The 72089-nt window shown below is 43.0% G+C and overlaps 1 long non-coding RNA gene and 1 pseudogene across 1 annotated transcript; one reads left to right on the top strand and one right to left on the bottom strand.

Annotated features, from left to right (window-relative positions):
* Positions 1-9029: 9029 nt before the first annotated feature.
* LOC125483457 lies at positions 9030-51717 on the bottom strand (annotated as a pseudogene).
* Positions 51718-58462: 6745 nt separating this feature from the next.
* LOC125483581 lies at positions 58463-62205 on the top strand. The gene is made up of 3 exons (XR_007262533.1): positions 58463-58556; positions 59560-59923; positions 62077-62205. It is a non-coding gene; the product is annotated as an uncharacterized LOC125483581 (long non-coding RNA).
* Positions 62206-72089: the final 9884 nt, after the last annotated feature.

Here is a 72089-nt window from a genome sequence, read left to right on the forward strand (position 1 = left end):
TGAGGGAACAAGTGCTCTGCACAATGGATTTGACAGAAAACTTTTTCATTTCACATTTATCCAAAACATTAAACATCAGCAGATGCAACTTCCAATTGACAGAATGAACATGGCCCTGTCCTGGATGTGATTAACAGCAGGATTCAACCTTTGAGGGAAAATGTTTGCGCCCAGAGGGTGTGAATTTCTAGAATCTACGTATTTTGAAACAGAAACTGTCGACTTGTTTAAAAGGAACCTAGATTTGCTCCTCAAACACTGGAACCTGCAAGGCTGTGGACCACGAGATGAAAATTGCTATAAGAATGGGGGGTGGAGTGTGGGGTAATTTGTTTCTCAGGCAGAGCAGAATATCATCATTTTTCCATGCTTTGACCTTTGTAAGGTTCTACTATCAGGTTTGGAGTAGATTTGTAGCTCGGGTTGTGGGTGTTGAGGTTGGTTGGCTCACCGAACTGGTTTGTTGTTCCGCAGACGTATCATTACCATGCTGGGTAACATCATCAGTGCATTGTAACCACAAGACTCCTATGACCGCTGGGCATCAGAGTGGCATACAAGCCCACATCAACCCTCCGACAACTGCTCACCCGAACTAAAGACCCATTCCCCACCATGGACAGAACCAATGTCATCTATAAGATCCCCTGCAGAGACTGTGAGAAACACTACATCGGGCAAACAGGAAGGAAACTAACAACAAGGGTACACAAAAACCAACTGGCTACAAAAAGACACGACCAATACTCAATCTTCTCAATCCATATGGATAAGGAGAACCACCAATTCGACTGGGACAACACCAAAATCCTGGGACAAGCTAAGCAGAGACAGGCACGGGAATTCCTAGAAGCCTGGCACTCCACGAAGGAAGCCATTAATAAACACATAGAACTCGACCCCATATACATTCCACTACGAAGGAAAGCCAGAAGTGAGGCAATCCAGCTCAACGGACTCCAGAGTTTAAAAACCAGACGGAAAAACACACCAACACTTCATCGGAGGCAAAGCACTAATTACGTTACCCAGCATGGTAACGAAATGTCTGCGGAACAACAAACCAGCTCGGCGAGCCAACCAACCTCAACGGGTTCTACTATCGTCCCAATGCCTGCGGTCACTGGTGAACTCGCTAGTGTCTAGAAGATAGGATGAATATGTGAGTCTGTTCTGACCACAAGCAGCAACTGAATGGCCTCTCCCCTCGCTTGTGTCTCAACAAGTGGGATGATGAGTGAGTCCTTCCCACAGTAGCAACTGAACAGTTTCTCTCCAGCATGAACTTGTTGGTGTGTTAGGAGGTTAGATGACTGAGTGAGTACTTTACCACACATGGAGCAAGTGAACGGTCTCTCCCCTGTGTGAAGACTCTGGAGTGTCAGCAAATCTAGTTTCCTTTAAAGGTCGGAATATGTAAAAGATTTGTTATCAGAGTGAACAAGTTGATGTGGCTGAATGCAGGATAATTGAGTAAATCCTTTTCCACACGTGAAGCAGGTGAATAGCCTCTCTCCAGTGTGACTGCGGCTAGGGATGGGATAGGGATAGGGATTTGAATCCCTTCTCACAGTGCCCACATTTCCACGGTTTCTCCACTGTCTTTACCTTCGTGTCTCTGCAGGTTGGACGATCAGTCAAAGCCCTGTTCACTCATAGAACACATGGATGGTCTCTCTCTCTCTCTTTTGTGAAATCTGTGTTTTTTTTATTGGCTGTCTAACAAACGGTCATTCCAGTAAGTTCACTGAAACTCTTTAGTGGGATGTGTGACTCAGTGCTTTTCCAGTCATACTGATGTTCGAAATGTTTTATCACAGACAGAGCAGACAAACTTTCCTCTTTCCACATTCAAAGGCCAATGATATTCACATTCTGATGAATCGTGTTACTCTATCAATTTGTCATGGTTTGAGTTTCCATTTGCAAATCCATCAATGACACCTACCGCTCCATTCCCCATCCACACTTTGTAAAATCAGATCACGACGCTGTGTTCCTCCTCCCAGCCTACAAGCAGAAGCTGAAACAGAAGGATCCTTCACAGAAATTAGTACAATATGGTCTGAGACAGTGGAGTAGCTTCTCTGGGACTGCTTGGAATTGGTGGTCTGGATCATGTTCAAGTACTCAACAGACAACCAAGATGAGTGTGCACCACCATCACGGATTTCATTAGAAACTGCATGGAGGACTGTGTGTCAAAGAAATAAATGTGGGTGTTCCCGAACTGAAACCTAGGATGAACTGGGAAATCCATTGCCTACTGAAGACCAGGCATGCAGCATTCAAATCGGACAACCCAGACCTATACAGAAAATCAAGATATGACCCCTGCAAAGCCATCACAGTTGCCAAGAGGCAATACTGGATCAAGTTGGAGGCCCAAACCAACCATATGGATATCCACCACCTGTGGCAAGGCCTAAACAACATAATGGGATAAAAAATGAAGTAGAAAAAAAGAGCAGACAAAAACACATCCTTCGTGATGTGCTCAATGCTGTCTATGCTTGGTTCGAGCAGAATGCCAGCAGTGCGGTGTCACTTTCCCATACAGCTCTGGATGTAGTTGTTCCCTTTGTCACCGCTGCAGATGTCAGATCAGTGTTCTTGAGAAACAACCCAAGGAAAGTGACAGTTCCGGTCGGCGTTCAAAACCGTGTACTGATATCCTGTGTGTACCAGCTGGCGGAGGTATTCGCTGACATCTTCAACCTCTCCCTTGTACAAGCTGAAGTCCCCACCTGCTTCAATAAGACCACCATCATCCCGGTAGCAAAGAAAGCAAATGCATCGTGCCTTAATTACTGCCACCCAGTGGCTCTGACTTCTATAATCATGAAGTGCTTCGAGAGATTCATCATGGCCCACATCAAATCTAGCCTCCCAGCATGCCTCAGTCCCCTGCAATTTGCCTACTGATGTAACAGGTCCACAGCAGACGCCATTTCCATAGCCCCACACTCATCCCTGGAACATCTGGACAACAAGGGAACTCTCCTACGTCACTCTCCTACTAATCAACTGCAGCTCTGCCTTCAACACCACAATCCCTGCAGACTGATCTCAAAACGTGAGACTTACATCTAGGCTCTGCCATCTGCAACTGGATCCTCAGCTTCCTGACCCACAGACTGCAATCAATGAAGGTAGACAAATTGCATCTCCACCATGATAAAATTGAACACTGGAGTCCCACTATGATCTGCCTGTACTGCCTGCAAAACAAAGATCTCACTGTCCTTAGCTACATGTGACTCCAACAACTCACATAAAATCCCTCGCATTTAATATCATGTAAAATGGAGTTTATAATAAACAATCATTATCAGTCCAGAAAATGTCAGAGGAAGTTAGAAAGAAACTAACTCGGTTTGAATTTGCTGGATAGAAGTCCTCTATTTCAAACTCTCGGTAAAATGAGCTTCCGAAATCCACTCCTACCCGTTCTGTGTAGAAATTCACAACATTCTCTCGAAACTCAATCCCATTCCTCTCTGTCTTTCTCCCAACTTAGATGAAGTACCTGGATTTCCTTTCATCTCCTAAGGCCTCTGAAATCCATTCTAGAGGCCTACTGTGGACTTCGTCCAGCTCCCTTCACATCATCTACAGAGAACCTCTTCAAATTCAACTTGTTTCTCCTTGACCAATATAAACCAGCTTCACAGTCACTGACACCAATCTCATCCTGTCTGAAATAAACTAGCCCCAGAGTCACTGACACAAATCTCCTCCTGTTTGTAGAGTCATTGAATCAGAGATGTACGATGCAGAAACAGACTCTTTGGTCCGATTCGTCTATGCCGACCAGACATCCTACATAAAACTAATCCCATTTGCCAGCATTTGGCCCATATCCTCCTAAACCTTTCCTATTTGTAGTAAGTCCAGATGCCTTTTAAATATTGTAAAAATATCAGGCCCCACCACTTCCTCTGGCAGCTCATTCCATACATGCATCACTCTCTGCATGAAAAAGTCGCCCCTTATGTCACTTTTAAATCTTTCCCCTGTCACCTTAAACCTATACCCTTTAGTTTTGGACTCCCCTCCCCAGGCAAAAAGACCTTGTGGTTACCCTATTCATGTCCCTCATGATTTTATAAAATTGTATAAGGTCACCCCTCAGACTCTGACGCTCCAGGGAAAATAGCCCCTGTCTGATCAATCTCTCCCTATAGCTCCATGCCTCCAAACCTGGCAACAATCATGTAAATCTTTTCTGAACCCTTTCAAGTTTCTGTAAACCAGCCCCACAGTTACTGTCAGCAATCTCCTCCTGTCTGATATAAACCAGCCTTACAGACACTGACACCAATCTCTTCCTGTCTAATATAAGCCAGACCCACAATCACTGATGCTAATCTCCTGTCTGATATAAACAAGCCCCACAGTCCCTGACACCAATCTCCCCCCATTTGATACAAACCAGTCCCACAGTCTCACCCTGTCTGATATAAATCAGATCCAGATCATCACATCAATCTCCTACTGTCTGATGTCAACAAGTTCCACAGACTCGACACCAATTTCCTCCTGTCTGACATAAACCATCTCCACAGTCACTGACACCAATCTCCTCCTGTCTGATCTAAATTAGTCCAACAGTCATTGACACCAGTCTCCTCTTGTCTGATATAAACTAGACACACAGGCACTGACATAAATCCCCTCCTGTCTGATATAATCCAGCCCTGCAGTCAGTAACATCACTCCTCTCTGATATAAACCAGCCCCAAAGTCAGTGACACCTATCCCCTCCTGTCTGATGTAAACTAGCCCCACAGTCACCAACACCTGATTGATATAAAACAGCCCGAGAGTCACTGACAGTAATCTCTGGCAATTTGACATAAACCAAACACACAGTCACTGACACCAATCTCCTCCTGTGTGATATAAATCAGCCCCACAGTCAGGAACACCAATCTCCTCTTGTTTGGTATAAATCAACACCACAGTCACGGACACCAATCTCTTCCTATCTGATATAAGCTGGGAGGAGGGAGAGGGGGCTGGAGAGATAGAGAGTTGAAGAGGGTGAGAGACAGATAGAGGGAGAGCAAGAGAGGAGGAGAAAGAGGGAGAGAGAAAGCGTGAGAAAGGGGAAGTGGGAGAGAGTGTGGAGAGAGGGGCGAGGCAGAAAGGCAGGGGAGAGAGAGAGGGTGAGGGAGACAGAGGGCAGATAGAAGGGTGGGGGAGAGAGAAGCAGAATGAGAGTGAGACAAAGAAGGCGAGTGATTGGGATGTAAGAGAGAGAGGGCACGAGAGATGGAGGGGTAGAGAGAGGGGAAAGAGAGAGAGGGAGGACAGAGAAGGGGAGAGTGGGAGAGAGGGGAGGAGAGTGAGGGTAGAGAGACAGGGGTGGAGAGAGAGAGATGGCACATAGAGAGAGAGGGCGAGGGGGTGAAATGGGGTGAGCAGGAGAGGATGACAGACAGGAGGGGGGAGTGGTAGTGGAGGAGAGAGAGTGGTGTAGAGAGAGGGCAGAGAGAGAGGAGAGTGAGAGAGTGTAAAGAGATAGACAGGTTCAAAAGACAGAGGGAATGACAGAGAATGGAATGGAGAGAGAGAGATTGAGGAAAATTGAGAGAGGGAGAGTGAAAGTGGGGGGAGGGGGAGAGAGGGAGAGGGCGAGATGGAGAAAAAGGAGTAATAGTGAGACAAGGAGAGACAGTGAGAGGGGGAGACAGCGAGAGAAGGGAAGAGGATAGAAATCAGAGAAAGGGTAAACAGAGGGGAAAGGGGGAGATAGTGGTGGGAGAGAGAAAGGAAAGGGGGAGAGAGAGGGGGCAGAGAGACAGAGGGAAGAGTGTGGAGAGAGGGAAGAGAGAGACGGGGAAGAGAAGGGTGTGGAGAGGGGGAGAGAGGTGTTGAGACAGAGACGGAGGAGAGAAGGGGAGAGAGAGGAGGTAGAGAGAGAGGAGTGTGAGGGGGAGAGAGAGAGAGAGGAGGGATAGGATGTAGAGAAGGGAGAGGGAGAGGGGAGTAGAGAGAGAGAGGGAGAGAGACAGTGAGAGAGAGGAGAGAAGGAAGGGAGGAGGATGGGGAGACAGAGGGAAGAGAGAGTAGAACGGGAAGAGAGGATGAAGAGAGAGGGCGGAAGTGAGGACAAATGTGGAGAGAGAGATCGGGGAGGGAGGGGGTACGGTGAGAGTGAAAGGAGGGTGGGGAGACAGATTGGAACGACGGGGAAAGACAGAGGGAGACAGGGGAGAGAGAGAGCTGTAGGAGAGGGGGATGGAGAGAGAGAACAAAGAAAAGAAGAACAAAGAAAATTACAGTACAGGAACAGGTCCTTTGGCCCTCCAAGCCTGCACCGACATGCTGCCTATCACAACTAAAACCCCCTCCCCTTCCAGGGACCGTATCCCTCTATTCCCATCCTATTCAAGTATTTGTCAAGACGCCCTTTAAAAGGCACGATAATATCTGCTTCCACTACCTCCCCCGGCAGAGAGTTCCAGGCACCCACCACCCTCTATTAAAAAATTTGCCTCGTACATCACCTTTAAACCTTGCTCCTTGCACTTTAAACCTATGCCCCCTAGTAACTGCCTCCTCCACCCTGGGAAAAAGCTGCTGACTATTCAGTCTGTCCATGCCCTTCATAATCTTGTAGACCTTGTTGCCCCTCAAACTCCATTGTTCCAGTGAGATCAACCCAAGTTTCTCCAATCTCTCCTCACAGCAAATGCCCTCCATACCAGGCAACATCCTGGTAAATCAATTCTGTACGCTTTCCAAATCCACCACACCTTTCTGGTAGTGTGGTGACTAGAATTGAACACAATATTCCAAATGTGGCCTAACTAAGGTTCTAGAAAGCTGCAACATTACCTGCCAACTTTTAAACTCAATGCCCTGGCCAATGAAGGCAAGCATGCCGTATGCCTTGTTGACTACCTTCTCCACCCGTGATGCTACTTTCAGTGACATGTGTACGTGTACACCCAGATCCCTCTGCCTATCAGTACCCTGAAGGGTTCTGCTATTTACTGTATATTTTCCATCTGGATTAGACCTTCCAAAATGCATTACCTCATATTTTTCTTGGAGAGAGGTGGAAAGAGGGAGACAGGGGGTGAAAGGCGGAGGAGGGAAAGGTAGAGAGAAAAGTGGGCAGAAAGACGGAGAGAGGGGGCGGAGAGAGGCATAGAGAGACAGGAGGGTGAAGGGAAGACAGAGAGTGGGGGAGAGAAAGTGAGATGCGGTGAAAGAAAGAGACAGGGAGACGGAGAGAGAGGGCGAGAGAGAGCAGGAGAAAGGAGGGAAGGGGGAGAGACAAAGGGAGATAGAAGGGACAGAGGGAGGAGGAAGGTAGGATGGAGGGAGGAGGAAGGAAGCAGGAAGAGGGAGAGGGGGGAGAGAGACAGGGCAGAGAGAGGGGTGATTGGGTGGATGGAAAGAGAGGGGTTCGGGAGAGAGGTGGAGTGAGAGAGAGAGGACAAGGGAGAGGGAGAGAGAGGGGGAAAGAGAGAGGAATGAGGGGGAGAGAGAGTATGGAGAGGTCAAGAGAGAGGGAGAATGGAAAGAGAGAGCGCGGTGAGAAAGAGAGAGAAAGAGGTTGTGGGAGAGAGAGAGGGGTGGACAGAATGACTGGGAAATGTTGAGAGTGATGGGAGAGAGGGAGGAGAGGGAGAAGGGAAAGAAAGATAGGGAGAGAGGATGGCAGAGAGCAGGGAAGAGACAGGATAGAGGGAGAGAGGAGGGAGGGGGAGAGAGCGGAGGAAGGGGAGACAGAGGGAGCCAGGAGAGACAGAGGTGGGAGAGGGGTGAGACAAGGAGAGGAGAGAGAGGGGATGGGGGGGGGGTGTGAGAGAGGAGGGAGAGCTGGAGACAGAGAAGGGAGAGAGGGAGAAAGGGAGACACAGGAAGAGAGACCAGTGGGAAGAGGGAGAGATGGGCGAGAGAGAGAGACGGAAGGGGAAAGGGGAGAGAGGGGGTACAAGAGAGAGGAAGATAGGCAGAAGGAGAGGAGTGAAGGGAAACAGTGAAGGGGGAGACAGAGACAGGGAGAGTTAGAGAGAGATGGGGGACAGTCAGCGGTGGAGAGAGAGGGGGAGAGAGGGAGGGTACGCAGAGAGAAAGAGAGACAGAAAGAGGGGGAGAGAGGGGTGAGAGAGAAGTAGGGGACAGAGAGAGCATGGAGAGAGAGAAAGTTGGGGAGAGAGAGAAAGAGGGTGAGGGGAAGAGAGGTGGGAGATAGTGACAGGGAGATGGAGAGAGCGCGATTGGAGAGAGAGAGAAGGGAGAGAGAGGGTGGTGAGGGAAAGTGGGAGGGAGAGAGAAGGGGGTGAAGGAGATTGGGGAGAGAGAGACGGTCAGGGAGAGACAGAGGAGGATGAGGCAGATTGGGGAAGAGACAGGAGGGAGAGAGTGAGGTGAGAGAGAGGTGGAGAGGATTAAGAGATGGGGGACAGAGAGAGAGGAACGGACAGATGGGGATTGAAAGAGAGGGGGATGACAGAGAGTTGGGGTACAGAACGAGAGAGGTAGAGAGAGTGTGGGGAGACTGAAAGAGAGAGAGGCAGATGGAGACAGAGAGAGAGAGAGGGATGGAGAAAGAGAGAGATAGAAGGGGTTGGTGAAGAGAGATGAACTGTGCTAAGGCCTGGTCAGAGTGGGTGACCCAGAGGTGAAAACAAGGACAGAGAGATTAAACCCAAATCCTGAGCTCGGCCCCAGTCCCCTCACCTTCACTGAAGGCCAGGACTTGGGACCGGGTCTGTGTCTCCCAATCTCAGATTCTTCAACACAAAGACAAACAAAATATCACTCACTCTACTGCTTGGCAGTCTTGAATAAAGATTTTATTATTTACATTTGAAGTTATAGATACAGAAAAAGGAATGGTGCTTTTTCTCACTGGCCCTCTAGTTGAGAGAAACATTGAAATATCTCCCTGTAATCTGTGGGATAAGATTGGACAAACCAGCCCTACCCTCAGTCAGTTACCATAGCGACAGGCTGCTTCCTTGGTGAAATATTGAACTGAAATGAGAAACTCCTGGAGAGATTGATTAATGACGGAACTTGATTGATTGATGAATTTTGGAAAAGGGATATTTCAGCACATTCTTCAGCTGCTGTCTGAACTTAGTCTGGGTCACGGCATAAATTGCAGTGTTTGTGCAGCAACTGAGGAGTTGCAGCATGAAACCTAATTCCCCCACAAAGGTATCTAAATACAGAGAGTTATACCCCAAATACCGCATCCGGTTCCATATAGAATACACCATTATTGTTGACCATAACAGGATGAAATTGGCTGAGATCATAAACAATAAAATGATGGATTTTTTGCGATTTTTCATTTCTGTGTCACACTGAATGTCCCCGGAATCTCCTGCGGGCTCTGCCAGTGTCTGACAGTGAAAACATTGAGGAGCAGAATCAGGAGAAATGGGAGAGCCGGGGTTAGAATGTAGTGGAGGAACTCCATTGTGACCCAGACACGAGAGTCACGAATAGAGATTGTTACATCACAAAACCAGGGAAAGCTCATTCGCCGATACCGAGCTGTGAGCATAAAATACCAGAAAATGTTCTTTAAGCAGCTCAACACAGTCACTGTTCCCAGAACCACAGCCGTTGTTTTCTCACTGCAATATTTACTTTTCAGCTTCTGGCAAGAAATGGCCACAAAATCAATCAAAGGTGAAAGTGACGGTGAACCAGACAGAACAGTCAGTGGCCGCATAAAGCAGGACGGTGTGGATATTACACACAGGGATGGAGTACAGGATGTAAAATTTTGCATAATAAACAATTGGAATGTGCCTCAATATCAGGTCAAAGATAATCACCAGTAGATCTGCCGCTGCCATGGCCATCAGGTAACGACTGACACAAGGAGACAATCCACAATCTTTATAAAGCAGGATGAAGATCGTCACTACGTTAGCTGTGAAGAAGGCATACAAACAAACTAAACATCAGCCTGGAGGCAAAGTTAACAGTTTGATTTAGGACAGAGTGATAATTTCAAATGCGTCACTGTTTTCAGTGATTTGTTGATGTAATTGGAGCTGAAATCAGAAATGCTAAGTTCTAAATTACTTAAGTGTGAAGTAAAACACAAGAAACACTCTTTCCACAAACACACAAACACACATTACTATCTCTCCCTCCATATGAACAGATGGTTTCGAGGACATTCCCACACACTCGATCACTCGAGAGCAGACACAGGCCTCTCCTTTACAGTTCCTAATGCGGAGGGTGAAAATGTTGCTGTCCTGGAGGATTCTCTCCCAGTTCTTTGGAGGTAAATGAAGGTTGGAAATTTCTGTCTTTTAGTCTAAGTTGTGGTCAATCCTCTGTAATGAAGAAATGTAAACACAGGGAAAACATTCACTCCTTTAACTGCCTGAGGGACTTCAAAACAGTGTCTCCTTCTCCCTGGAATGGGATCTCTTTCCTCTGGATATTTTCATTGGTTCAATTAAATGTCGCCCGGCCGTTCAAAAGTGATTTCAGTTATAGAATGTCCTGGAGAATGTCGGTTATAGAAAATTCCAGTAAATGCCAATTATGGAATGTACCGAGGAATGTTGATCACAGAATATTCTAGAGAATAACGGTTATGGAATGTTCAAGACAATGTCCTTTATAGAATGTTTGGAGAATGTCAGTTATGGAATGTTCTGGAGAAAGCCAATACTAGACTTTTCTCGATGTCGCTTATGGAATGTTCCAGATAATGTTCCAGACAGTTCCTAGGTTCAGGAAAGGCTGTTTCCCTCAATATGTGACACACGAAGATGGGCAGAATCTTTCTTTCAAACATACAGACGTGCTATTCAGGAGCCATATGAGGCCTTTCAGCCCTTCAAACCTGCTGCACCATTTAATGATATTTTGCCTGATTTGATGGTGTCCTGAGCTCCATTTTATAGGAACTTTCTGCCATTCAAACTCCTGCGTTCCTGCCACTGACCAGACAACACTTCAGCACTTTTTACACCAGTTTTCTTCAAGCATGTGTTCAGGAATAATTTGCAGAAAGATAGACTCTCCAAACAATTCATTCAACAGATTTATAGGTATCAATATTCACTTGTAATTAAGGAGATGTAGTTGTTTGATTTACTAATTTAATTGTATTTAGCCAGTGACATCATCTATACCCTTGTCTTATTATGAAATAAAATAAGATGTGTTCTTGTGAAGGGAATATCAGGAATTAGGAACAAAATCAACGAACATGACCTCAAATGTCATACTCTGGATTATCACATGAGCCACGTGTAAATTGGGACAAGAAGACGAAAATTTGGGAAGGAAAAGTGTTACTAAAGGGGTGGTGCAAGAAAGAGGGGTTCCATTTCATGAAGCACTGGCATCAATATTGGGACAGGAAGGAACTGGACCATTGGGATGGGCTCCAGATGAATCGATTGGCGACCAGGACCTGAGTGGAAAGGTTACATAGTGTGGACGTAAAGACTGGAAACCAGTTGAGGGGTAGGAGTCAGGAGAGGTTTTCAAAGATTTCAAAACAAGTAATGGGACAGAGAGCGAAAGGATTGGGTCAGTAATCTAAAGTTAGGCACTGCACATAAGGAACGAGCATGATAAGGGAGGCAGTTAATGCAGCACTGAAGGTGTTGCACTTAAAATGCATGTAGTACACAAAACAGGGTAAATTAACTTGTACCTAAGATTGAATTTGGTGGGTGCAATGTTGTGGGTATCACAGAGACCTGGTTGCAAGGGGGTCAGGGCTGGGAAATAAATATCAACGGATATATGTCCTGTTGAAAGGACAGGCAGACGGGCAGAATGAGCAGGGATACCTTGTTAGTCAGAGAGAAAATTAAATCAATAGCAAGAAGTGATATATGGTTATAACGTGTTGAATCTCTGTGGGCAGATTTGAGGAAAAGCAAAGGGAAATAAAAATCCCTGTGGGAGTTGTGCACAGGCCTCCTGGCAGCAGTCAGATGTTAGGCAGAAAACAAATCAAGAGATAAGAAGCCATTTAAGAAAGGCACAGTTACAATAATCATGGGGGACTTCAATGTTTGGGTGGATTGAGAAAATCAGGTTGGAAACAGAGCCCAAAAAAAAGGAATTTGTGGAATGTGTACAAAATTTTTGTTTTGGACCAGCTTGTGGTAGAACCTGCTGGAGAATAGGCAATTCTGGATTTGATGATGTACAATGATGCAGATTTGATTCGGGACCTGAAGGTGAAGGAGTCCCTTGGGGGCAGTGACCACATTATGATCGATGTCACCCTACAGTTTGAGAGGGGGAAGCTGGAATCAGATCTAATAGTACCATTGACTGAAAGTAGTGACAAAGACACGACGGAGGAGCTGGGCAGAAATGAATGGAAGGAGAGATGAGCAGGGAAGGAGGTGGAGCAGCAATGGCTGGAGTTTCTGAGTGTAATTCGGGAGGCAAAGCAGAAATTCATCTCAAGGGGAGAGAGAGGGAAGATAGGAAAATGGCTAATATCTGTTTAACACGAGAGGGAGATAGAAGATGGGAAACTATAGGCTGGTTAGGCTGACCTCGGTCAATGGTTAGATTTTATGTCCATCATTAAGTAGGAGATTTTGGACTACTTGGAAGTGCATAGTAAAATAGGGCAAAGTTAGCACAGCTTCGTCAAACAGAGGTCATGCCCGGTAATCGTGGTAGAATTATTTGAAGAGCTGACACACAAGACAAAGGGGTTCCAATGAATGTGATCTATTTGGATTTCCAGAAGGACATTCATGAGGTGCCAGACTAGAGGCTGCTGAATAACCTAAGAGCCCACAGTGTTAGGGGCAAGATACTGACTTCTATAGAGACTTGCCTGACTGGCAGGAGGCCGAGAGTAGGAATAAAGGGGTCTTTTTCAGGACAGCAGCTGGTGACTATCGAAGTTCCGTAGGGCTCAGTGTTAGGACCACAACTGTTAACGTTGTAATTAATAACCTGGATGAAGGAGCTGGGGGCATCGTTGCTAAGCTTGAATGACACACAGATAGGTGGAGGGACTGGTGTTGTTACGGAGTCGGGAAGGCAGCAGATGGACAAATCACTGAGGGTGGCAGGAGGATTTAATACGACTATTAAGAACGCATACGAGACATTATTATTCAAGGCATTGATTATAAGAGTGGGGAGGTTATGTTGAACTGCTCAGAACTTTGATTAGGCCACATTTGGAGGATTGTGAGGAGATCTGCCCAACTCTCTACAGGAAGGATGTGATTGCACTGGAATGGGTGTAGAGGAGTTTGACCAGGATGTTGCCTGAGACAAGACTATAACACAAAGGAACTCAGATATGAGTTCCCTGATTGGGGCTGTTAATCTGGGCCAATCAGGGATCCCTGGCTGAAAGATATAAACCGGGGTGTCAGAGGTTCTGTTCACAATGACAGCCGGGTCTAAAGGAGCTGGATGAGTGTCAGAGACTCTCCATGTGTAAATGAAAGGTGTCTTGTTGAAAGGATACTGACTTCTGTGGAGTTATTTCAATGAAGTTATCATAGTCTTGCTGAACCACAGGGCTGTTCTCTCATTGGAAGGAGATGACTGGTGGTAGTGTAAACTGAGGGTCACCATGCCTCAGGCAAAGTGAGAGGTTGAGATGTAAGTCCTTCATGGCAATCTCAGCCAGTAAGAAAATTGACGCCATGGTGTTGGCATCCCTCTGCATTACAAATGATCCAACCAACCAACTGAGCTAACCAAAACCCAAGCAGGTTCGCTACCATCTGAGAGGGAAAAAGATGTCCTCTTCTTTGTCTTAAATGTATGACTCCTTGTTCTGAGATTCTACTATCTGGTCCCAGACTCTCCTACAAGGAGAAACAGCCTCTGCACATTTACCTCGTCAAGTCCCTAACAATCTTGAATGTTTCAATAAGGTCATGGCACACAGTTTGCCAGGCATCACTCGTGAGGTTGGAAAGCAATATATTCATGGCCAGTTTATTAGCATCTGTTTCCCAAGGGATGCTTCTTTAAAGCAGGACAATTAATCAGTTCTCTTCTTGGAAGCAAAACACCAAAATACAGGAAAGCGGCAGCAATGCTGGCCCATGTACAGCTCACAGGATGAGGGAAATCTACTGACAAAGTCAAGAAGACCTTAAAGTAAGACCTTCCCCTCCAAGGGCATATGACACATTGTTGCAGCACAGAACGTGTTAATTCATCCTGCCATTTCCCTCCTGACTCTCTTAATAAGCAATTCACCTACTGCCACTCCCAGTAATCCTGCACATTTTTGCTTTTCAGGCAATAATCTGTGTATGCTCGAAAGAATCTACTTCCATTGCATTCTTTGGCAGAGCATTCCATAACCTTTTATTATGTGTCTTGCTATCTCTTCCTCAATAATGGACGCAAGAAGTTTCCCAACAACGGATATCAAGCTAACTGGTGTATAGTTTCCTGTTTCATGTCTCCTTCCTTTCCTGAAGTGGGCCATCACTTTAGCGGTTTTCCAATTGTCTGGAACCTTCCTTGAATGCAGAATGCTCCAGAATATTTCAACTAAGGCATCCACTATCTCTGCAGCCACTTCACTTAAAGCCCATGGGGACAGGCCATAAAGTCCCAGGGACCTGTCATGCCTTCCATCGCATTACTCTGTTCAAAATGTTGTCCCTTGCAAAAAAGAGACTCTTACTCGATATTTCCTCCATTAGTGTCTTGCTTATATGTCTTTGGAATATTTATATTGTCCACTATCACAATGACCAAATAATTAACTGTAATTTTCATATTTCCATTATCAATTCCCCAGTCCCATCCACTCAGAACTTGAGCTACTCCCTGTCTACATTCACAGAGAAACTTTTCCAGTTTGTTTTTATATTTCTTGCCAATGTACATACATAATCAATTTTCTTCCTCACGATTGCTTTTCATTCAACCGTTGGTGATTCCAAAAAAAATCCAACCCTCCGGCCTACCATTAGTTTTAAGCGATGTTGATGGCTTAGCTTTTGATTCGATCTTTTCATTGACAGCCTTTACTTAACCACAGTGGATCATCTCCTCACAGAGTTCTTAAGCAAAATAAACATTTTCTAAACGCCGTGAACTGTCAACATTCGTACAATGATCTTCCCCTTCGTCGATATTTACCTCCCGCTTCAATCAACAGGTCAAAACCTGTGAGCCGCTGGTTAGACGCCTTGCTCTGTAGAATGCTTCAAGAGGATAACTCGTCACATGATCAGCTAACAGCGTCTAACTCAGACGTTCAATAGGCAGACACAGAGCAAGACGTGGGCTCAGTGCTGCTGAAACGCATTGACCCTCATGGAGCATCACTCAGGAAACAATGGGAACAGAATTATAATACAGGCTTCGTAACTTCGCCGTATCTGAACTTTGCAAACCATTTACAGAACCCACAACCATGGTCAGAGAGAAAGCCAGAGGGAAAAATAGACAATATAAGTTCAGAACAAGACCCTACATGAAGGGGTGGGGCAGGAATTAGAGGAATATGTGGAATGGACGAGACGAAAATGAGACCAAGTTGAAGAGAGAGGTCATAGAGGAGTCCATAAGACTGAGAAAATTAAAATGGCCTGTAAATACAACATAAGCCAGTTCACTGAACGGGACGCTGTATGTCTGTGAGAACTGGGGTAATGGGTGAACGGGACAGTGTCGGTCCATAAGTACGGGGGCGATGGGTAAATGGAAATGTGGAGGTCAGTGAGTACAATGGTGATGGCTGAAAGGGCCAGTGTAGGTCACTGAGTGATAGTAAGAACTGCCGATGCTGGAGCCAGACACAGTGTGGAGCTGGAGGAACACAGCAAACCAGGCAGCATCAGAGAAGCAGGAAAGTTGACGTTTCAGAAAAATATAGGTCAATGAGTGTATGGGTGATGGGTGAACGTAGCAGCGTAGGTCAGTTAGTACAGGGCTGATGAGTGAACGGGACAGTACAGGTCGGACATGGCTGATGGGTGCACAGAACATTGTAGGCCTGTAAGAACAGAAGTGATGTGTGAACAGGACAGTGTAGGTCAGTTGAATACAGGGGTGATATGTCAACGGGACAGTATAGGCCACTGAGTCCAGGAGTGATGGGTGAACAGGACAGTGTAGGTCAGTGACTACAAGGTAATGGCTAAACGAGACAGGTCAGGTCGCTGAGTTCAGGGATGATGGGCATTGGGACAGTATCAGTCATTGAGTCCGGCGGTGATGGCTTCGGGGACGGTGTAGGTCACTGAGAACACGGGTGAGGGTGAAGAGGAAAGGGTAGGTCAGTGAATGTAGTGTTGATGGGTGAATGGAACAGCGCAGGTCAGTGATTCCATGGCTGATATTTGAACAGGACAGAATATGTCAGTGAGTACAGGGGTGATGGGTGAAAGTGACAGTGCAGGTCGCTGTGTGGAGAGGTGATCGGGTAAATGGGTGAACTGGACAGTGTATGTCAAGTGAGTACAGTGGTGATGGGTGAAAAGGACAGTGTAGGTCAGTGAGTACTGGCTTGATGTGCGAAGGTGACATGTAGGTCAGTGAGTGCAGAGTTGATATGTGAATCGTACAGTGTGTACAGTGGTGATGGCTGAACGGCATAGAGGAGGTCAGTGCGGACAGGGGTGATGGGTGAAAAGGACAATGTAGGTCCGTGGGTAAAAGGGTGGTGGGTGAACGGGAACAGTGTAGATCAGTGAGAATAGGTTTAATGAATGATCGAGAAAGTGCAGGTCAATGAGTGCAGTGTTAATCGGAGAATGGGAAGTGTAGGTTAGTGAATACAGAAATGATGTGTGAACGGGAGAGTGTTGGTCAATGAGTAGAGGTCTGATGGGTGAAAGGGAAAGTGTAGGTCAGTGAGTACAGGAGTGACGATTGAGCGAGATTGTACCGTTCGGTGAGCACAAAGGAAACGGGACAGTGTAGATCAGTGAGTGTAGGGGTGATGGGTGAAGGGGACAGTTATTTCAGTGATCACAAGGACGCTGAGTGACCGGGATATTGTAGGTCACCAGATACAGAGGTGAAGGGTGAACGGGATAGTACAGATCAGTGAGTACAGGGGTGATGGGCGAAGGGGCAAAATACGTCAGGGAGTACAGAAGAAAAGAGGTGCAGGCTTGATAGTGAACAGGACAGTTAGAGGTTAGCGTATACAAGGATGGCGGCTGATCGGGAAAGTATAGGTCATAGAGTACAAGGATGGTGGGAGAATGGGATTATGTAGCTCATTGAGTATAGGGGTGATGGGGAAAGAACAACAGTATGATTCAATGAGTAAACTGGTGATGGATTAACGGGAAAGTGTAGGTCTGCGAATGCAGCGGTGATATGTGAATGGGACAATGTAAGTCAGTAAATACATGGTTGATATGTGAACACGACTGTGTCAGTCAGTGAAAGTAGAGGTGACGGGTGAACGTGAGGGTGTAGGTCAGTAAGTAGAGGAGTGCTGGGTGAACGGGGCAGTGCAGGTCAATGACTACAGAGGGATATGTTAACGAGTCTGTGCATGTCAGTGAGTACATGGGTGATGGATGAATGGGACAGTGTAGGTCAGTGAGTACAAGCATGATGTGTGAAGGGGACAGTGTAGGTCAATGAGTATAGAGGTTCTGGGCAAACGGGACAATGTGTTCAGTGAGTACAGGGGTGATGAGTGATCGGGAAAGTGTAGGTCAGTGAGTGCAAGTGCGATGGGTGAACGGAACAGTGTGCGTCAGTGAGTGCAGGTTTCATGGTGAACGGGGCAATAGAGGCCAGTGTTTACCCATGTGATGAGTGGTCGGGACAGTGTAAATCGGTGAGCATAGCAATAATGGGAGAACGGGGCAGCGTCGGTTAATGAATACAGGGGTGATGTGCAACAGGGAAAGTGTTGGTCAGTGAGTTCAGTGGGGATAGGTAATTGGAATAGTGTCGGTCTGTGAGTACAGTGGTGATGATTAAACAGCACAGTGCATGTCAATCAATATCACTAAGATGCGTGTACAGGACAGTGTAGATCAGTGTGGACAGGGGTGATGGTTGAACGAGACTGTGGAGGTGATGGGTTAACGAGACAGTGCAGATCAGTGACTGCAGTGGCGATGGGTGAACGTAACAGTTTAGGGAGTGAGAGTAATGGTGATTACCATTACCATGGTTCAAATGGGCAATGTAGGTCAGTGAGTACAGAGGTGTATGATCAACAGCAAAATGTATGTCAGTGAGTTTCGGGGTATTAGGCGAACGAGACAGAGTAGGCCAATGAGTACAGAGATGAAGCGTGAACGTGATAGTGTCGTTAAAGAAGTACAGGGGTAATGGGTGAACGTGAAGCAACAGGTCAGTAAGCACGGAGGTGAAGGATGAACGGGTTAGTGTAGGTCAGTGAGGACAGGGTTAATGGGTGAATGGGTGTTAAGGTTAGTGAGTACAGGGGTGATGGGTGAACGGGATAAAGGTGTAAATCTGTGAGTACAGCAGTGAGATGTGAACGGGGCAGTATACTTCAGTGACCACAGGGGTGATCAACGGGCCAGTGCATTAGGTCTGTACATGGGTGATGTCTGAATGCAACAGTGCAGGTCAGTGAGTCCAGCGGTTATGTGTGAACGGGACCAGGTAGGTCAGAGAGTACAGGAGTGATGGGTATTCGGTACAGTGACTGCCAGTGTGTACAGGGGTGATGAGGAAATGGGGTTGAATAGTTCAGGGAGTGCAAGGCTGATGAATGAATGGGGCAGTGTAGGTCAGTGAGTACAGAGTTTGTGCAGGCACGGGACAGTGCAGGTCAGTGAGTACAGGGGAGATGGCTGAGCTGGCCAGTGTACGTTAGTAAGTACGGGGTAGATGGGTAAATGGGAGTGTGTAGGTCATTGGGCGCTGGAGTGATGTGTGAACGGCTCAGTTCGGTGAGCGTGTACAGCGGTGATGTGTGAATGGGATCACGTAGGTGAGTGAGTACAGGGTAATGTGTGAAGAGGACAGCGTAGGTCAGTAAGTTCAGGGGAGATGCGTGAATGGGACAACGTAGGTCACAAAGAACAGGGGTGATGGTGAAAGGGACAGCGTACGTCAGTGACCACAGGGTGATGAGTGAGCGGGACAGTGTAGGTCAGAGAGTATTGGAGTGATATGTGATCGGGGCTGTGTACATCAGTGAGTACAACGGTGGTGGTTGAATGGGAAAGTGTAGGTTAGTTAGTCTGGTGTGACGGCTGAATGTGACAGCGCAGCTTAGTGAGCACAGGATTGATGGGTGAATGGGACAGCATAGGTCTGTGAGTACAAGGCTGAAGGGTGGACGGGACAGCACAGGTCAGCGATTGCAGGGTGATTGTGAATGAGACAGTGTAGGTTAGTGAGTACAGGGTGATGAGTGAACATGGCAGTTTAGATCAGTGAGATTAGTGGAGATGGGTGACTGCTACAGTGTAGGTGAGTGAGAAAAAAGGACGATGAGTGAACGGGGCAGTGCTGGTCAGTGGGTACTGGAGTGATGGGTAAACAGGACAGTGTAGTGTCAATTAGTATAGGCGTGATTGGCAAACGAGACAGTTTATGTCAGAGAGTGCAGGATGATGGGTAAACCGGACAGTGTTAGTCAGTGGGTACAGGAGTAATGGGTGAAAAGAACAGGGTAGTTACGTAGTACCGGGTGATGGGTGAATGGGACAGCGTAGGTCAGTGAGTACAGGGGGCGCTGAGCGATCGGGTCAGTGCAGGTCAGGAAGTACAGGTGTGATGCTTGTAAAGGCCAATGTATGCCAGTGAGTATAGGGGTGATGGGTGTTCGGGATAGTGTATGCCAGTGAGAAATGGAATGATGAGTGAACGGGGCAGTGTAAGTCATTGGGTACTGGGGTGTTGGGTGAACAGGACTGCGTAGGTCAGTGAATAAGGGGTTCATTTTTGTACTGGACAGTGTAGGTCAGTGAGTACAGCGGCGATGGTGAATGGGACAGTGTAGGTTAGTGAGTATAGGTGTGGTGGGTGAATGGAAAAGCGTAGGGCAATGCGTAAAGGATTCACTTTTGAATGGGACAGTGTAGGTCAGTGAGGAAAGGGAGTGATGAGTAAATGGGACAGTGTAGGTTAGTGAGAAAAAGTGCTAATCAGTGAATGGGGCAGTGTAGGTCAGTGGTTACTGGAGCGATTGTCAAATGGGAACTAATGGTCAGTGAGTACAGGATTGATGGTTATGGGGCCGTGTATGTCATAGAGCACAGGAATGATGGGTGAATGGGACAGCGTAGGTCAGTGAACACAGGGGTGATGGCTGAATAGTACAGTGCAGGTCAAGAAGAACAGGTGTGATGGGTGAACGGGACCATGCAGGTCAGTGGGAAAAGGATGGCGGGTGAACTGGAGCTTGTAGGTCAGCTACTTCAAGGAAAATGTATGCAATGAACAGTGCAGGTCAGTGTGAGTACAGTGGTGATGGGTGATTGGGTCAGTGCAGGTTAGTGAGTACAGGTGTGAAGAGTGAACTGCCAGCATACATCAGTGAGTACAGGGAGATGGGTGAATGTGATAGTGTCGTCATTCGGTACTGGAGTGATGGGTGAATGGGACAGTGTTGGTGAGTGTGTACAGGTGTGATTTTTGAATGTGACCGCGTAGGTGAGTGAGTACAGATTGGTGTGTGCACGGGACAGCGGAGGTCAGTGAGTGCATCCAGGCATGATGGTTAAATGGGACATTGTAGGTCAGTGACTAATGGGATGATGGGTGAATGGCACAGTGTAGTTCAGTGAGTAGAGTGGTGATGGGTGAACAAGACAGTGTAGTTCAGAGAGTACAAGGGTATTGGGTGAATTAGACATGTAGGTCAGTGAGTTTAGGTGTGATGGATGAATGGGATAGTGTAAGTCAGTGAGTATAAGGGTGTTGGGTGAACGGGAGAGTGTATGTCAGTGAGAAACGGGGTGATGAGTGAACGGGGCAGTGTAGGTCATTGGGTGCTGGAGTGGTGTGTGAATAGAACATAGAACATAGAACTGTACAGCACAGTACAGGCCCTTTGGCCCACAATGTTGTGCCAAACTTTTACCCTAAACCTAAGGTCTATCTAACCTCCACCCCTACCTTATACTATCATCCATATGCCTATCTAATAGCCGCTTAAATGCCCCAATGAAGCCGACTCCACTACCATCTCCGGCAATGCATTCCACATCCTGACCACTCTCTCAGTAAAGAACCTACCTCTGACGTCTCCCTTATATCTATCTCCACTCACTTTAAAACTATGCCCCCTCATAATAACTACCTCCACCCGAGGAAAAAGTCTCTGGCTGCCTACTCTATCTATACCTCTGATCATTTTGTACACATCTATCAAGTCACCTCTCATCCTTCGTCGTTCTAAAGAGAAAAGCCCTAGCTCTCTCAACCTTTCCTCGTAAGACCCTCCCTCCATTACAGACAACATCCTGGTAAATCTCCTCTGCACCTTTTCCAACGCATCCACATCTTTCCTGTAATGAGGCGACCAGAACTGGACACAACACTCCAGATGTGGCCGAACCGGGCTTTTGTATACCTGGAGCATAACTTCACGGCTTTTGAACTCAATCCCTCTATTAATGAAAGCTAACACACCATATGCCTTCTTAACAACTCTATCCACCTGGGTGGCAGCTTTCAGGGAACTGTGGACATGAACCCTGAGACCTCTACAGCGACAGTGTAGGTCAGTGAGTACAGTGGTGAAGATTGAACGAGACATCGTAGGTCAGGGAGTGCAGGGTGATGGTGAACGGGACACTGTAAATCAGGGTGACAGGTAAACCTGACAGTATAGGTCAGTGTGTTCAGTGGAGATGGGTGAATGGGACATTGTAGGTAAGGGATTACAGGGGTGATGGATGAAAGGGTCAGTAAAGGATAGTGAGTAAAGGGGTGATGGAGGAACGGGACTGTGTAGGTCAGTGAGGCAAAAGATGATGAGTGAACAGGGCTGTACAGGTCAGTGGGTACTGGAATGATGGGTGGACAGTGTACGTCAGTGAGTACAATTGTGATGGGTGAATGGCACAGTGTAGTTCACTGAGTAGAGTGCTGATGGGTGAACAAGGCAGTGTAGTTCAGAGAGTACAAGGGTATTGAGTGAATTGGATGTGTAGGTCAGTGAGTTTATGTCAGTGAGTACACGAAATGGGTGAATGGGGCACTGTAGGTCAGAGGGTACCAGAGTGATATGTGTTCGGAATAGTATACGTCAGTGAGTACAATGAAGCTGGGTGAATGGGACAGTGTAGGTTAGTTAGTCTGCTGTGATGTCTGAATGGGACAGTGTAAGTCAGTGAGAAGAGGGGTGATGGGTTAACAGGACAATGCAGTTCTGCGAGTACAGGGGTGATGGGTGAATGGGACAGCGTAGGTCAGTGAGTTTAGTGGTGTTGGGTGAACGGGGCAGTGCAGGTCAGTGAGTACAGGCGTGATGGGTGAAGGGAACATTGTAGGTCATTGAGTACCGGGGGGATGGGTGAACATGACAGTGTATTTCAGTGAGTACAGGAGTGACAGGTGAATAGGACAGCATAGGTCAGTGAGTGCAGGAGTGATGGCTGAATGGCACATACATTTCAGTGAGTAGAGTGTTGATGGGTGAACGGGACAGTGTAGGTCACTGAATACGGGGTGATGGGTGAACGGCGAAGTGAGGGTCAATGAGAAAAGCGGTGATGAGTGAACAGGACAGGTAACTCAGTGGGTACTGGCATGAAACTTGAACGGATCAGTGTACTTCAGTGACAACAGGGGTGATGAGTTAAATGGGCAGTGTAGGTCAGAGGATACTGGAGTGATAGTTAATTGAGACAGTGTATGTCAGTGATTATAGGTGTGATGGGTGAATGAGACAGTGTAGGTTGGTTAGAACGGTGTGATGGCTGAACGGGACAGTGGAGGTTAATGAATACAGGTTAATGTGTAAATGGGACAGTGTAGGTTAATGAGTACAGGTTAATGTGTGAATGGAACAGTGTAGGTGAGTGAGTACTGGGGTGATGGGTGAATGGGACAGAGTAGGTCAGTGAGTACAAAGTGATGGTAAACAGAACAGTAGGTCAATGAGTACATCAGTGATAGGTGAATGGGATATTATGGATCAATGAGTTCAATGGGGATGGGTACACGGACAGCGTATTTCAGGGAGTCCTGGGGTGATGGGTGAATGGGACAGGATATGCCAGTGAGTGCAGAGGAAATGGGTGAATGGGACAGGGCAGGCCAGTGAGCACAGGCATAATGTGTGAACGGGACAGTGTAGGTCAATGAGTGCAGGTTTGATGGGTGAACAGGACAGTGTCATTCATTGGTTACAGGGGTGTTGAGTGAAGGAGACAGTGTAGGACAGTGAGTACAAGTCAGATGGGTGAACGGGAAAGTGTAGGTCAATAAGAAAAGGGGTGAGGGGGGATAATGACAGCCTAGGTCAGTAATTACAGAGTGATGGTTGAACGGGACAGTGTATGTCAGTGAGTATGTGGGTGATGGGTGAATGGGACCGTGATATCTGTGAGTAAAGGGGCAATGGATGAACGACAAAGAGTAGGTCAGTGGGAAAATTGGTGATGTGTGAACGGTTCAGTGTACCTCAGTGGGTTCCAGAAGTTTAGCTTGAGAGGGAATGTGTACCTCGGGGTCTACAGGAGTTTGAGTAAACGGGAAAGCCTACGTCAGTGAGTTGGGGAGATAGGTGAATGGATAGTGTAGGTCATTGAGTACAGGGGTGATGGTGAACGGGATAGTATATGTCAGAGAATGCAGGAGCGATGGGTGAAGTGGATAGTGTAGGTCAGTGAGTGCAGTGGTGATGGGTGAACTGGGCAGTGTAGTTCAGTGCGTACAGGGATGATGGTGGACGGGATAGCATAGGTTAGTGATTGTAGGAGTGATGGGTGAACAGGACAGCGTGGGTCATTGAGTAAAGATTTCATTATTGAACTGGACAGTGTATGTCAATGGGAAAAGGAGGTGATGGGTGAACAGGACAGTGTAGATCCGTTAGAAGAGGGAGATGGGTTAATGGGACAATGCAGTTCAGCGATACAGGGACTTTGGGTGAATAGGACAGTGTAGGTCAGTGAATAGAGGGGTGGTGGGTGAACGGAACAGTGTATGTCAGGGACTACAAGGATGATGAGTGAAGAGAACATTGTAGGCCACTGAGTATGGGGTGGGGTGGGGGAAGGGAAATGGGTGAACGTGACAGTATATGTCAGTGAGTAGTGTGATGATGGGAAAACAGCACAGCGGAGGTCACTGGGTGGAGGAGTGATGGCTGAATGGGACAGTGTATGTCAGTGAGAGCAGGGTTGATGGGTGAATGTGACAGTGTAGGTCAGTGAGTGCATAGGTAATCAGTGAACAGGACAGCATTGGTCAGTGAGTACATGTGTGATGGGTGAATTGGACAGTGTAGTCCAGTGAGTACAATGGTGATGACTGAATGGGACTGTGTAGATCAGTGAGTACAGGGGTGATGGTGAGAGGGACAGTGTAGATCAGTGATTACAGAAATGATGGGTGAACAAGACAACGTATTTCAGTGAGTACAGTGGTGGTGAGTGAACGTGATAGCGTAAGTCAGTGAGTAAATGGTTCATTGTTGAACCGGGCAGTGTAGGTCAGTGAGAAAAGGGGTGATGGGTGAACAAGACAGCTTAGGCCTTTGAATACAGAAGTGATGTTTGAATGAGACAGCATAGTTCAGTGAGTACAGGAGTGTTGGTTGGATTGGAAAGTATAGATCAGTGAGTACAGGTGTGATGGGTGAAGGGAACAGTGTAGGTCACTGAGTACTGGGGAATTGGTGAACGCGACAGTGTATGTCACTTGAGTGCAATGGTGATGGGAAAACAGGACAGGTGAAGGGTAGTGAGCAAAGGGTTGATGGGTGAATGGCAAAGAGTAAGTCAGTTAGAAAAGGTGCGATGAGTGAACAGGGCTGTATAGCTCAGTGGGTACTGCAGCAACTTTTGAATGTGACTGTAATTCAGGGCTACAAGTTGATGAGTGAACTGGACAGAGTAGGTTAGTGGGTAGAGGTATGATTGTTGAATGGAACAGTTCAGGTCGGTAAGTACAGGGTAATGGGTGAATCGGACAGTATTGTTGAATGACTAAAGGGGTGATGGGTGAATGGTAGATTGTAGGTCATTGAGAAAAAGTGTGACGAGTGAACTGGGCAGTGTAGGTCAGTGGTATGGGAGTTATGGGTGAACATGTCATTGTACATCAGTGAGTGCTGGGGTGATCAGTGAACAGGACAGTGTATGTCAGTGGGTACAGGAGTGATGGGTGAATGCGACAGTGTAGGCCAGAGAGTACATAGGTGATCAGTGAACGGGACAGCATTGGTCAGTGAGTACAGGTGTGATGGGTGAATTGGACATTGTAAGTCAGTGGGTACAGTGGTGATGGTTGAACGGACAGTGTAGTTCAGTGAGCATAGCGGTGATGGGTGATGGGTGAATGGGATAGTGTCAGCCAGTGAGTACCGGGCTATTATGTGAACGGAACAGTGTACGTCAGTGAGTACAGGGGTGATAGGTGAACGGGATGGTTTAAGTCAGTGAGTACATAGGTGATCGGTGAATTGTACAGTGCAGGTCAGTGAAGACAGCGGTCATGTCTGAACAGGACAGCGTATTTCAGTGAATACAGGGTTGATTGGATAATGGGACAGTGTGGGTTAGTGAGCACAGCATTGCTGGGTGAATGTGACAGTGTTGTTCAATGATACAGGTGTAATGGGTGAACAGGATAATGTAGATCATTGAGTACAAGGGTGATTGGTGAACGGAATTGTATATGTCAGTGAGTACGGTGGTGATGGTTGAATGGGACAATGCAGGTCAGGTAGTACAGACGTGATGTATGAACGGGACAGTGCAGGTCATGTTGACTGTGTTAGATCTCTGATTATCTGGCCCATCATCAATAATGGTGTCCCGAGAGAAAATTGCTGCTGATACCACAATGGAGTGATCCTCGTCCTTATTTACTCGTGGATCAGTGTCAAAGTGTCGAATGTGCTTGTGCTTCTTAGTCCTATGTTGTGATGTTACATTCAGCTCTTCGAAAATCCTACCCAGGAGCAATTCGAAGCTACGTCAATGGTTAAGTGCAGTTTGGTAAATGTACTTGGAAAATGTACTTGGAAAATCCAGGCTAGTTCAGGAAGAGCCCACTTATCCCTCCTTACAGCTCACATTTCATCGTGTCCCTCTCTGGAACATTTGCTCCAGGTGTTAGTCATGCTGCAGACCTAAATTCACGGTGAATACAGCTCTCCTACCTCACCCAGAATTGGCTCAACCAAGTCCTCTGGTCTCCCTGAATGCACTAATCCATACATGACTTCCAGGAGAATAACCAGTAACTTCCCAATAACAGAACATGAGTGTGACGATACCGTATTTTACAAGATGTATTTTGTTCGTTTATTTGTTGGAAGAGAGGTTTTAAGGCAGTGGTGTCGAACAGCCTACCACATCCACTGTAGTAAACAGCTTGTGACGCCTGAGGTACTTTTTTTGAAGTTGGAACAATAGATGCAGCCGAATGGTGTGATCAAGCTCCCACAGAACCACGAATTTTAGTTTTAACTTGCAGTTTCTGTCAGGGTCTTGAAGAAGTGAAAACTATTCTTTCCCTCTCTTGTTTGCAACCAGAAGCTGGGGGTTTTCTGTGTGCTATGGGAGTTGCATGTGAGACAATCTGTTTTCTGATTTTGCCTTTTGCCCAGGGTGTGTTTATGTGATGTTGCTGTATTGGAACAGGTTAGTAGTAATAGTTGCTGTGTCTATTATTGTGTTAAGTTTTCTAACAAAATTAAATTATTCCAATACCTTTTTTCTTTTGTTGTATTTTAACTACAGTGGATAAATAAAGTATGTTTTGCTTTAAATCCAATAGTTTGACCAATCAAATTGCATCCAGAATGCAACACCTTACCTTTAAAATATGAAAACGTGAGTGTCTAGACTATCTTCTGAATGTTTTGAGGTGGTTTGGTCTGGTCCATAACATGAGAACATAAGAAGTAGGAACAAAAGTAGGCCATTCTGCCCCTCAAGTCTGCCCAGTCATTCAATAAGAGCATGGCTGATCTGCTCCAAGGCTCAACTCCACTTTCATGCCAACTGCTTGTTTCCCTCAACTCACTGATATGTCAAAAATTCATCCACCTCATCTGTAAATACTTTCAGTGATTTAGCCTCCGCAACCCCCGGGTTAGAGAATTTCAGGCGTTCACTACCTTCCAAGAGAAGAAATTTCATTGTGTCTCAGTTTTAAATCGACATCCCTTATTCTGTATCTATGTCCCTGAGTTAGAGTCTCCACTCAGGAGTGGAAACAACTACTCAACAGCTACCTTGTCATGTTCTCTCTGCATCTCAGTAATATCAATAATATCACTCATTCATTTCAACTAAAATGAATGAACACTTAATCATTTTAGACGTTCTTGATCAGTCAACACTTCCAGCTCAGGAATTAGCCAAATCAGTTAACCTAGTTACTAGCTGTACCAGCTTGCTAACATTATGTTTCATACATAGGAACACCACGATCCCTTCGCTCTGCGCTTTTTCTTAGACCTCTACATTAAATAATAGCCTGTCCTTTGGCTCCCAGTGTCATAGAACATAGAACGTAGAACATTACAGCACAGTACAGGCCCTTCGGCCCACAATGTTGTGCCAAACTTTTACCCTAAACCTAAGGTCTATTTAACCTCCACCCCTACCTTATACTATCATCCGTATGCCTATCTAATAGCCGCTTAAATGCCCCTAATGAGGCCGACTCCACTACCATCTCTGGCAATGCATTCCACGCCCCGACCACTCTCTCAGTAAAGAACCTACCTCTGACGTCTCCCCTATATCTATCTCCACTCCCTTTAAAACTATGCCCCCTCATAATAGCTACCTCCACCCGAGGAAAAAGTCTCTGGCTGCCTACTCTATCTATACCTCTGATCATTTTGTACACATCTATCAAGTCACCTCTCATCCTTCATTGTTCTAAAGAGAAAAGCCCGAGCTCTCTCAACCTTTCCTCGTAAGACCTTCCCTCCATTACAGACAACATCCTGGTAAATCTCCTCTGCACCTTTTCCAACGCTTCCACATCTTTCCTGTAATGAGGCGACCAGAACTGGACACAATACTCCAGATGTGGCCGAACCGGGCTTTTGTATAGCTGGAACATAACTTCACGGCTCTTGAACTCAATCCCTCTATTAATGAAAACTAACACACCATACGCCTTCTTAACAACTCTATCCACCTGGGTGGCAGCTTTCAGGGAACTGTGGACATTAATCCCAAGATCCTTCTGCTCCTCCACACTGCCGAGAATCTTTCCGTTAACCCTGCTTTCTGCTTTCAAGTTTGTCCTTCCAAAATGAATCACCTCACACTTTCCAGGGTTAAACTCCATCTGCCACTTCTCAGTCCAGCTCTGCATCCTATCAATGACCCTTTGAAACTAGAACAGCCCTCCGCACTGTCCAGAACGCAACCCACCTTCGTATCATCCGTAAACTTACTAACCCACCCTTCAACTCCTTCATCCAAATCATTTACAAAAATCACAAATAGAATAGGACCCAGAACAGATCCTTGTGGTACACCACTTGTAACTGAGCACCATGTTCAATATTTTCTGTCCACTACCACCCTTTGTCTTCTAAGGGTCAGTCAATTCTGAATCCAATTTGCCACATTTCCCCCTATCCCATGCCTCCTTACCTTCTGCATGAGCCTACCATGGGGAACCTTATCAAACGCCTTACTTAAATCCATGTATACCACATCCACTGCTCTATCTGCATCCATGTATTTGGTCACCTCTTCAAAGAATTCAATAAGGTTTGTGAGGCATGATCTACCCCTCACAAATCCATGCTGACTATCATGAATCAAACTGTGCCTTTTTGAGTGATCATAAATCCTATCTCTCAGAGCCCTTTCCAATAATTTGCCCACCACTTATGTAAGATTAACTGGCCTGTAATTTCCATGGTTATCCCTATTCCCATTTTTGAACAAGGGAATGACATTTGCCTCTCTCCAATCTTCCAGCACGATACCAGTTGGCAGTGAGGACGAAAAGATCATCACCAAAGGCCCTGCGATGTCTTCCCTCACTTCCCATAGAATCCTTGGCTAAATCCCATCAGGACCAGGGGACTTATCTATCTTCAACTTCCTCAAAATTCCTAGCATATTTTCCTTACTAACATCAACCTCCTCTAGCCTACCAGCCTGTTTCACACTATCCTCCTCTACAACTAGGTCCCTCTCAGTTGTGCAAAGTTTTTATTTTCATTTTTTTTACAATAAACTCCACTTGCTTGTGGCAACACTTTGCAAATAAAACTTTTCACTGTATTTAGGTGCTTGTGACAATAAATCTAAATCTAAAATCTCACTGACCATGTCTAAATTACTGCTCACCTTCCTTACATCCTTATTACAAGCCCTACCACCTATCTTTGTGTCATCTGCAAACTTTGAAATAAAATTCACTCAAGCCCCCTCCGTTAGCCCATCATTATACGCAGTAAATAACTGATGCCATAGAACTGGCACTTGTGGTACTTTAGTCGATACATATTTTTTAACCTGATAAAGATCTATTCATCCCGACTCTCAGTCGTCTGTGTGTTAACCAATCCTCATTCCATACTAATACGTTACTCATCATAGTGTGAGCTCCTGTTGTGAATAAGAACCTTTATATTATAGCATGTAATTGAAAACCACTGGAAAGCCAAAAGCACTGTCCAGCAGTTTCCCTTCCTCAAGTCTGCTTGTTAGGTTTCCAGTGAAGTCCTACAACAGTTTGCATGTTTTTCATTTTAGAGCATGAGTTCCCTTTCACATAAGCATGTTGACTCTGATTAAACTTTTCTAAAGGTCCTGCAATCCTTTCCTTAATAATGGAATCTAGTAGATTCCTAACAATAAACGTTAGGCTTCCTGTTCTATAGGTTCCTACTTCTGCCTCGCTCCCTTCCTGAAGACAGGCTTAGAGCTTTGCCAGTTTCGCTGGAACACTCCTGGAATCTAGAGACTTCTGGGAATAGTTCAAACAATGACACTGGACCCTCTGCGACCACATCTTTTAAAACAGGGTGTCAGTTGCTGCTGACTTGACTACCCTTAGTCTTATTTGCTTATCAAGAGCCTTGTCCCTTGTGTTAGAGACAGTTCAAGAACTTCCTTCCCATTACCATCTTGCTTATATCTTTAAAATGCTTGTACTGTCGTCCCCTGTGAAGATCGATACAAAATACTGGTTTACATTATCTTCCAGTTCTCCGTTCTCCGTAATCAATTGTCCAAGTGTCCCATATATACTTTTGTGAATTCCTTTCTTCCAAGGGTCACACACACCTTGAAATCCTTATATATGGAAAAGATGCTGCTGCTTGTTTTTAGATTTCTTACTGATTTACTTTCATTAAAGTTTTCTTCCTTCTTTTCAGTTAATGTGATCTGCTTCTGGTTCTGAAAATAAGTGCTCCAAATTTGGCCTATACGATTTCTTGTCAATTTTAATTCTTCATTTTGTGATTGAATATTATCCTTGATAGCCTTTGTAAACCATGGGTGGTTCATCTTCTTATCGAGTCCTTCTTTTTGACGAGAATGAATCATTGCTGAGCATTATGAAATGTTTCCTTAAGTGCCTGCCACTGCACATTCCCTTACCATCCCTGTGTCTATTTTCACATCCCGCTTTCGATAAGATGTCAGAAAAACATTAGCAATTTAGATGCCTCGTTCTTTCCGTTCATTCAGTGAGAACTTCCAAGTGTAGCTGAAACATGATCAGCTGAGAGTGACTCTATTCTCTCAGTTTCTCCCTCTCTGTCACTTCTGTTCCAATTACACCATATTTCAGTAGGAAGCCTCCGACATGTCCTCCTTTACCTTCCATCCAGAAATCGACACCGCTAACTCTTATTGTCAGGCCCTTTTCCTGTGACTGTCCCATATTGTACATTTCAGCCCTCAACCCTTTCGCCTCCTTTCCAGAAGAATGATAGAAATCCCCTTGTCCTTGAATTTCACTGCACTAGTCTCCAGTTTCAAAGAGTCATCCTTGGCCACTTCTGCCACCTCCAGTAGGACAGTGCAACTAAATACACCTTCCCCCATCCCCACGTCCACTGTCAGCATTTCACAGGGACCATTCCCTCTGTGAAACCCTCCATTATCCCGAACACTTCCCCACTCCCTCATGGTACCTTCCCTAGCAATTGCAGAAGCTGCAACGCTTGCCCATTCACCTCTTCCCTCCTCACTGTTGAAGGCCACACATGCAACTTCCAGGTGAAGCAACATTTCACTTGTACTCTTTCAATCCAGTCTAATGTCATTGCAGCTCACAATGTAGCCTGTTTTCCATTGTCCAGACCAAACAGAGACTGCTCTGAGGAACACTTCCACTTTTCTGTAAGAATAACACCGAACTTCTAATTGCTTCCCATTTCACTAAACTGCATTGCTCTCATGCCATCATTTCATTCCTGGATTGCCACACTGTTCCAATGAAACACAACCCAAGCTCGAGTACAACAGCCTGTAGGGCTTAATATTCAATTCAATAGCTTCACAGCCTGACCTCATTATGACTGTTCTTCATTTTTCATACATTCTGCCTCCCAGTCTCCTGGTATTGTTTGCGTCTTGTTTATCTTGCACTCAATGGTAAGAACCCATTTTCACCACTCACACTTTAATTTACACACATTTCACATCTGTTTCTCTTTCACCACCGTGAAAAGCCTATTGTCTTTTGCATTGAGCCTCCACACCCTCTGTTTCCCTTTTCCCTTCCACCACCTCTGGCTAGGTATTAAAAAGTACATTTTCCAATCCTTTTCAGTTCTGAAGAAGTGTCAGGCTGGAGTTGAAATGTCAGCTCTGTTTCTCTGGCTCTGCAGATGCTGCCAAACCTGAGTTTCTCCAGAAATGAATAGACACAAAACAAATTTTAAATAAAACAAAGAACAGAGGACACTGGAAATCTGAAACAAAAACAAAAATTGCTCGAGAAACGAGGAGCTCTGAAGAAGGGTCTCTGGACCTGAAAAATCAATTCTGCTTCCACTCCACAGATGCTGCCAACCCTGCTTAGTTTCTCCAGGATTTCCTGTTTTTTGAATGAGGTTCAAAGACGTGTGTCAAAGCTGCTCAAAGGCCCTGTCCAACATGGAGTGTCATACACTGCGAAGTAAACAATAACAAAAGATGCACAAGTTCATTGTTTCTGAGACTACATAAGGCTGGCAACACTGACACTATGGAGCTCTTAATTATGATTAGGGAGAGAAACAGAGGGAAACACATTCACTTTAAACACAAAAGACAGAAGTACTGGAAGGGAAAAGATTCAGACGAATATGTTAAAATGTTTTGAGGGATGTGACAAATTGGAGGCATGACACCATGAAGAGACCCTCGCAAGAATGAGAATATTAAAACGGAAGTGCTACCGCATCAGAAATCAGACTAGATCACTGAGTGAAGGTCTGATGGGTGAATGGGTTTTGGTGTGAGCTGGGGGACAGGCTGCTGAACAGCATAGCAGGTACTGCAGCTCAAACCTGCACCATCATGTGGTGCTGTAGAACGCAGCAGCAGCAGAAGCAGAATTTTATTCAACCACAACACTCTGTAACTTTTTGCCCAGGATAATCCCTCAGTCTACCATTGGCATCAAACTGATATATGTCTCCGTGACGAGTGAGAGCGAACATTCTATGGTCAGAACCATGTGCACCTAAAACTGATGACAACCATTTAAACCTACCGCCTTTGGCTGCTTGAATTCCAAACAGCAAAACTAACATTTGACACACAGGGTGAAATGATCCCAAGTGCAACGGATCAGATTTAAGCTTTGCCGTCTTGCCACATCCAGTCATTAATGGTGTTGTGCGATTAAAAAACTCACTGGAGGGAGGCCTCTACAAATATCCCCATCCTAAATAATGGAACAGCCCTGCACATCAGGGCAAAAGACAAGAATGTAGTATCTGCACTATCCTCAGCCAAAGCGTTCAGTGGATGATCCACCTAAGCCTTATCATGATATCCACAGAATCACAGATGCCAGTCTTCAACCAATTTGATTTGCTGCACGTGACATTAAGAAACAACTAACAAAGTAGATATGGCAAAGACAGTGGGCCCTGGCACCATTGCTGCATTAGGACTGCACAGCAAGCTGAGCACCTAGGGAAGCCGTTTGAATCCAGCTCCAACTCTGACATCTCCCTGGCAATGTGGATAATTGCTCAACTATGTACAGTCCCCTAAGAGGACAATAACTACTATCTGACCAATTGCCACACCCTCAGTCTCATCACGATAGTCAAATTGGCAGAAGTTCTTTTTAAAAGAGCTGTCAAGCAGCACAGAAATAACCTGCACAGTGTGGATTCTGATAGGTTCCGTTTGGAGATGATGCTGTTGTGGAAATGTCACTGGATTGCTAATCCGGACCAGGCTAATGCTCTGGCAGTTGGTGGAAGTTAAAAACAATTAATAAAATATCAACTTTAAAATTTTGTGTCAGTAATTGTGACCTTGAAGCCAATGTCAATTGAAAACAGCAATTTGCTTCTCCAATGTACGTTCACGAAGCAGATCGATCGTGCTTTCCTGGTCTTGCCTAAGCGTGACTCCAGACACACAGTAAAGTGATGAACTCTTCAATGGTCCCTGAAATGGCCAAGGAAAACACTCAATTGTATCAAACTGCTTCGAGGTCTTCAAGGACAAAACCGGACACAACATCCAGCACCAGCCCCTGTATTAGAAAGGGAACGGGAAACACAGTCCTGTTGACCCTGCAGAGGTCTCCTTCCTAACATCTGAGTGCTTGTGGCAACATTTACAGAACTTTCCCACAGATTACTCAGAAATATTTGGAAAGGAGTAGGCCATTCAACCCATTGAGCCTCCGGCTTTTCTAGTTCAGGGCCGAACATCTCCTCAATGCACTTTCACGCACGAAATACATATCCTGAAATGTAATTAACCATTGTAAAAAAGATTATAAAATAGGAACTGCAGTCGTCCCTTCTGTCCATTGATTTTGTTCTGCAATTCAATGTAATGATTACTGATCCGCTATTTTCACACCACTCTCCTGCTCTCTCTCCATCTCTTTAGTGTCCAGAAATCCTGATTTATATTCAGTGTTTTGACTTCCACAGATTTGACGTGGCAGAGTATTTCCCATGTTCTACAGTCTCTGAGTGCAGACACTTATTCTCATCTCAGTACAGAGTGACCTGCCTGTACCTAATACTTGGATCCCTTGTTTTAGAAGTCCCAGCCAGGGGAATAATCATATCTGCTTCCAATCTGTCTCGCTGTGTCAAAGTTTGAAATGTTTCACTGATACCTCCATTCATTTCCCTAAACCTCATGGGATACGGGCCCAGTTGACACAAACTCTGCTCACACAACAAGGCTGTTATCCCCACCTACACTCACCTTTACTGGCCCCATCCCCGCCTCTTCGACCTGTTTGTTTCCTCTCCACCTATCCTCTCCTCTATCCATCTTCTATCCGCCTCCCACTCTCTCCCTATTTATTTCAGAACCCCCTTCCCCTCCCCCTTTTCTGATGAAGGGTCTAGGCCCGAAACATCAGCCTTTCTGCTCCTATGATGCTGCTTGGCCTGCTGTGTTCATCCAGACCTGCACCTTGTTGTGTCTGTTATCCCACTGACCAGTCTGGCCAGCCATCGCTGCACTCCCTCAATCCTTGATTATGTTGGAGACCAAAACTGCACACAATGCTCAACAATGTTCGAGATTATGTCTCATCAACGCCTTTCACAGCTGTAGCAAGACAAGCTTACTTCTATGCTGTAATCCACTTGAAATGAAGGTTAACATGCCATTTATCTTCCTAACTGCTTCTGTTCCCGCAATATTGTTTTCAGTGTCTGGTGTACAAGGAGATCGAGGTCCTTTTCAATGTTTTTGCTACCCACTTGGCAGGTCGAGATACACTGATTGGTGTGCCAATGCCATTCCAAGTATTAACTTCGGGTTTCAGAAGTCGCTGCCCTGCATGGACTTCGGAGGTCTGCGCAGAAGGAAATAATAAAATATGGAGCGGAAGTCCCTTTAAAGATTGACATTTTCAATCAATCACTTTTCATATTGTAGGCTGCCGTTCTATTTTTCCCTCCAAACTGCACAACGTCATATCTACCCACTTTGCTCTTTGTCTGCTCTTCATTTTTTCCCATTCACTCCACTTGTCTCTATCACTTGGGAGCTTTTCCACGTCCTCCTCGCCACTCACAATCCAACATAGTTTAGTGCCATCAGCTGACTTGGAAGTATTGCATTTGATTCCCTTTACCAAATTTTTGACATATCTTGTGAAGAGCTGGGGCTCAAGTACCAGTACCTGCAGTACCCCACGAGTCTTCCACTCTAAAAAATCCTTTTATCCTGGCGTTTCTTGTCCAAGACGGCAGCACAGTAGATCTTCTGTGCCGGAGCTGATTCGCTCTGACTGTTTTCTTTTTCTTGTTTTTTTCCCATCTCCCTTTTGTTTAAACTGACTTACCTTGTCCAGAAATTGGACAGCATGGTTGCAGCGAGATCCCAGCGCATGAACCTCAAGCAGACCCACAACACAGACCTTGAGGGGATCCAATGAGGAGGAGATTGAGCCCCGACTTGACTTTCTTGAGCAAGCATATGACTTGGAATCAGTGGTTGCTACATCGGCAGAGGAGACGTTGGCAAGATTGGCTGAGAAACAAAAGATGGCACCTGAGAATCAGCAATTTCGTTGTTGGTTGTTGGGCGGCATGGTGGCTCAGCGGTTAGCACTGCTGCCTCACAGCACAGGGACACGGATTCAATTCCACCCTCGGGCAAGTGCCTTTGTGGAGTTTGCACATTCTTCCCATGCCTGCGTGGGTTTCCTCCCACAGTCCAAAGATGTGCAGGCTAGGTGGATTGGCTATGCTAAAATTACCCATTGTGTTCAGGGATGTGTAGATTGGTGGATTATAGGGGATGGGTCTGGGTGGGATGCTCTGTGGGTCGGTGTGGATTTGTTGGGCCAAAGGGCCTATTTCCACACTGTAGGGATTCTATGAACTATGAATGATCTATGGTTGGCCTGGCATTAGCGATGGTGGAAGGACATTGTGACTACATCTAAGAGGTTGGCTTAGGTGCGACCTATTCTGATCTGGTGCAGGAAGCCACAAGACAGTGGCAGAGGAGTTTCAGAACAGTGGCATAAATGGCACCTAAGGATCGATGACTTCAATGTTGGTTGGGTCTGTGTGGATGGCGGTGAAGCAGTAGCAGTGGAATAGTGGCACAGGCGTCATTGATGGTGATGAGCTGACTCAGGACTGATGAACTCTCTTCAAGCTATATCTTTCTTTTTTCATATTCTTAAATTATTTAAAACCGTGCTGTTTTATGGCGACAAATTAAAGTTTTTCACTGTATTTTTACTGTAAAATACACCTGATAACAATGCAAAATTTTAAAATCTACTCACTGTTTCCTGTCAGCTCTCCCATTCTAAAACCATATCCATATATTAGCCCCAATCCCATAAGTTTTGATTTTGCAGTCAAGGTTTGAGACTTCACCAAAAATCTTCCTGAAAATCCAAATGCATTGCATATTGTTCCTTCGTAATTTATCTACCAGTCGGATTCTCAAATATGATTCCCATTTCATAAAGCTATGTTGACTTTCTTTATGCCATTTAATTTCAGTCCCAATAGTTTCTCCAAAACCATTTATTTACTAATTTCCTTCTGTTCCTTTTTTCTCACCAGACTTTGGTTTCCTGGTGTTGCTGAGAAGATTTTGTTGTTGTTGTTGTTTAGTTTTGTTTTGTGGAGACCGTAGTTACTTCATAGTTTTGCCATTTGCCTGTTCTCCACTCTCTGGTTTCAGACAATAAGGAAACTGCACTTGTTCTCCTTTACTTTTCCCATTGGCATAATTTTAGAAGCTATTACAGTTCACTCCTGTAATCTTTGTTAATATACCCTTCAGAAACTATCAATTCCGATCTTAAACTGCGCAATGACCTTCCAGAATCATACAATCATGGAAGCATAGTGTTCGTCCCATCAGAAATATAGCACGATCTCTACTAGTTCACTTTTGTACAAGAGGCCCGCGAACATGAATGCTATGACAGTACAGGTGCTCATCGAAACACTTTTTAATGGTTGTAAGATTACCCGTGACACCTCTCAGACGGTGTATTCCAGACCCCCAACAGCAACTGGGTGAAATACAATCCTCAAATCCTTTCTAAACATCAAACTCTTCATAAAGTAGCATAACACAGTGTGGAGCTGGAGGAACACAGCAGGTCAGGCAGCATCAGAGGAACAGGAAAGCTGACATTTCGGGTCAGGACCCTTCTTCAGAAGAAGAGTCCCGACCCGAAACATCAACTTTCCTGCTCCTCTGATGCTTCCTGACCTGCTGCATTCCTCCAGCTCCACACTGTGTTATCTCTGATTCCAGCATCAACAGTTCTCATTATCTTTGAGTGAACTATAAAAGCATGCTCCCTTGTTCTTGGCTCTTTGGCTGAAAGGAATAGCTGTTTTCTATGTACCCTGTCGATGCCTTGCATAATCTTATAATGGTGAATTACATCCTCCTCAGCCTTGTCTTCTCTGAAACAAACAATCTCAGTTTATCCAGCCTCTCTTTTTTTCCCCCTTATTCATTCACAGGATGAGGGTGTCGCTGGCTAGGCCAGCATTTATTTCTGATACCTAATTACCCAGAGGACAGTTAAGAGTTAACCACATTGTTGTAGGTCTAGAATCACATGTAGGCCAGACCAGGTAAGGATGACTGTTTCCTTCCCTAAAGGAGCATAAGTGAACAAGATAGGTTTTTCCCAACAATTGACAGAGGATTCATGGTTATCATTAGACTCTTAATTCCAGATATTTATTGAATTCAATGTCACCAGCTGCTGAGATGGGATTCAAACCCAGGTCACTAGAAGATTCGCTGATCCTCTGGATTAACAATCCAGCAAAACTACTATTAGGCCATTGCTTCTTCATAGCTGATATCGTCCATCCAAAGGAGTATCCTGGTGAATCTCCTCTGCTCCCACTCCAGAGCAATGGCATCCTTCCTGTAATTTGGCACACACAACTGCACACAGTATTCCAACTTGGTCTAACCAAAGTCCTGTATGGTTCTTATGGTCTATGACTCGACAAATAAAGACTATGCTTATGCTTACGGTCCCCTATTCTTTCTTAACTAGCCTTATAACCTGTCCAGTCACATTCACGGAACAGTGGAGAAGCACCCTCTGAGCTTACCTAGTGTGCTGCCATTCCTTGAGTACTCCTCTGTCTGATTCCTTCTTCAAAATTTAATCACCTCATATTTATCAGGGTTAAATTCCATCTGCCATTGTTCTGCCTGTCAGACCGCTCCATCAATATCTTCCTGTAACATAAGACCTTTCATCCTCACTGCCAACCACCCAGCCAATCTTTGTGTCAAACACAGACATGCTTATTGCCTTCACTCAACATCCCCCCAACATTCACATCTATGTCATTTATGAATGCCACAAATATCAAGGGACAAACCATTGATCCCAGTGGTACGCGACCGGACTCTGGTCTCCAGTCACACAAATAGCCTTCCATCACCACCCTCTGTGTCCTGCCGCTAGGTTAATGTTGGACGCAACTTGCCACGTTACCTTTGATATCATGAGATTGTACTGTCTTTGTCAGTTTCTCATGTGAAACATTTTAAAGGCCCTTGCTGAAAAGCTATATAAACTACCTCCTTAAAAAAAACTCAGTCAAATTCGTTTGATATGACATTCCTCTGGTAAAATCATGCTGACTATCCCTGATCAAACCTTGCCTTTCAAAATGGAGATGAATTTTCTTCTTCCTTATTTTCTCCAATAGTTTCCCTAACACTGATCTGATACTCACTGGTCTAGAGTTCGCTGGCCTATCTCCACCACCTGTGCTGTAAAATGGAAACACATTAATGATTCTATATTCTTCTGGCACCACCTCTGTGTCTAGATTCTACTTAAAAATTTGGGTCAGGACTTTCCTCCCCTTGTCCCCAACAGCAGCCTGAGATACAACTCATCTGGATCTGGGGAATTTTATCAGCCAAAACCATCAATCCATGCTCGCATCTTATATCAATCTGCTCTCGAGCTTCACAGTCCATCTTGAATTCCTGCATTTTCCTTCTCCCAAGTAAAACAGATGTGAAGCACTCATGTAACAGTCTATGAATGTTCTCCAGCTTCTTGCACAAATTGCCCCCTCATTTTCTAATGAGCCCTATTTGGTCCCTGGTTATTCTGATCCGCTTGATGCACTCATGGAATATCTTGGGATTCTCCCTAATGTTGCCTGCCAGCACTTTTCCATGCCCCTATGTTAATCAGTCCCTTCTGTGTGAATTTTCTAAGTTTCACTGCGATCACCTCTCAATCCTTGAAACTCTCGAGACCACAGGCCGAGATTCCTCATCACACAACCTTTGAGGGTTTAATCTGGTGAATGCTCATCACACTTACTCTGTGGTCAGTATATTCTTTCTTAGATTGGGACACCAAAGCGAGACACAATAATCCAGGTACAGTCTCACCAACACTGTCTACAACTGCTCAGGACATCTTTACTTCTATATTCCAATTCCCTTTAAAGAAAGGTAAACCTAACTTTTACCAACCATTTGTATATATTCTTCCCAATATCCTTCTCTTTCATTTTATTTACTAACTCACAGTGTGAGTACTTAAATTATCCTCCTGTACTATGCCACATCCACTGGTTCTTCGTTGTCTGTGTCTGCAAGAAACATCTTCAAACAATTCCAAAAAAGTTTGTCATAAATGTGTTATGATTCTCTTCAATTTTGCTATTAATTTCTAAATATCCAATACCACAGTCTTTCTAATAGATTCCAACAGATTCCCGAAAGTGAATGAAAAGTTAACTGCTCTGTGGTTCGACACGCTCCCTCTTCTTCCATTTTTAAATGGTTGGATTACGTTTATACCCTTCCGGTTATTCAGAATGCAAAGGCAGGGAGCCAGAATGTCTAGGAAAATAGCACAGTGATCACCAACGCAATCAATATGTCTATTGCTGCTTCTTCTGAAATTCTGGTGTGAAGTACATCTAGTCCGTCAGACTTATCAATACTCAAACTAGCTATGTTTTCAAATACTACCTCACTCCTGATATGAATGTTTTTAGACCTTAGTTACACAAGTCCTATGGTCACTTCGTATTTCTGGGAGAATTTCTGGATCTTCCTCAATGAAGATTGCCACAAAAATGCCAGTTTAACTGTTTAGTTTCCCATCTAATTTCTCTGTTCTCTACAATAAATGATCCTGTCTGCACATTCACTGTTCCACATTTGACCTTGCTCTTACCTTCCTTTCAATTATCAATAAAAGCTTTTTGTTGGTCTTTATGTTTCCTGCTAGTTTACGTTCTTGTTCACTTTTGATTTTCTTATCAGCTTATTGGTCTTCTTTGTTGGGTCAAAGAACAAAGAACAAAGAAAATTACAGCACAGCAACAGGCCCTTTGGCCTTCCAAGCCTGCGCCGATCCAGAGCCTCTATCTAAACCTGTCTCCTATTTTCCCAGGATCTGTATCCCTCTGCTCCCTGCCCATTCATGTATCTGTCTAGATACATCTTAAATGACGCTGTCGTGCCCGCCTCTACCACCTCCGCTGGCAATGCGTTCCAGGCACCCACCACCCTCTGCGTAAAGAACTTTCCACGCATATCTCCCTTAAACTTTTCTCCTCTCACCTTGAAATCGTGACCCCTAGTAATTGAATCCCCCACTCTGGGAAAAAGCTTCTTGCTATCCACCCTGTTTATACCTCTCATGATTTTGTAGACCTCAATCAGGTCCCCCTTCAACCTCCGTCTTTCTAATGTAAATAATCCTAATCTACTCAACCTCTCTTCATAGCTAGCACCCTCCATACCAGGCAACATCCTGGTGAACTTCCTCTGCACCCTCTCCAAAGCATCCACATCCTTTTGGTAATGTGGCGACCAGAATTGTACGCAGTATTCCAAATGTGGTCGAACCAAAGTCCTATACAACTGTAACATGACCTGCCAACTCTTGTACTCAATGCCCCGTCTGATGAATGAAAGCATGCCTTATGCCTTTTTGACCACTCTATCAACCTGCGTTGCCATCTTCAGGGTATAATGGACCTGAACACCCAAATCTCTCTGTTCATCAATTTTCCCCAGAGCTTTTCCATTTACTGTATAGTTCACTCTTGAATTGGATCTTCTAAAATGCTAATCAGACCATCTATACCTTCCTCCAGATCATTTATGTATATCACAAACAACAGTGGTCCCAACACGGATCCCTGTGGAACACCACTGGTCACAGTTCTCCATTTTGAGAAACTCCCTTCCACTACAACTCTCTGTCTCCTGTTGCCCAGTCAGTTCTCTATCCATCTAGCTAGTACACCCTGGACCTCATGCAACTTCACTTTCTCCATCAGCCTACCATGGGGAACCTTATCAAACGCCTTACTGAAGTCCATGTATATGACATCCACAGCCCTTCCCTCATCTATCAACTTTGTCACTTCCTCAAAGAATTCTATCAAGTTGGTAAGACATGACCTTCCCTGCACAAAACCATGCTGCCTATCACTAATAAGCCCATTTTCTTCCAAATGTAAATAGATCGTATCCCTCAGTATCTTCTCCAGCAGCTTCCCCACCACTGACGTCAGGCTCACTGGTCTATAATTACCTGGATTATCCTTGCTACCCTTCTTAAATAAGGGGACAACATTAGCAATTCTCCAGTCCTCCGGAACCTCACCCGTGCTCAAGGATAGCTGCAAAGATATCTGTTAAGGCCCCAGCTATTTCCTCTCTTGCTTCCCTCAGTAACCTGGGATAGATCCCATCCGGACCTGGGGACTTATCCACCTTAATGCGTTTTAGAACACCCAACACTTCCTCCCTCCTTATGCCAACTTGACCTAGAGTAATCAAACATCTATCCCTAACCTCAACATCTGTCATGTCCCTCTCCTTGGTGAATACCAACGCAAAGTAGTCATTAAGAATCTCACTCATTTTCTCTGACTCTTTGCATAACTTCCCTCCTTTGTCCTTGATTGGGCCAACCCTTTCTCTAGTTACCCTCTTGCTCCTTATGTACGAATAGAAGGCTTTGGGAATTTCCTCAACCCTGTTTGCTAGAGATATTTCATGACCCCTTTTAGCCCTCTTAATTCCTCATTTCAGATTGGTCCTACTTTCCCGATATTCTTCCAAAGTTTGGTCTGTTTTCAGTCACCTAGACCTTATGTATGCTTCCTTTTTCTTCTTTGCTAGTCTCACAATTTCACCTGTCATCCATGGTTCCCTAATCTTGCCTTTTCTATCCCTCATTTTCACAGGGACATGTCTGTCCTGCACTCTAATCAACCTCTCTTTAAAAGCCTCCCACATATCAAATGTGGATTGACCTTCAAACAGCTGCTCCCAATCCACATTCCCCAGCTCCTGCCGATTTTTGCTCTAGTTGGCCTTCCCCAAATTTAGCACTCTTCCTTTAGGACCACTCTCATCTCATCCATCAGTATTCTAAAACTTACGGAATTGTGATCACTATTCCCAGAGTAATCCCCTACTGAAACTTCAACCACCATTCCGTGCTCATTCCCCAACACCAGGTCCAGTATGGCTCCTTCCTGAGTTGGACTATTTACATACTGCTCCAGAAAACCCTCCTGGATGCTCCTTACAAATTCTGCTCCATCTGAACTCCTAACACTAAGTGAATCCCAGTTAATGTTGGGAAGATTAAAATCTCCCATCATCACCACCCTGTTGCTCCTACATCTTTCCATAATCTTTCTACATATTTGTACCTCTATCTCACGCTCGCTGTTGGGTGGCCTGTAGTACAGCCCCAACATTGTTACTGCACCCTTCTTATTTCTGAGCTGTGCCCATATTGCCTCATTGCTCGAGTCCTCCATAGTGCCCTCCCTCAGCACAGCTGTGATATCCTCTTTGACCAGTAATACAACTCCTCCAACCCTTTTACCTCCCTCTCTATCCCACCTGAAGCGTCCATATTCAGGGATATTTAGTTGCCAATTTTGCCCTTCCCTCAACCAAGTCTCAGTAATAGCAATAACATCATACTTCCAGGTACTGATCCAAGTCCTAAGTTCATCTGCCTTACCTACTACGCTTCTCGCATTAAAACAAATGCACCTCAGACCACCTGTCCCTTTGCGTTCATCATCTGCTGTCTGCCTACTCTTCCCCTTTAGTCACACTGACTTCATTATCTAGTTCCTTACAGGCTTTAGTTACTACCTCCTTACTGTCCACTAACATCTTCATTTGGTTCCCATCCCTCTGCCACATTAGTTTAAACCCTCCCCAACAGCGTTAGCAAAAGCACCCCCTAGGACATTGGTTCCAGTCCTGCCCAGGTGTAGACCGTCCGATTTGTAAGAGTCCCACCTCCCCAAGAAACGGTCCCAATGTCCCAAAAATCTGAACACCTCCCTCCTGCACCATCTCTCAAGCCACTCATTTATCCTGCCTATTCTTTAGTTTCTACTCTGACTAGCACGTGGCACTGGTAGCAATCCTGAGATTACTACCTCTGAGATCCTACTTATTAACTTGGCTCCTAACTCCCTAATTTCTGCTTGTAGGACCTCATCCTGTTTTTTTACCCATATCATTGGTGCCTATATGCACTACGACAGCTGGCTGTTCACCCTCCCCCTTCAGAATGTCCTGCAGTTGATCTGAGACATCCCTGACCCGTGCACCTAGGAAGCAACATACCATTCGGGAGTCTCGTTTTCAACCACAGAACCGCCTATCTACTCCCCTTACAATCGAATCCCCTATGACTATAGCCCTTCCACTCTTTTTCCCGCCTTTCTGTACAGCAGAGCCAGCCACAGTGCCATGAACCTGGCTACTGCTACCTTCCCCTGGTGAGCCATCTCCCCCAATGGTATACCTATTTTGGAGGGAGATGACCACTGGGGACACCTGCACTGCCTTCTTGCTTAAATTTCTGTCATAAATTTCAGTGAATCCATGGCTTACCATAACATCTGGCATTTTTCTAAGCCACTTCTGTTGATCCAATTCAATCTGTAACTTCTTCTATGTACTATCGTTGAGTCATGTTTCAGTTTTGCTGTTTGTACCTTGAATGATGTATTTATATTGTACACCTTACAGAGTTTCTATGAATAACAGACGTTGCTTGTCTTCCATCAAATCTTTTTCATGTACTTTTTCAATTCTCTGAAGCCCTTACACCTTGACATAGCAAGAACTGCAGATACTGGAGTCAGAGATAACACAGCATGGAGGAACACAGCATGCCAGGCAGCATCAGAGGAGCAGGAAAGTTGATGTTTGGGGTTGAGCCTTCTTCTGACCTTAATGGCTTGCATAACTCAGGTATATAACCGTAATTTTTTTTTTTTTACAAAGCCATTTTTCATTCAGAGATCATATAAAATTCAATATATTTTAATTAGTACTCCAAAAAGCTCCTTTCCAGCAAGGTTTTCAATTTGCTCTTCTGATCACACAACACCAATTCTAAAATCGCCTGACCTCTAGCTTGGTGCTCAACATACTGTTTCAGCAAACGTCTCATTCACACTTATGAAATCCATTTTTCCTAGCACTAGCATTCACTTGGGTTAAAACAGTTTAGATGCAATGTGAATTCGCCCATCATTACCACAGTACCAACAAACCTGTATATTTAATTTCCTGTTTTCTCACATACCCAACGTTTGTGCTGCAGTTTTGACTTTGATATATAACTCCCCTTGATGTTTACTTATTCTAGCTGTTTTTTTTTCTAAATTCCACCTTACCAGAATCAATGGAATCTGTGCAACGTGGGCTCTGGTGAGCTTAAAGTTAGATTCAGACAAGATGTTTGGCGGGGTCTATCTTGACATTGAGATCATCTTGCCACATCTTATTCCTTATTCTCAAGCATTATTGTGAAATTTTCACCAGATATCCAGTTATGCTGCTGGAATGCAGAAGGAGAGTGATCTTTGATCAATGCTATTCATTTGTCTAGACAGCTGAGACTGCTCAAATCTGGATGGAAACCTTACAGCAGGCTGGTAAAGTGTTGCACAGGGTATTAGTGAAATCACATCTGGAGTAGTGTGTACAGATTTAGTCTCCTCAGTGATATTATTGCTTTGGAAGCAGCTAGCTCAGAGATGCATCCCACAACTGATTCTTGAAATGAGGGTGTTAATTTTTCAGGAAAGGATGCTCAAATTAATCTAAAACCCATTGGAGTTTACAAGAATGAAAGATGATCTTATTTTGATATAGGAAATCAGAAGGAGTCAGCAACAGAAGCCAATTATACAGCAAATGGAGGAATCTATTCCGCTTCTTGAGTCTGTTTCACAGGAATAGCAGAGATATATTCAGATCTTCGACCATGTTACACCAGAACATGGTGTATGTCAGCCCCTAGAGCCGGATATATACAGAGCAGGATGAAGCCAATCAGCCCCTCTAGCCGAAAGCACCGGTCTCAGAGTAGGCTAGGCACACCAATATCCTGTTACACTGCAACAGGATGAGTCCATTCAGTCACCTCAAGTCTGTATCACCGGAAATAGAAGAGGCCACAAAGTGACTGGAGATTGTTACATTGGAGTAAGAGGAGGCCATTCAACACATTGAGACTTTTGTTGGCAACTCGAAAAGGATTTAAACTATTTGAGGCTTTTTATGGGGAAGGAGGAGTTAATTCAACCACGTGTATGTTATATGGGAACAGGAGGCCAATCACTCCTTCGATCCCTTTTTCAGGGATGCAGGAGGAGACCGTTTAGTATTTCATGTCTGTTATGGAGAAAAACGAGGAAGCCCTTCAGCCTTCAAACTGTTACATAGAAACAGGAAGATTCCATAAGCCTACAAGTCTCTCATACAGCAACAGGAGAAAGATAAACAGACCTTTAGCCTCTTGCTCAAGAACAGGAGCAGGATATTCAGGCCATTGAGACTATAATGTAGTAACACCAGGAGGATATTCAGGCTATTGAGTTTTTAAACTTGAAACAGAATGAGTCCATTCACCCACCCACACAAGAATCAGACTAGATCTTTAAAGCAATTGTGCCTGTTACACAGGAATTGGAAGGGAACTCAGAATTTATAGAAAGGGAAGAACTTAGAATAATCATCTTCACTTGGTAATAAAATGTAATGAGAAAACTATTGGAATTTAAGACAAATTCTTAGAATCCACTATTAAGGAATTAATAACAAGATATTTGCAAAGTCAAACCACAACCCGTCAAAGTCAGCATGGTTTTATGAAGGGTAAATCATATTTAAATGATTTGCTCAAGCTCCTTAAATATATGACACGCAAGGTGGATAACGGGGATTGTGGAGATGTAATATATCTGTACTTTGAGAAGGCATTGAATAAGGTACCACACAAAAGATTAATCCATGTGATAAGAATGCAGGGGTTAAAGAATAATTTATTTGCTTGGATAGAGGACTGACTAACCAATAAAATGCAGAGAGATGGAATAAGTCATTTTCTGTTTGGCAAAATGCAACTTGTATGGCGTTATAAAGTTTGGTCCTCAGGCCCCCAATTATGTGCAATCTATATTATTACTTGGTTCAGGGGATTGACAATACAACAGCAAAATTTACAGATGATGCTAAAATGTTTGGAAAGTTACGTTGCAATGAAGATGTAAGAAATTTACAGATGGGTATGGATAGGTAAGGTAAATGCAGCAACATGTCACAGATGAAATTAAACGTAGATAAACATAAGGTTACTCATTTTGGTCAGAGGAATGGAAAGACAACTTGCTATCTAAATAGGGAGAAACTTCATTTTAAATAAGTGCAGAGGGATCTGGCATATCGCAGAAAACAAGTGCAACAGGTAATGAGGAAGGGAAGCACAATTTCAGCATTTATTTCTAAAAAGTAGAGCATAAAAGTAGGGAAATGTTGCTGAAACTATGCAAGGCATTAATGAGACTGCAACTGAAGTGCTGTGTACAGCATTGCTGTTCTGACTTGAGGAGGGATGCAGTTACATTGGAGACAGTTTAGTAGATGCTCACTAGATTAATTCCAGAGTTGAGGGGTTTGTCTTATGAAGAGAGATTGTGCAGTTCTATCCTTTACAGTAGTCTGGAATTTGGAAGAATAAGAGGAGATTACATTGAGATCTGAAAGATGCTAAGGTGATTGACAATGCAGGTGTGGAGTGCATATTTCCTCATGTGGGCCAATCTAGAAAAATAGACCATAGTTTTAGGACAAGGCGGAGCAGATTTAAAACTGGGATAAGGAGAACTTACTTCTCTCAAAGGATTGTGAATCTGCGTAATTCACTACCCCAGAATGCAGTGGATGTAGGGAATATTGTGTAAATGAAGGGTTAAGGAGAGCGGGCAGAAAAGTGGAACTGAGGATGAGATGAGATCAGCCATGATTGTATTAAATGGCAGAGAGGCTCAAGCGGCAGAATTGCCGACTATACTCCTTGTTCGTATGTCTTTAAGAAACTTTGAGCCCATTGAATATGCTATACAACATATTGGAGTACTGGTTATCAAACAGGAAGCAGACATTCAGGATAAATCAATCTTGATCAGTTTGACAGACTGTAGCCAGTGGAGTCACACAGTGACCAGCGCTGGGTCTTAACTATTTACAAACTGTATCAATGATTTGTAGTAGTGGAACAAATGTATTGTACCTAAATTCAGCAAAGACACTAAGATAAGCAGGAAATTAAATTATCAAGAGAATGTGGAGTCTGCAAACAAATATAAACAGGTTAAGTCAATGAAATAATAGTTTGGTGGTTGGAGTATAATGCGAGTGAATGTGAGCCTGTTAATGCTATTCAGGAAGAATGGAAGGCCATATGCCTGTGAAATAGAGAGATTAGAGGATTTAATGGTACAGTGTGTACTGGAGGGTTCACTGTGACAGGTTTAGACATTGGATGTGTTGCTCCATCTCCTAGATGGCCTGCTTCCTAATATTCCTGTGGCTCCGTTGCTGTCAGTACACATAGGATATTTTGATGTGGTTTGTTGGCTGTAGTGTGTTGTGAGGAGTAATGTGTTTTGAACCTTGTATCAAGGGGACAGTCTTTATCTGAGAGACCTCATGGGATACACGGGGAAGGAAACAACAGCCCAAAACACACTATTTCATTGTTTCTGAGCTTCACAATTCTAACACTCGATAGATTACAGAGCCTAAAACCAAAGCTGGGGAAAGATACAGAGGCACAGAAAGATTCACGTTAAAGATAGAAACCAGCAATGAATTAACTGAGAGCATGTTGTGGAAACATGGAAAAAGACAGAGGATTGGGACTAACTGTTGGAGTTAAACCTGAGACTCTTGAAGTCAAAAGAATGAGAACATTGAATAAAGGCATTACCAGATCAGATGAGATTGTTCGTTACATCAAATTCTGAATCTGCCTTACAGAACCAGCTCAGATACCATAAACTGACAAGATGACAGCCCAGCATGGAGAGCTGTGCAGAATATTGCCCAGTAAACTGGACCACCTGCACAGCATACCCAGCATTGCAAAGCTTTGCCACTATATTGCTGCTATACTTGCACTAGATAACTGCTGAGCATAGGGAAGTTTGCAGCCCATGCTTTGAGTGACAATAAATAGGGCTCCCACAAATTAATTCTCTATATTACCATTGTACCAGTCCAAGGCAAGGGGTGTTGTCTTTATATGATGATGGAAAGGGTGTTTGCGGCGGGCGGCTAGATGGTAAACGCAAAAGTCATTGTTTGAGAGAGAACTTGGATGGAGGAAATCCATTTAAATATGAACAACTGGCAAGGGTTTCAGTAATCGACAGAGAGAGACTGAAGGAAGTTGCATGGACAGGTGTGATGATGTTCTTGAGTATATTAAAATAAAGGCTTTGCCAGATGTCATAACAATATGCATCAGTGCACACAGGAATGACAGATAGATGGGAGTTTAGTGTCAGTTCGGACATGAGCCTCTGAGTATCACCTAAGATTTGCTTATGCAGGTTGAAACTGGGAGTGTCAGCAGCAGTTTATGGCATCATTAAGTCTGGCTGTCATAATTCAATGTTCAAATAGAAGAAGAGATGAGCCAGTCAAGTATATTCTGGAGATGCTAGTAGTTAAAATTTGGAATGATAAGGGCATGGTGTCAGGAATCAGCTCACAGCCGAAGAGATCACTACAGTACTGACTCGTCTGTTTCAGCCTCAGATATTAACTAGGGATGGAATGGAGTCAGAGGAAGGAAATGGAATTTATAACCAGAACAAAAGACAGTGACCTGGATACTCCCAATATTTAATCAACAAGGGCAGTAATACAATGAATCAGCTGAAAATGAGTAGATCACCATAGAGACTAATGAGAGATGCTGCCAGAAGCAAAGGGAAAGAGAGTGAATGAACAAGTTCACTGATGCAGTTAGTAGTGATTTGTAGAACGAATATCTGGATTCAGAGTCTGAGCAGGAAAAACAACAGAGGCTAGGAGTGTAGAATAAATGTTAAAGAATGGTAATACAGTTCTAAATGATTTACAGATACAATAATTGGATAGTGAGACTTACCATGGACACCAACGATAGCCAGGATAGGATAATAAAAACATTGAATAATGTAAAGTACATACTTGATCCGGTCTGATAAAGAAATCCAATAATGAAATGTAGTAAGAATCCAAACGTGATTGGACAAACCCCTGTCCACTGTTGTAACATTCCAGTCTAATGTTCTCAGATTCTGATCTCTCCTTCTCCTTTCTCTGGAGCTTCTGATTCTTGTTAGTGATGTAGGTGATGTTCCCGGTCATGCTGTGGAATAAGACATTGAATGGAGCCCATTTATCATTAAAGATGGAAACCCTCCACTGGGATAATTAAATCTATGGAGACTTCCATTACTCAGAGTCACAGATCAAGCAGGTTCATTTAACCTTTCCCTTATATAACATTTTTATATCACAATAAAAGGGAACATTTACTCGATCTGGATGAAATTGACATGGTTGCTGAGGGATGGACCATAAATCTTTCAATCTTTTAAATCCTTTTTCCTTGAATGTGGGAGTAATGCAAGAATACTGCAGGCTTGTTTCTATTCCACCCTGTTTATAAAAGGAGACAGGGATTAAATACCAGTCTAGTTGCATATAATGACTGGTGGGGAAATTTCTAGAGACCATCAACTGGGATAACAATACCTATTGATTATTGACTTTTGGAATACTGTTCCTATTTGTCAGTGCCTTGTTATCAAATCCTTTCATAACATTGAGACATCATTCAGAGCATTGGGAATGCTGCTCCGGAACAGGGAGAATCATTTCTGTACCCATGTGCCTGTTACAGAGGGTTAGGAGGAGGTCATTCAGTCCACTCTATTCAATTACCACTTGAGGCAGTGGAAAGCTGGAACGTTGGCACATTTTGCAAAGGGAATCATTAAAAACAAACAGAAGTGTTACTGCAGCTGCACAAGGTTTTACAGAGCGGAAGTCTGGCATACATTGTGTCGTTTGCATTTCTGTAAATGAGACGACAGGGACGTCCACCAGACACAGATAAATGGCCGTTCATAATCCACGGGGTGTTTTCTCATTTAATATCTTGAGTCTGTTACAGAGGGACAGGAGGAAGCCATTCAACCTCTCGAGTCTGTTGCAGAGGAACAGGAGGAGGCTATTCCGCACCTCAAGACTGTTACAGTGGAACAGGAGGAGGCCAATAAGCCTATTGAGTCTGTTACAGTGGAAAAGGAGCAGTCCATTCAGCTTCTCGAGTCTGTTTCATAAGAACAGGAGGAGGACATTCTGCCTCTCAAATCTGTTACATAGAAACAGAAGCAGATCATTCAGCCCCTCATGTCTGTTACACAGGAACAGGAAGATGCCATTCAGCCACTTGAGTCTGTTACAGGGAAACAGGAGGAGGCCAGTCAGCCTCAGGAGCATGTTAAACAAGAAAAGGAGGAGGCCATTCAATCTCTGGAGCCTGTTACACAAAACAGGAGGAGGCTATTCAGCTTCTGAATTCTGTCATACAAAAGCACAGCCAGTCAAATTGCTTGCTGAATTGCAGAGACAAAAAAAAACACAATACATCATTCACGTTTTGGGAACGTTTTACAGTAACAGGAGAAAGCCAATGGAAGCTATAAGGAATGTGAAGAGGTCATTCAGTCTCTCAATTCTATTGTAGAACATTTAGGCACAGTTATAGTATTGCCATTAAAATGATTGCGCGTGAAGATTAACACACAATATTCTAACAAGGGAAAATCAACTGTATGTTTTCAAAGTCCTTGCATTTAATAATAGTTTGATTTTTAATGAAGTAAACACACTCATCATTTCAACATCCCTGATTGTGATTTGTGCACTGTTTTCATTATATTATAGTCATTTCAAAACAAATGGGTGGGTATCTACTTATTCGACAATCAAAAAGTGGATATTATCAAAGGATTTAGGACTTTCCATGGTGAGACTTTGTTGTTAATGGTTAGAATTGTTATTACTTCATGACGACATGTTATAGTAGAAATTGAAACTGGGCTTATTGTCATATCCTTTACTAAACTTAAGGGGACCTGTCTTTTCTTATATTTCACTGTGTCTTCCCTCAATGACAGCTGTTAAAAGATGTCCTCTTTTCCCAGCTGTGTGTCTGTGGATGTAATTCAATAAGCAGTTTCTCTTATAAATGCATTATTCTGTGCTTTTTTCTGTACATGATATTTAATGCAGTGGTAATTGTTATTGCATGCCATTGCCCTACTGTTGGCTTTAATTTTTATTAAAAAGAGATAGGAGTAGTGCTGAAGTCATTGGCAAATTACCTCAGAGGCTCCTACTGCACTATAATTATGTTTAAATCCTCTCAGTGTTGACTTTGGAATTGGAATTAAGTAATGACTCATAAGTTGGAGGCTAGTCTCAATAAGGGAGATAATTCAACTATCTTCAGCTGTTTTAAAACAGCTAACTTGTTTTCCAATGTCCTACAGGGAGTGAAATCTTCCATCCCTACCCAGTCTGGCGTACATGTCATAGAGTTATCGAATCAAGAAGTCTTTGGGCCATTGAGTCCACGTTGATCATCAAGAACCTACTGTCGTCCTATTTTGTAATGCATGGCTTGTAGCCTCATATGCTATGCTATATAAGGTGATAATCTAAAAATCTCTTAAACTATGAACTAAGTGCCACCTTACCATCCTATCAGGTAGTGAATTTCCGATACCTGTCACTCACTGTGTAAAAAACTGAACTTCTTTAAGAACCGTCTGAATCTTCTGCCCTTCGCCTGAATACTATGAGTCCATGTTATTGATTGCTATGCTGAAGACAAATTTTATTTTGTTATCTATCTTATTGGTGCCCCTCATCATGTTATATACTTCAATCAGGTCCCTCCTTTGATTTCCTTGCACTAGGGGACACAATCTAAGCGTAACTAGTAAAACGCTCATGTTGCTAATGTTGGTCTCGCCTAGCTCATACCCTGTGCAATGTAAACTGTATGCCTCAATCTAAGTCTTTTTGTTCTGTACATCTTTTGCTTACCATGATCTAGCTTTACCACTCAGAAACAAAGCTTTTCACTGTATTTTGGTACATATGACAATCAATCAATTAATCAATTCATCGCTGATTTGCTCCAGCCCAGGCAACATCCTGGAGAATCACCATTGTACCCTGTTCAGTGCAATCGCATCCTTCCAATAGTGTGGAGACCAGAACTACTCACAAACATTCTAGCTGGGGCCTAACTAACATCTTTTACAGTGTTATCATATCATCACTGCTCTTGCACTCAATATCTTGATGAATAAAATCAGGTACTTCATATGCCTCCTTAACCACCTTATCAACCTGTCATATTGCCTTCAAGGATCTCTGGACATCACACCAAAGGATATCATCATTTGAATTTTATAGCGTCCAACCATTCATCATATGTTCTCTTGACTTACCAGTAATCCAAAAATATTTCAGCACGCAAGTTTCAGGATAATATACCATTTATCTTTGCTCTACCCAACAGACAAGCCCGCACATATTGCTCTATCGACAAGGGTTTAACTTTCACCATTTGAAACACCACACATTTTTCACCTCATCTGTCAACTTACTGAGCAAACCTCCTACATTAATATGTAGATCATTGATGGACACTATAAAATATCAAGGAATCCATGCACAAAAACCTTGCAGTGTGCCACTGGGCATTGGGTTCTATTCACAAAAACTACCATCGACAATCATCTTCTGCCACAAAACAAATTTCAAATTAACTTCTCAAGTTGCCGTGGATCCCATGGAACCTCAAATTAGTTGCCAGTCTCCCGTTGAGATTTTATCAAAACGTTGCTGAAGTCATGTGGGTTCCAACCATTGTACTACCCTCATTCATACATACAGTCACCTCCTCTGAAAAATGGCGCGAATCCCGTCAGATTTTAGATCACACCAATCAAAGTCATGCTGACTATTACTGATTAATCCTTGCCTTGCCAAGTGGAGACTGATATTGTACCTCAGAATTTCTTCTCCAAATAATTTCCACAGACGTTAGATTCAACAGCCTACATTTCCCAAGTTGAACCTGACTGTAAACGCTGAATAATGGTACCCATTAACTGACATCCAGCCCTCTGGCGTCTATGTTTTGGGAAGAGATGATTCCAAAATACATGTCAGGATGCCTTCAATGTACCTCCTTGACTTGGGTTCTGGAGCTTGGATCTTGTTCAATTTTATGGCCATCAAATCAGTAAAACCTCTTCTCTTTCGGTTGAAATTTCTTCAACTATCTCACAATTTCATTACTGACTTTTTTATACTTATGTTGTGTTTATTTGCCGTGAATAAAGATGTAGAGTACTGTTTCAAATTAAAACCCAATTCTTCAGACTCTACCACAGTTAACTATTTAATTTCCTCATGGCGATCATTTTTCACAGGTTATGTTCTTGCTGCTAATATACTCATAAAATGCCTTTCTTTGATGATACTTCCGAGTGCTATTTTGTCAATCATCCTCTTCTGTTTCTTCATTTATTTTTTCAAATAACACCATGCACATTTTGTACTTTGTAGGGCTTCCAATTTTCTGGATCCTCACTGGCTACCATAAGCTTCATTTGATTTTCCCTCATTTACTCCTGCGGTTTCTGTTTGCTACTATTGCATTACAGAAATATTTTGACCCGACATTCATTACTTCTGATTTGAAAAACTCCCAGAGCTCTGATGTAAATTTTCCTACACATGGCAGCTCCCAGCCCACTTTGATCAGGTAAAGTCTTATCATACTAAAATCGGCCACCCACAATTCCATATCTTTATTTTGAGTCTATCTTTGTCCTTTTCCATGACTGCATAAAATATGACTGAAATTCTCTATAAACGACATTTCTATCACTTGCCTGGCTTAGTTGACAAAAATTAGGTCCAACATGAAAGGACTTTCTTTTTATTATTCGATCATGGAGCATGAGCGTTACTGGCTGAATGTTTATTGTCCATGTCTAGTTGCCTTTGAGAAGGTGGTGATGAGCTGCCTTCTTGAACTGCAGCAGTTGATGTGATGTACATAGTATGACTTAGAACCTTTAGTGAGGGATTTTCAGAATTTTGACCCAGCGACAGTGAACAAACGATGATTTATTTCCAAGTCATGATGGTGAGTGGCCTAGAGGGGAGTTTCTGCCGTCGTCCTTTTAGATGGAAATGGTCATGTATTTGGAAAGTGTTACCAGGGAGCTTTGGTGAATTTCTGCAATGTATCTTAAAAATGGGACACTGCAGCCATTGAGTTTCCATGTTTCAAGGATTAAATCCTTTACTCATTCATGGGATGATGCTGGGTAGGGCAGCATTTATTGCCCATCCCTAATTGCCCATTACTGTGGGTCTGGAGTCACATGTAGGCCAGACCAGATAAGGATGGCAGTTTCCTTCCCTTAAGGACGTTAGTGAACCAGATGGGTTTTTCTGACAATCGGCAATGGATTCATGGTCATCATTAAATTCTTAATTCCAGATACTTGTTGAATTCAAATTCCATCATCTGCCATGGCAGGATTTGAATCCAGGTCCCCAAAACATTTTCCGGGTCTCTGGAGTAACAGTCCAGCAATAATACCACTAGGCCATTGCCTCCCCCTGTTTGTGGATGTAGAGTCAATAAAGTGGGCTGTTTTGTCCTGGATGGTGTCAAGCTTCTGAGTGTTCTTTGAGCTGCACTCATCCGGGAATGGTGTTGTATTTCAACACAATCCTGACCTGTGCCCTTTAGATGTTGATAGACTTTGAGGAGTCAAGAGCTAAGTTGTTCACTGCAGTATTCCTAGTTTCTGACTTGCTCTTGTAGCCACTGTATTTAGATGGTGGGTCGAGCTGAGTTTCTGGTTAATGATGACCTCCAGGATTGTTGATAGTTGGGGAATTCAGTGATGGTATCACTACTGAATATCAAGTGGTTAGATTGTCTCTTATTGGAGATGCTATTGCCTAGCACTTATTTGGGGAAAATGTTGCATTCCACTTATCAGCTAAGCCTGGATATTTTCCAGGTCTTGTTGGATTTGAACGTGAAGTGTTTCTGTATTTGAGGAGTCACGAATGATGCTGAGTATTGTACAATTATTAACAAAAATCATGACTTCTGACTGTATGATGAAGCGAATGTTGTTGATGAAGCAACTGAACTGGGCTTCGGACACTACCCTGTGGAACTCCTGCAGACATGTCTGGATGAGAGAACACTGACTTACAACAACCACAACCATCTTTCTATGCTAGGTATTACTCTAATCAGTGGAGAGTTTGCCTGCCGATTTCCATTGATTCTAATTTTGCTGGGGCACCTTTATACCCTAATCGTCGAATACGACTTTGATGTCTAAATTTAACCCTTTCATTTCACCTCTGGAAATCAATGTTTTTATCCATGTTTGGACCAAGGCTGTATTGAAGTCAGGATCTGAGTGGCACTGACAGAACCCAAACTGGGCATTAATGAACAGGTTTTGCTGAGCAGGTGCTGCTTGATACCTCTGTTAATAGCAGCTTCTATCACTTTTGATGATCAACAATAGATGATTGGAGCGGTGATTAGGCACTTTGGATTTGTCCTCCCATTGTGTACAGGATAGAGCTGGCAATTGTCTACATTGTGGGGAAAGATATCAGTGATGTGGCTGTGATGCAGCAGCTTGTCTAAGTGTGAGGTAGGGTCTGGAGTACAAGTCTTCAGCGTAATTTTCGAATATTGTCAGGGCCTATAGTCTTTGTGGTATCCAGTGCCTCCAGTTGTTTCACAATATCATATGGAGTGAATAGTATTGCTTGAAGACTCATTTGTAATGAGGGGACAATTAGAAGAAGCAGTAATGTCAGTTTCTGTCATTAATTCTAGCTAAAGATTGCTTCAGCCATATCTTTTGCAATGATGTAGTGGGCTCTTCCGTCATTGAGGATGGGGATATTTGAAGAGCTCCTCTTTCAGTGGCTCGTTTAATTATCAACCACCATTCTCTACTGGATGTGGCAGGACTGCAGAACTTAGATCTGTTCCTTAGATTGTGAAATCGTTTAATTCTGTCTATCACATGCTGCTTGACCTATTTGGCACGCAAACAGTCCTGCGTGGGAGTTTCACCAGAATGACACCTCATTCTGGAATGGCACTCTGCACTCTCCATTGATCCAGGGTTATCCCTGGCTTATTTAGAATGGTCAAGTGGGGAATAAGCTGACAATAAGTTTGCAGATTGTATTGTATTAAGGTTCTGTTTTGTCTTTCACCCATGGTGTCTCATGGATATCCAGTCTTGAGTTGCTAGACCTGTTCGAAGTCTGCCCCATTTAGCACTGTGATAGTGATACACAAAGACTGTGCAGTGGTCGCTTTTACCAATACTGTCATGGAGAGATGCGTCTCAGTCTGCAGAATGGTGACAATAAATTCAAGTGTTTCATTCTCCCCTCCCCCACAGTAACCTCTTTCAGCACCTGCTACAGGCCGAGTCTAGCAACAATGTCTTTTAAGACTCGACCAGCTCGAAAAGTAATGCTGCCGCCGAGATACTCTTGGCGATGGATATTGAAATCCCCAACATGGAGTACATTTGCGCCTTGACACCCTCAGAGATTGCTCTGAGTGGTTTTAAACATGGAGGAGTAATGAGCCATTAGCCGAAGGAGGATGATACATGGTAATCAGCAGGAGATTTCCCTGCTCATATTTCATATGATGCCATGAGAGTTTATGGGGTCCAGAATCAATTTTGAGGACTCCCACTGCAACTCTCTGATATATACCACTACACTGCCACCTCTGCTGGGTTTACCCTGTGCTGAAAAAGGACATGACATGGATGGCAATGAAATCATTTGTTCAAAAAGCATACAATTTATAGACAGTCAGTCAATGTGGCATTTTATAAATTCCTACTTTAGAAATAAAACCATTCTGACTCCAAACCAAAACACAAACGGATTCTAAACAAAGTCTCCCATCTAACATGCCTTGTGTGACCTAAACTGTCAACTTTTCTTTACACTGATAAAACCTTTAGTTCTCTCAGGACTGACTTGAAAGGAATTTTGGGATTTGCTTATACATATTAATCAATTAAAACCTTCTACCTGATTAAAGATTCAACAGCATCTTAGATTTGTTTAATGTATCCTCATCAATGGTGTGACCCTTTGATATTTTCTTTTAGATTCTGCATCTGGTTCTACCCCTCTCATTACCACCCGAAGAAGGAGTGAGGCTCCAAAAGCTTGTGTTTTCAAAAGAAAACCTGTTGGACTGTAACGTGGTGTTGTGTGATTTCTGACCTTGCCTAATACCAGTGTCTATTTGACAGGCAGTTTCCACACAGTTTTATACTGAGATTTGAATTCTTAGGAATATTTTTACTTGTTGTAGGTGCATATTGATTTATTCGATTCTAGTTTTTCAAAAAATTACTTGAATGATATGTTTCACTGTCAGCTCACTGTTTCATCATCAGGCAAGTGCATTACCTATAAAAACCAAAAGAACTGCGGATGCTGTAAATCAGGAATTAAAGCAAAGTTGCTGGAAAAGCTCAGCAGGTCTGGCAGCATCTGTGAAGCATTACCTATACTGAGCATTTTCAAAGGACTGTATTATTCAGAACAGTTTGAGAACTGCAAGAAAAGATATTCTCTAATGTAAGGAATTTCTTATATCCAGGTCCAAACTGTACAGTGATACACAACCACATTTTAAATAGCACTCTTCCTGTCTGCTATAATCTGGATTTCTGCCAACTGCTGCATACGATAGATTAAAGGGAATATGAATCAACAACAAAAAAGGTAACTATCAATCTATTTTTTTCCAGTTATACACATTTGCTCTAACAAAAAACTGCTGAAAGCCTCATTCACTATATGACTATTATAAAATAGGGAATTTACTGCACACCACTAATTTCTACGATGACCAAAAACCGTCATTGCATTTAGTTAAGGCTGTTTCATATTTTATAAAGCTAGAGTTAAAATAAAATGGTTCCACCCTCACACTGCAATTGCATTAGTTAGCATCGCAAAGAATTTTGGGCAAGTGCCATTTGTACTCTGTCTATGTTTGGTACTGAGTTGCATAAATTAAAATTTAGAAACATCCATTCTAGATTGTTTGTTATTTTTGTAGCGTGGTACAGACTTGGAGTTTCTGCAAAAAGGAAACGTTGTCATTAACATTAAAAATGATGGCAATTTCATTGAACTGGCTTTTGAAGGTTGTCCACTTGTGAATGAATGTAGAAATAGAGGGAATCAATTTTGAATTGAATCTTTTGTTATGTATGAAATGCAATGTTAAAAACATTGATCTGAAGCAAACCTCAAGCTGGTCGATTGTATTTCTGTGATTAAAAGTGAGGGAACACTTCCATTTCAGAAAAACAAATAACCCAAGTGAAGTAAGTGTCCATGTTTAAAATTAGCCTGGTGTAAACATATGAGCTGTGGAAGATGGCACTAGGATCCAGTCACAGCCTCCAACTGGGAATCAAGAGGCATGTCTATAAACCAGCCCATTCTGCTGTGTGTTCAAACACTGGTCCATGGACCGTAATTCAAGACTCCTGGATTGGGTTTGTACTGAAAGCTATTGACAGAACCTTTTCCCTAAAGTACCAGGATTACCTAAATTGAAGGATGATTTCAATAATTTTTCTCAGCTTGTTTCTAACTTTCTTATTCCATGGGTGTTTATTGTCTAGAGCTTTCATTGTCATTGTCTCACGGTTAGTCTATCTCTAGAATGCAGCAGGACTGAGTTCATCGACATTAATATTCGGGTTCTTTGTAGTTTTTTAAAGGTGTCCAGTCGGGGGCTATTTGACTCAACCGGAAGCAAGGATAGGCCACCTTAGAGGGCCCCTGATACTGACCTGTAAAACCAGTGAGTTCGATCTTGGTAGCCATGGCATGAATTGGGTCTGACACGTCCACGGACAAGGGCTGGAGTGGCTGGTTTATTATTACATCTAGCAAAATCTATGCCCTACTGATTAAAGAGTGATTTATTGCATCCAAAGACACTGCAAAACACATCTTCACTTTGAACATGAAAAGCCTGAAGATCGAAGACAGCAGCATCCATTACTGTGCAAGAGACTGGGGTGGCTCGCCCCATTACTGGGGACAAGGAACCGTAGTGACGGTGACTGCAGGTAAGAAGCATATACTTTCTTAGCAACAGTTTTGTTTGTTTTAACATTCTATTTATGTTAGTAATTCATAAGATAAATGAAACCTGGTTTTAGTGGATTCTGCATTGAGTTTGGTCTGATTCTAATAATGTTCTTTTCTTGAAAAATGAGTATAGACTTGAAATGAGTCTCAGTAAATATCTAAAGCGCTGGTGAGGGATTTTGTCGTTCATTGTTTTTTTTTAGTCAGCTGGGCATATTGTGTCGCTAGGTTACTTGAAACACCCAAAATTTCTCAAGCAGTGAGGTGTATAATCAATATTTGATGTCAGTGACATCTAACATCTGCAAGTTTTAATATGAATGCAAATGTTAAGAAATTAATGATGTTCGAAACATTACCAAACACCAACAAAATATGTTAAAATATCATTATTAATTCACAGAACATGTTCCATTTGCTGAAAATGCTACAAGCATGATTGTGTTTTGTGCTTTAATTTGCTAATTTAGTTTGATGACAAGCACATTAGATTCTGTATTGAAAGTTTCTTGAGGTGCTGCACTTCATCCTGTTGAATTAAGTTGATTGGATTCTGGTTCTCTTTCATTTGAAACTGTTGACTTGAGTTGATAGGAATCTGACATTGTTTCACTTATTCTGTTGAGTTCAGTTGATTAGATTCCAATTCACTTTGTAGAATCAATTTGCGTCACCAACAGGTTTCATTTTTTTGCAGTAATTAGTGTTTTTTTATGCTGAAAAGATTGTCTGTCTGGGTTACGTTTAATCAGTATTATTGACGAAGTTATCTGCTTTTCCGGCATCGTTTCCACATATGTTAAACTCAGTGGTGGCATTTTTATGCTGATTGAATGAAACAGTATACCCATTTGTAACTGCCAGAAAACCAACTTAAAGCAGAAATACGCAAGGTTGAGAAATGAGAAAAAAATGATATATTAGTGTATTGTTTCGTTTAATGCTCGGATAACTATCTGTAATCTAAGTAAAGTCGGTTTTTGGTAGCCTCATTCAAAATATTATTTGTGATTAAAATCTCATGCTGCCTAATTGATCAGATTTCATAGCTGAGACCAAAATATTATTAAAACGGAATTATAACGTGATTATATTTATCCATTTAACTACTTACGGTCTGATATTAATGATATTAATCAAAAATTGCCTCTAGGAGCTCTACTGTACGTTGCAAATAATTGACATGAACAGAAAAGATATAAAGGTTGGAAATCAATTGCAATTGTCGTTCAAAACGTGCTGCGTTTTAAGTACATTTTAGATAACACCTTTCACACAAAGCTGCTGTTACGACTTCTTACTTCTGTTTAATTTAAGTTTGTTTGATGGTGAGCAGTTTAGTTGGATTCTAACTTGTGATTTCCTTGGATGCTACTTTTTTTTGCTTCTGTTGAAAGTTCTGCTGCAAAAGTATCACTGTCCCTCAGTGTTATGATTTGGTGATCTTTGTTCAATTGAGAAGATTGTGCGTGTGTGTGTGTGTGGGCGCCAGTGAATACATATTATTTGTGAAGCAGTTTCTAGTTTCTTCATTGCTAATGCGTTGTTTACATTTTGGTGACAGTCAACGGCTCCAATCTCCTAATTCAATACAAAACGCATGCGAGTTGAAATTTCCTGAAGCCCAATGTTAGGTGAAAGGCAGATCGCGAAGGTTTTGGAAATGAAATGAAAGGAAAACAGATACCTTTTGTGTGCTGTGCTTAATTGAAAGTATTAAATACAGATTAACCTAATCCATAGTTTGCATGGCAAATTTAGAGTTCAATTACCTACATCGATCATAAGCTCTGTAATTAAAAAGTTTGCAAGTCACAGAACTTCGAAAATACAAGTTCTTGATATTAAACCAAGTACCATTATGTTAACATCATTAATCAATAATCGCCTTTAAATTCGGCTGTATACTACACAGAATTAATCTGCCTAGAAAAGGCAATTTGAAGGGAACATTTAATGATTTTCTCTGAAATATTTTTCATGAAAAACAAATCAATTTCAGTGCTTTGACCAGCTAACTTTAATAATTAATTATTATATCACCGATTAAACTAGATTTGTGCAAATAAAACAATTACTGAGTGATTTTATCGAGACACTGTCTTACGTGTTTCCAATCCATATGTTTTAGGTATCTCTGGCCACGTTTTACAACGACATATCAACCGAAGAGTCAGCCTTTAGAAAACAACTGACAATGTGGATTATATGACTACGGCTACATTCTGAATTAATTAAAATAATCTACTCGTCAACTCACCATGGGGAATAGCTGCTTTGAATGTAGAGAATATGTTAAAAATCTAAGCATTCAGAAATATGTACATGTTTACAACTTCGCAGAAATTACAGCATAGTTGAATGCATAACAATGAGAATCGAGTGATATTTATTTTAATTAATATACATAACCTAATGCTGAAATTTGAAAGCTCACATTGGTTAAGTTTGATGATCATGTGTTTAGACATCAGTCGAGCCAGGAAATGCTTAATTATTCTTCACTACAAATAAGCTATCAAGATAATTAACTTACAACAGCAAAACCAAACTTGAAATATATTATTTACCCTAATTTATTTAACATAAATGCGTTTCCACAGTGGAATAATATATTGATGTTAACAGTGCGTACAAAATCTCCAAAGTTCAAGAAATGTTTTAAGAAAATGTAAACTCAATTCCGAGAATACTCTATTTCCTACTAAGCTGTTCCCAAATTGATGAGATGTTGCGCCTCAACGATTTTGTGTGACTTAATACGTTTATTGAATCAGTAGGTAATCAATGTTCATTGTGAAAGCATTTTCATTCGCATTAATGTTTACACTCTATAAAAACCGAAAGAACTGCAGATGCTGTAAATCAGGAACAAAAACAAAGTTGCTGGAAAAGCTCAGCAGGTCTGGCAGCATCTGTGAAGGAAAAAACAGAATTAACGTTTCGAGTCCGGTGACCCTTCCTCAGACCAGGAGTTCTGATGTCATTTTGTATTGCGGACAGAACATATGCATATTTTCAAATCAACCTGGTCAGAAATGTTACACCTCTGAAACAGGGGGGCCTAGAATCGCCTCCTCTTATCTCAGAGACAGAGATTCCATCGCTATAACAAAAGAGTCTTTCAGAAAACGCTTATCTATGCACGTCGGCAATAAATGTTCCCCACACCATCAGGGTCAAATCTATTATTGGCAATCGATTAGAACTGAATCAACAATAAATATGAACTCAGTCTAGTATAAGTGCAGAAACACACATATGCCCTCACAAAAACTCACATAAAGACACATATACATGCTCTGGTGTACACACATATGCGTGCATACAGATAAGCAGCCACACACGCGTAGACGAATAGAACTACATGTATGTACAATAAATGAACACTCACATAAACACACACAAAGACGCACGTACACCTAGATAAATACACACAATATAAACAGATGTACGCAAATATAACCATGATAAACGTACAGACAAGTTAATATACAAATAGACATGAATATATGTACATGCATACACTGAAATACGTGCATGTATAAACACACAGAAGCAATGTCAGAGAAGTATCCGCCTGCATGTACACACGCAGGCACATCAGGACAAAGGCGCAAACATTAACCTCTTCATTAGCATGCATCCACAAAAACAGGCATATCAGGCTAGTGGCTGCTTGTTTATTAATTTTTAATCATATTGATTAGCGCATGTATATTGGCACGGATGTACGCAATTTCTGGGCCTTGCAGGCAGACAGGCAAACACATGGATCAGCAGACAACAAGGTACTTATGGAACACCGATTAACACAAGAGTCAACAAACATCCACAATTACACAAACAAGAAATTAGCAGAGGGTTTAGCGTACAGCCAAATAAACGTGCATCAAAACAAAGTTGCATATCAAAACAGAATAACACATTTATGAAGCAAGGACATGAAAATAACACAGATAAGAACTGAAATCGACACATAAACACAGATTAGATGGCACAGACGTAAAACAAAAAAGTCGCATTCACACAGACATTGAAACGTAAACATAGGCATCACTCCAGCATCGGCAGTTCCTAATATCTCCGAATCAACAAATGATGTGGTGTATTAGCATATTGAGGCTTACACATTGTAAAATGAACAGCACTAAAGACACGTTAATATGCTTATCGATGCACAATCTCTAACATGAACACGTGCTGAATCTCTTAACCGCATGCACAAACATTAAAGGAAAAACAAGTACGCTAAACAATAAACAAAAATGAATCAACGGGCACGTCGTTCAAAAGTTGTTCCCAATCCCTACAGAACCTACAAACAAAAAATCTGCAACTATATTCTTACTGCGAATATGTATTTTGTTAATGAGTTGCCAAATATTTTGATCACACGTAAATGAACAAGATGAGAAATCACACTTAAACTCTTATCCAGAGATGGCCACATTTTTCAACTAAACAGCTGCCAGGAACTATTATTAAAATATTACGATATAATTAAAATAATCGTCGTCAAAGAGAATTCCTTGATATGATATCTATGCTAATATTTTCCAATAATGGATCAAATGACAAAATGATTCAAAATGTATTCACATGGATAATAAAGGAAGGGCAGTTGGGGAGTTAGTAACAGTTATTGCTGAGGGTCACCAATGCACTATAGATGCAGGTAGAGAGTCAAGTTAGAGAACAACCTGATGGCTTGAAATAGTTGTAACGGTCTCTAAGTATGTTATTTATATACATATATATCAGTCTGAATCAATAAACAATCTAAATCATGTACTTAGCTTTAATCTCATAGTTTTGATAGATCCCACTTGGATTGAAGACTATGAGGATGATAACAGCAACACCAGGACAACTGCTTCCATCTTCATCACTCTGTTCTTCCCGAATATTTTCTACAGTGCTGCCATCACTCTGGTGAAAGTGAGAATGATCAAATCATTTACACGTCAAACAAACAAATATGGCTTATGAAATCTCTAAGTGCTGCATAAAAATTGAAAACATAATGCCCCGATCATAAATATCTGCATCATCACGTTATCCTTCTTTTACAAGTCAAATGATCCAATGAATTTTGGATCCCTTGAATTTTCCTCAACTGGTTATTGGGGTCTCCCAATTCTGAATTTCTAAACTGTCCTATTATTGATACTAATAATAATATCACTTCAGTTTCTGAGTCCGAATCTATAACTCAGTAAATAATTGATGGCCTTTCTGTTTATTTTGTTTGATATCAATGAGATAATTATGGCTGGACCTTATTTGTAGCTTTTAACTTTCTGGTTGTTTGAAGTCCATTTGTGTTGTTATTGTTGTTGCTGTTCCTCATTCAAGATTGCTGCTTTCCTCTCTGTTGTGCCCCAATTTCCTCTTTGTGGTAACCAACACAGATGTATACAAAATTCACAGCTCCGAGTGCATGTGTTCCCGTCTTGATCTGGCAGCCAGTCATCATGTACAGACTATTAAATTTCACATTAACCTTTCAATAAAAGTGGACCGTGAAATGGTTAATAAATCTTGAATATGTACTCAAAATGAGTTTATTTAATTCTTTCAGTTCATGTTGTGCCACATTCATGTCCACAAGTGTAAATCAACCTGTTATCTGGTATGTCTCATGGATAACTCCAGAGCAGAATGAGTCAAGAGCAAGGGTGGCATTGATGGTTCCTGTTAGGCAGTGAAGTTTCAGAGCCTCGTATCAAGTAGTGATCAAAATCGAGAGCTTTTCCTCACCAGAAGCTGATACGGAACGGCTGATAGAGTTAGAAATCTGTGAGTCAGAGAGTAATACAGCATGGAAACAATACTTTGGCCCAATGTGGTACTTGCTGACCATGGTGTCCACACAGCTAGTTCCAATTGCCCGCATTTGGTTCATTTCCCTCTAAACCCTTCCCATCCATTTTCCTATCCACATGTTTTATTTAAATGTTGCTATAGTGCCTGCCTCAACCACTTTGTCTGGAAGCCCATTCCATATACGCACCACTCTCTGCATGAAGAAGTTGCCCCTCAGGTCCTTCTTAAATCCATCTCCTCTCACCTTAAACCAATGCCCTCTAGTTTTTAATTCCCCATTCCTGGGAAAAAGGCTATATGCATTCATACTATCTAAGTCCCTCACGATTTTATGCACCTCAATAACGTTACCACCGCCCCCCCCACCCCATTGTCCTATGTTCCAACAAATAAAGTCCTATTCTGGCTAACCCATCCCTATAACTCAGGCCTACTAGTCCTGGCAGCATCCTCATAAATCTTCTTTGCACACTTTCCAGTTTAACTATATTTCTCCTATAACAGCATGACCAAAACTGTACACAATATTCCAAGTGAAGCCTCACCAACAACTTAGACAACTATAACATAACATTCCAAATCCTGTACTCAATGTCTTGACCGATGAAAGCCAGCATGCTAAATGTCTTCTTCATCAGCCTGTCCACCTGTGATGCCGCTTTTAATAAACTATGTACTAGTACTCCTAGGTCCCACTATTCCACAACACTTGTCAGGACCTTACCATTTACTGTATAAGTGCTACCTTGGTTTGACTTTCCATAGGACAACACCTCACACTTACCTATATTGAATTGCATTTGCCAGTCCTCAGCCCACTTCTCCATCTGATCAAGATCCCCCTGTACTTTTTGATAATCTTCTTTGCTATCAATGAACCACCTGACTTTGTATCATTTGCAAACTTACGAATCATGCCTTGTACATTTTCATTTAGATTATTTATGTAAATAACAAATAACAAAGGTCCCAACACCAACCCCTGTGGTGCACCACTAGTCACACACCTCCAGTCCGAGAAACAACATTCAACCATCACCCTCTGCTTCCTACCATCAAGCCAAATTTGAATTCATATAGCTAGCTCTCACTGGATCCCATGCGATCTAACTTTCATGACTAGCCTACCGTGCAGGACCTTGTCAAAGACCTTACTGAAGCCCATATAGACAAAATCCACTGCCCTACACTCATCCATCCTCTTGGTTACCTCTTCAAAAAACTCTAAAAGAATTGTCAGATATGACTTACCGTGCACAAATCCATGCTGATTATCTCTAATCAGATCTTGACTATCCAAATGTTGATCGATCATGTCCTTCAGTAGCCTCTCCAATAACTTGCCTACCAGTGATGTCAGGCTCACTGGCCCATAGTTTTCTGGCTTGTCTTTGCTACCTTTCTTAAACAATGCACCAACATTAGCCACCTTCCAGTCTTCTGGAACTTCACCAGTGGCTAAAGATAAAGTAAAAATCTCTGCAAGGGCCTCTGCAAATTCTTCCCTATCCTCCCATAACATCCAAGGATGGACGTGATCAGGCCCAGGGGATTAATCCACCACAATGTGCTTTAAGACTGCAAACCCCTCTTCTCTGGTAATATGTATGCTGTCCAAATCATTCCCACTTCTTCCTCCTATTTCCTTGTCATCAATGATTATCTCCTCAGTAAACACTGAGGAGAAATTTTCACTAAAAATCTCCCCATCTCCTGTGGATCCACACATAGATGGTCATGGTGATCGTTAAGGGGACCTGTTCTCTCCCTAGCCACTTTTTTACTCCTACACTTTTTATAGTCATCTAGGGATTCACTTGAGCCCATTGGTTAAACTCAATGTATGCCTTTTTCTTTTTCCTGACCAAAACCTCAATATCCATCGTCAGCCAGGGATCCCTAAACCTGCCAGCTGTTCCATTCACCCTAACGGGGGCATGCTGTCCCTGGACTCTTGATATCACATTTCTAAAACCTCCCATTTGCCAGTCATTCCTTTTCATTCAAACAGACTCATCCAGTCAACCTCTGCCTGATCCTGCCTAATGGCCCCAAAATTGGTCCTGATTTAGTTTAGCCCTTTAACCTGTGGATCTGTCCTATCTTTTTCCATAACTATGTTAAAACTTAGAGAGTTATGGTCAGTGGACCCAAAGTGCTGTCTGACTGACACTTGCACGACCTCGTTTCCTCAGAGGAAGTCCAGTGCTGCACCTTCCTGAGTAGACCCTCTACATATTGATTTAGGAAACTTTCTGGAACACATTTGACAAATTCCAACCCATTCAGGCCTTTTACACTCTGTGAACCCCAGTAAATACAGGGGAAATTAAAATCTCCAACCAATACTCTATTATTCCTTTAGGTGTCTGCAATCTCTCTACACATCTGCTCCTCCAGTACCTGCTGGCTATTTTGGGGTCTATAAGTCCCTACAGTCTCAACAAAGTGACCATCCCCTTCCTGTTTTTAAGTTCTGACCATATGGCGTCATCTAATGACACATTAAGAATATCCTCTCTTTGCACTGTTGTTATGTTCTCCCTTATCAAAAGAGCAACTCCCCCTCATCGCTTACTTTAACTTGTATCACATCTGTAGCTTCTGTGTCCTGGAACAGTGCGCTGCCAGTCCTGCCCTTCTCTCAGGCATGTTTCTATTATGGCTATAATATCCAGGTCCCCAGAGCCAATCCGTGCTCTGAGTTCTTCTGCCTTACCAGTCAGGCCTCGTGCGTTGAAATAAATGCACTTCAAGCTAGAAGTCTTTTTCCTCCCTTTACTGTGCTCCTAGCTATCTTGAATAGAAAGCTTGCTTTCGACGGCTACTGTATTTTCCCCTGGCTTCCCGATGGCCCCTCTCTTACTCAGAGTCCCAACCCCCTGCCAAACTAATTTAAAACCTCTCCCATAACACTAGCAACTCTCCTGGTAAGGATATTAGACCATGTCCGATTCAAGTGCAACCTGTCCCACGTGCACAGGTCGCTTTTACCCCAGAAGAGATCCCAATGATCCAAGAAAAGAAAACCTGCCCCGTACACCAGCTTCTCAGCCACACATTCATCTGACCTTTCTTTTTATTTCAAACCTCACTGGCACATGGCTCTGGGAGTAACCTGGAGATCACGCCCCTTGAGGTCCTGCTTTTTAACTTCTCATCTAACTTCCTATACTCATTTTGCAAGACCCCATCCCTTTGTCTACCTCTGTCATATGTAGCAATGTGCACAATGATGTCTGGCTGTTCACACTGCCCCCCTTCAGAATGTTCTGCAACCACATAGGGACATCCATGACCCTGGCACCTGGGAGGCAACAAACCATTCTGGTGTCTCTTCAGTGGCCACAGAGACTCTTGTATGTCCCCCTCACAACTGAGTCTCCTATCAGTATCGCACTGTCTGACTATTCCCTTTCCCTCTGAGTCTTAGAGCCAGTCAGAGTTCCACTGACTTGACTGTTGCTGCTAGCCCCTGAAAGGCCATCCCCCCCAACAGTAGCCAAAGTGGTATACCTGTTGTTGAGGGGAATGGTCACAGGGGAATCCTGTACTATCTGCCTTGCCCCCTTACCTCTTCTGGTGGTCATCCAGCTGCCTGCAGCCTGCAGCTTAGGAGTGACCACTTCACTACAGATCTTATCTATGATTTTCTCTGCATCCCAGATGATCCTGAGTGCATCCAGCTCCAGCTCGAGTTCGCTGACATGGTCTGCACTCTCTCTAAAATAAACAAAATAGTCCCAGTGTTGGCACAACCTGCAACAGTAATGGATAAATCTACATCTACATTGCTCAATTAAACACTTTTCAGTCAAAAATGTCAAAGTTCAGGCAGGAACACAGATGCAACACATGGACAAATCAAGGGCTGGTTCTTAGACACTGGGTTCTTTCTAACACATAAGTCTCATGGAAGACAAATCCTAGGACTATCTGAAACACCACAACCATCAAAACGACAGTGAAGAGGAATGTGTAAAATGGTTGATCGTGTAGTACTATTAATTCAGGAGTCAACTACTGCAATAAGGAGAGATGATATCTTGAAAGGATCCTCAAACAAGACTGCTGTGGGTGATGAGACAGGACATTGCAGGGGCTCTGATACAATGTTTTAATTCTTCTCTGGCCACAGAGGAAGTGCCAGAGGACTAGAGGATGGCTAATATAGATCCATGTGTCAAAGAAGGGAAATAGAGATGACCAAGAAATTACAGATTGGTGAATTTCACTTCAGTGGTAGGAAAACTAGTGGAGAAAATTCAGAAGAAGCAAATTAATACCCTCTTGGAAAGGCATGGGTTAATTTGGGATAGCCAGCATGGCTTTGTCAGAGGGAGGTTATACTTAACACATTTGTTAGATTTTTTTGAAAATGCAATAAAGGAGCTTCAGTTGATGTAGTTTCTATGGATTTTAGCAATGCTTTTGACAAGGTCCAACATGGGAGACTGTTTGAGAAGGTTAAAGCACATGGAATTGAGGGAAACCTGGCAAGTTGGATCAGAAACTGGCCTATTAATGGGACACAAAGCATAGTATTAGAAAAATGTTTGAGTGACTGGAGACCAGTGTCCAGCAGTGTACCACAGGGTCAGCATGTGAACTCTTATTGTTTGTTCTATACATAAATAGTATAGATGAAAATGTGGGGGCATTTTAAGCATGTTTTCAGATGACACCAAGATTGGTAGAGTGAGTAATAGTGAAGAAGATGGTTATACATACAGGAACTTATAGAAAAATTGGGCAGATGGGCAGACCAGTGAGAGGTGATATTTAACCTAGATAGATGGACAGTGATTTATTTTGGAATAAGGAACAAGATGAGGGAGCATTTAATGAATGGTAGGAGACTGAGTAGCTTAAAGAAACAGAGGGGCAATTATTCACAGAGCCTGAAGTCAGTAGAACACGTGAATTGGATAGATAAGAAAGCATGTCGGGTGTTTGCTTTTATCAGTTGTGGCTCAAGAGTATAAGAACAAGGAGGTAATGTTGGAGTTGTAAAGAGCGTTAGTCAGGCTGCAACTGGAATACTGTGTTCAGTTCTGGTCACCTCACTACACGAAGGATGCGATAGCTGTAGAAGAAGTAAAGAGGAGGTTCACCAGGATGTTGCCTGGGATGGAGAAATTTAGCTACAAGGAAAGACTAGGCAGGCTTGGATTGTTTTCTTTAGAGCAGAGATGACTGAAGAGGGACATGATTGAGGTGCATAAGGTTATGAGGGGTAAGGGCAGGGTGAATAGACAGCAGCTGCTCCTTTGGTTCAGGGGTCAATCGTGAGAGGGCATAATTTTATGGTTAAGGGTAGGAGAATAAGAGGGGATTTGGGTGAAACAAAAAACATTTTCTCTCAGTGGTGGTGAGAATGTGGAATGCACTGCCTGAGCAGGTAGTGGAAGCTAGAAAGCTTATAAACTTCAAAATTTATTTGGATGACCTGTTCAAGTATCATAACATTCCAGGATATGGACCAAGTACAGCAAATTGGGATTAGCACACTTTAGTGGTAGTTATATTAGTTCAGACTTGATAGGTTGAAGGGTTTTTCTATGCTGTTTGAATCTATGAATAATACTGAGGTGCATCTGATACAGGCACATTATTGAATAGTAACTTTCAAAATTATAAATGGGAGTTTGCTGTTGATCAAGCAAGGCAGAGATCAGAAATACTGGAAATATTCAGCCATTGGGACCTATCTGGTGCAGGACAAAATTCAGCACGAATAATAGGCGTTGAAGCCTTTCCTATTAGTTTTAGTTTCTTTATTCTGGGAACTACATACGTAATATGAAACCTCATGAAAACAACTGTAGACATCTCAAATCACCCATTGATTAAGATTTACCTCGGAGAAAACTGATATCTTGATAAGCTTGGAGAAACCAATGGTTGGTAATTATTTGAGGCTATCCCATTTTTCCTAATTTACCATTTAATTATTAAACATGAACATTATACCTCCACACGAGATTACGCCATCAAGATAAATATCTGCAACAATTTCTCTTTTATGAATTCTCAAAACTGAAGCGAATTTCTCATTGAATGAAACTCGGCAACAAACAGAGGCTTCCTCAAAACCATTGGAGCAAGAGTCAAATATTTTCATCAAAGCTAGAATTGTTAAATATATAAAATATCGAAAAGAATTACAAAGGAGATTGAAGGAGTGAAAGTGAAAATGACAGTGATAGTGTGCAGAACATGAAATATGAACTAATTGTGGAAAGGTGGAGCGCTGCTAAATGTTGGAGATGCTGGGATAGATTTTTAAGATTGCTGTTTAACAGACACTCATAT

This window comes from Rhincodon typus, chromosome 7, assembly GCF_021869965.1.
Source record: "Rhincodon typus isolate 14 chromosome 7, sRhiTyp1.1, whole genome shotgun sequence".
In the NCBI taxonomy this organism is placed as follows: domain Eukaryota; kingdom Metazoa; phylum Chordata; class Chondrichthyes; order Orectolobiformes; family Rhincodontidae; genus Rhincodon; species Rhincodon typus.